The 72089-nt window shown below is 36.3% G+C and overlaps 1 protein-coding gene across 1 annotated transcript; it reads right to left on the bottom strand.

Moving 5' to 3' along the window:
- Window positions 1-70504: 70504 nt before the first annotated feature.
- On the bottom strand, window positions 70505-71332 carry LOC149148265 (uncharacterized). Its single transcript, XM_089445883.1, has 2 exons — window positions 71009-71332; window positions 70505-70901 (listed from the first exon to the last, which is right to left on the bottom strand). The coding sequence occupies exons 1-2, from the start codon at window positions 71231-71233 to the stop codon at window positions 70824-70826; spliced, it is 303 nt and encodes a 100-aa protein (XP_089302009.1). The 5' UTR covers window positions 71234-71332; the 3' UTR covers window positions 70505-70823.
- Window positions 71333-72089: the final 757 nt, after the last annotated feature.

Genomic DNA, 72089 nt, shown 5'->3' with positions numbered 1-72089 from the left:
TGGCGGAAGACTCATTCCACGACGTAACTGTAGAATTGAACCGACGAAGCAGGCTGGCGCAGTTTGCAGGAGGACAAATGGCCACTCCCTGTGAGTTTGATGATGATGCCGAGACGGGGAACTCCAAGAGCAGTTGTAGTAGGTGAACTGATGGAGTTGGAAGAGGAATCAAGCAGCCATGAGCTCGAATGGCTTAAAGCCATGAACAGAGAACAACCAGGAACACGAGAGAGGAAGAACCGAAGAAAGAAGACAGAGAAGAGAACCAGTGAAGCAAAAAAGCGGAAGAAGACAAAGGGCCGAGCTGACCAAGGGCAGTGTCGAGCACCAAAGATCTTGAGCGATTCAAGCCATCCCTGAGAGGATCTTTCAGACCAGAGAGGTCAAAGAGCGGGAAAGGAAAAGAGTCTGTGTACTCTAGTGGTTTGGGGGAATCCAAGAACCACCCTGCCAAGAAAATCTGTTTCAAGAGACTCATATTGAGCTCTTGCATTGTAATTCTCTGTTTAAGACACAATAAAATAAGGCCACCATTGAGAGCTGTACCGGAGATGTAGCCTTGGAAGATAGGATGAACTCCTTATTAATTCTTGTGTTCTCGCATTTGCTTACTGTGTTTTCTCTACTATTCTCCATTTCAAGTGTCTATTTATTTGCAATCTGATTGATCCGTTGCTTAAATAACATAGACACACACCAGCACATGAGTCTGTAATACCTTCATTTAATAAATCTTTAACTGAGGTCACTCATAGGATGATTATCAGATCACACCTTCATTCTCAACATTGTGTATCTAGAAGTGCCTTTTGCTACGATCCTCATCAGTTGACGGTTGATCTAGTGGAAGTGGAGAAGAGCTCACTGCTTGTGTATTAAGCTCTCTATTACCTAGCGTGTGGTTGATCATGAGGCATGGGACAAAGTGCATGAAGTTCTTGACCGGGCCAATTGTAATTGTTGGCCCAATCCATAGATCTGTTGATTGTGCGTTTTTGAGCTGTTGGGGCTGTCGATTTATCAAAAAAACTTCCTGGAAAAAGACAACCACCATTTTCAAAGCCCGTGCAAACTCGACCTTATCTATTAGATCTGCAACTCTTCATAAAGTGCTTAGGTGTCACATGACTTAATTGGTTTGGTCAAATCGTGATAACATGGAATCAAGTGTCTATTTCATCTGTTTTGGGTTTTAGGAGTGTAATAAATATCCTCTGGTCCCATACCATTAGTAGAGGCTAGGCTCCACTCTACGTTTCTCAAAGATGAAACCCAAGCATGGTATATCTGACAGCGAAAGAGATCCTGAGGAGTTGCAGGATGTCTGAGTGGGGAACACAAAGTGAAAAAGCTGCCATTAGAATTGGGTCAATGCATAGTCTGAAGTGGCGAACACAAAGTGAACGAATTGTTGAGATTGCAACAAGATGATGGAGCTTAGTGGAAAGGAGTCGCCTTCACTAAGTGGGTCCGCAGGCCAAGTATGGTGCAAAGTCTATTTTTGGATCACAGCAGGAATGGTCACAGCAGGAGTGATCACAGCAAGAGTGATCAAAGTCTATTTTTAGACTGGCTGTCAAAAATAGAAAAGTCAAATATTATTGTCTCATAATAATATTTAAACTATAAACTTTATCTTATTCTCTTGGAGCACTTCAGTTTGAATTACAGATGTGGCACATGCAGCTGTCAGAAGGAAATACGCTTTCTTTGTGGGTCAGTTGAGTTGTTGCATGCATGACTTCAGTTAGAGCTCAAGCAGTTGAGTTTGGTGGAGTTGATTGTGGAGTTGATGGAGTTGTGTTCAGTTTGACTTGGTTAAACTAGTTGTAATTAGTCTAACTGCAAATAGACTAATGATGAGTTGTTAAACTAATTATTAACTCATAAAGCAACTAAAGAATACATCAGTTAACTCAGTTGCATGTCAGTGCATGTTCATTTCAACAGGGACAGGTGTTAGAGGATCAGATTGCTATCAGTTGTGACTATAGTTGTGCATGAGGATTTGCACAAGAAATGTATTGAGTATGCCAATGAGTATTGCGTGGATTTTCCCAGTAGAATAGCCTGTGCTCACGTGATTTCCAGTGTGAGTGATTCTCAGCAGGTTTATGCAATAGAGGCAGGCAAAGCAGTGGAGCAGATTTGAACTTGTGACTTGTTTGAGTCTGAGCTGGTTTGTGTGTAACAGGTGGAGATAGCGCTGGATACTTGTGAGAAGTATTGACTATTGTAATGTTACATGTTCTCAATCATTAATATATAGATAGTGTGGGGTTTTCAGCTGTAAGCTTTCCCCGGGTTACATATTGTGTTAATGTGTGCATGCTATTGATGTTTTATTGTTATTGATGCTGCTAAATTGATGATCAACGTAGAGGAGCTTATGTATTGTGTGTGTATTCCACAATAGTACATGATCAGGATAATCTCCATTGAATATGTGTTTATTATTCAAAATTTCTACACGAGCTACCATTAGAATTGGTTCAATGCGTTACAATCACGAAAATTACCTTATATAAATGACCTGACATCGTTGAGTGCAGGATTATGGTGCATTATTTTTCTCCACAATGTAAAGGGCCTTGTGTTCAGTTGATTGCAGGGCTATCGATTTCCCCTTAAAGTGGAAACATGCTCGCAGATCGATCCTTTGGATTGAATTGGCAGGCATCAGAGGAAAGCCTTGCTACACGATGCATCTGTCATTTAACATGCAGTGAAATCATATTCCAGACTATAGAATTGGCTACATGGAGTTGTGTGCAAATCTATTGTGTTGTGTTCATGCAGCGTAAACGACGCATTGACTTGTGGTGTGGCAACCAATCAACATACTAGTGGAGCTTCTTATACACAATGGATGTTTCAGTAGGCTTAATTTGGGTCAATGTTTAGTGTTTAATTTGGTTCTCTATTTTAGGATTTGATAGGTAAAGTTATAGTGATTTTAATGTAATTATATGAAAGACTAGTTAATGAACAGAAAAGCATCTTTCAAGTGAATGGTTCTCGATGTTTTTCGGTGCCGAGAGAACACATCATTGACTTGTTTATGTGACTCTGTTATATGCTAATGGGTTTTTTTGTGCTTCGAGCTTCAAGGGCATCAATTACAAAATATTTTTGTGACTATGTAAGTGTATGTAAAAAGGTCAATTGTATGATGGACTACTGGATAAGCTCAGTACATAGACAACTTACCTATATAACTAGAAGTATGTATTTCAATGCATACTACTAGGATGGAAGCATGTCCATAGAGATATTCAGTATCTAGGATATTCTTTGCGGTAGTCAAGAAGCGTCAATTGTACAAAGTTCATCAACAATGGTCGGAGGAAGTTATGTTTTAAATGGAAATCAAGTGATAACTCGAAGATGTGGTGGTGAAGAAAGAGCGGTGTATGCAAGATTCCAGAGTGGATGTGAGTGTTGATGAAGACCAGTGAGACAAATATCATATTGTTGTTGTAATATGTGTTTTCAGTCTTTTCCATGTAAGCATTAAAAGAGGGCGATGGAAGTAATGCTTCCATGTCATGTGTAGTTGTCATTGTGGGTCCCTAGGCGTCAACGTATAAGCTGTTGATTCCTATGTAATGAGTTAGATTCACGATCTAGATGTAACTTTTGTGATGAATAAGATCATAGTATGTGATTTGTATTGTGCACAATCTCTTTCTCCGCTCTCTTCAAATTTCTATCTGAGTTGTCTTGGTCTTTTTTTGTGATGATTTATTTTCCTCTTGAGACACAAAGGAAAAATATTAAAATAATGTTGTAGCTTATTTTTAACATTATGCCAATTACATAGTTAGCCGAATTCTAATTTCAATGCAAAATTTTGGAAATATGCATCTTACAATTTTTCAAAATAAAATAAAAGAATTCCTCTGCTTTGAACTCATTACCCTCATTGTTCTCAATTAGATTGTTTTTTGTTAAACATGCTCTCATAATTATGTATAAATATGCTTAGAAATTATATAATTTAAAAAATTAAAAAATAATAAGAAAAAACTCACAATTTGATAATTTGATTTAGCAACTCCCATACCATACCATCTAACACAACTTCTTTTTCTTTTTCTTTATCTTTTTTTTCAACAACAAAAAACAAAAATTCTTCATTATAAAAAGAGAAATTACATAAGTCCAAAAAAGAGGACGAGAGAGACCAATCAAGAGAGAAACAACTATGAAGAAGACAAAAAGATCAAGACAAAGCAAAAACTAAGTGACCAAAGAGAAGCAACAAGGATCCAAAGAGGCTTAGATGGTGAAACAAAAGGATCTAGAAGAACAAACAACCAAAAATCACAGCTCAAAGGAGCCCACTTTGCAGATGGATCATTCAATCAGATATTCAAAAAACATTCTGCCAAGAAGAAGGGAAACCCCTCTTTTACATAGAGCATCCACTACCATGTTCTACTCCCTGTAGAAATGGAGAAAATAAATGAGGTTGAAGGAAGAATGGAGCACAATAATACATGCCATCGAATGATATAACAATGGGACCTCCAAAGCATTCCTCCCGAGCAGTCAATCAATGACTATCTTAGAGTCTCCAACCACCTTCAAGGAATGGATAGCCAACTAGTCAGTACTCTATAGTAACCCCCACAAGTGCTTGACAACTTGTACCACAACCACCATTCTAGAAGAATTGAAAATCCCTGCTAGGGAAGATATTATTGACTGCCCCCAACCATGAACCCTAGTAGCAAAGGCCCCATAAAAAAACCCCAATGAAAAAAAAATCCCAAATCCAACAATCGGACAAAATGTTGAGAATGCATAGGAGACGAAGTGTCGATCTCCATAAAATATCTGACTATTTCGACGCTGGAAAAATGAAAGTTAGGGATCCAATCCTCAAATATGGTGGCGTTACTGGAGCCCCAAATTTTCCAAAAAGACAAAAGACATATAAGGGGAGGGCTTGATAGGGTTTATGACAAAAGACATATAAGGGGAGGGCTTGATAGGGTTTATGACAGGAAGGAAAATACATTAAGCAGTCGAAGATGGAAACCCAACCACTATCGATCCTAAGGTTCAACAAATCTGCCGCATGGTCCCAGATAGCCTTTACAAAAGTGCAGTCAATGAAGAGATGGAAAACATCTTCAAAGGCTGAATGGAAAAAATGACATCTTCCCAAGTCAAGATTCGGTTGAAAAGGGTCATCTATGGTAAGCACTTGATTTTCAGAGGAGCGTCCCATTTCCACATGGGCACTGACCAGTTGTCATAGGGGCCGGAGGTAGAAGAACCTGCAATATATGAATAAAATTATTTGACAGCAATATTACCTCCAATAACACAACCTGCCCACACCAAAGCATTTGATCCGTGATATAAATAAATTCCAGCCTCAAGGAGATTGAACTTGTATTTCTCAAGAACGAGGCCAGGAGAGGGCTACATGCTCTTGAGGAAGGGAATTCTCCAGATTAGACAGGAGGTTAAATCCCAACTGGTGCAACGCGTAGAGCGTTTGGGGAGGAAGGATATGCTCCCCTCAAATACCCTTGACAACGTCCAATCCAATTAATATTTTATCTCTGTTACCTGCTTGCCATCTCAGGTTACCATATAACCAACCCTTAGCTTGCATTAGGTTGCTCCAAATCACTGTTTTCCCACTCTTAGAGGGCACAACATCAGCTACCCATTCCTCCAAGCTATGATGATAGAGGTATTTTCCCTTCAGGATTTTTCTCTATAAGTTCAAATATCTCAACTTCTTTGCCTTCAAAATATCAAATGGGAAATCCGGAATTCCAGCTTGGAAAAATGCCAGCTTTTCAAATACTCTCTTACATTTACCAACCACTTTTATTAAATTTCCCAGTGCAATGACTCTCAAAGAGCTATGCATGAAGTGTAGTTGGGATGCATTCAAATGCAATGGATCCTTATTTTGGCTCAACCAAATGCCTTTGATCTCTTGAATGGACTGCGTGCCATTATTAAATATAAATGAGTCGCTCATCAGAAACAAAGATACATACCATAAAGAACAAAATATATATGATTTGAAAGATTTAGTACCTTATCTTCATTTACGTTGATATTCACTAACTCCTCAATTTCAGTTGCACTTGTGAAATTGAATCTCAAATTCTGTCTTCTGGAGACCAATTGTCGAAATGACATCGTGTATACATGCAATCCCATCTTTGCCTTTAGTGACGAGTGCTCCACTTTCTAGTATGTCTAGCTCAGTCTCTCCCACTATATCCGACACTGTGTTCCAATCCCATCCACTGAAAAATGAATAGATGTCAAGAAAAGGATCCTTGCACGTGTCAAGAAGAAAGTCGTATGCAAAGAGATAATGGTCAGTATCCTAAAAAGTTTTACCCTTCATTTTTTGTCTGTCATGCATCACTATTCGATATGCCTTCTGTTTGTCCTCTGCACAACATATCACCCCTGTTGCCAAGGTCAACATGAGTGGAATTTCACCACAAATCTCCATGATGCGGTGGAGTTGGGTAGGGAAAGAGCTAACCAGCCATTCCCTGGGTATTTAATGCCCAGGGATATGCACGCAGCTTAGCCCGATAACACGTGAAAGCCAAAATATTAGTTAATGCCGAAACTTGGCTTTCGCGTGTTATCGCGTTAACCGGCGTGCATATCCCCGGGCATTAAATACCCTGGGGATGGCTGGTTAGCTCTTTCCCTTCTATGATACCTCGAGAACACGTCACTCTTATGACGTCACCCTCATAATGCCTAGGAGGCCCACTGAAAAGTAAAGGTGAATATGTTAAATAATATCAAATGATATTTTCAAAGAATAAGTTGGCGCGGAAAGGCTTCACACGAAACGTCTCGCGTTCGATTCCTACGCGTCTACAACATGACGACAAACGGCTGACTCCTGAAGCAGGTACCCTTGGGCTGAATCATGGCCGTATCCTCACATGAGATCCGCTACAATATAGGGGGATATTGGGGATGCGACGGCTTAATTTTTGTCACATGTGATGGAAGTATTTGTCACATGAGTAGAATTATCAAGAATATATGTATACTTAATAATGATTAAGTATTTGGTAAATGAGTTGTTTTTAGTGAGATTTTTTTGGAAGTTTTTTCAGTGAAGTTTTTTGGTTTAATTTTTCTAAAATCTGGCAAAAATTTATTGAAATAAAAAATTTGATGAGTAACCGTTACACAATCCAAGTGTTTTTAGGGTTTTTCAAGGCACTGAATCCATATATAAAATAAAAAAAAACCAGTTTAAATAACACAAATCAAAATTTCACTTTTTTTTTTTTTTTTTGCAAGATTCAAATACACTAAAAACAAATCCTTTTAAAAACTAAACAGAAGTCAAAATATTATTTTAAAAAATACAACATTTATATGAATCAGGGCCATCAAGACACCTATGTTTGTGCCCATTGATTTCGTTGGCAAATCCTTCTCCGTTAAGAGAGAGAAGAACTCCACTAAGGAACCATCAAAAGCTTACATGGGACCCATTTGAATGGTATTTTCTAGTGTTTCGTTGATTAATGTTGACCCCATCGCTCATGCAAACAGTCATGCAAGGGACCATCAAGGCTTTACTTGCAACTTATTTGAATGGTATTTTTCAATCTGTTGTGGATTATTGTTGACCCCATCGCTCATACAACTCACTTGACTATTCTTACCCTTATCTCATGAACCAGCAAAGCTTTCCTTCGGACCCATTGGAATGGTATTATTTTTCCAATCTCTTCTTCATTATTCTTACACCTCCTTGCTTGTACAACTCATTTGGTTAGTTTTCTACTCATGTGGCTATTTTTCACCTCATGTCCGGGGCCAGCAATGCTTTGCTCGGGACCCATTTGAATGGTCTTTTCCAAAAAAAAAATTGTTAACTATTCTTGCTTTCATACAAGTCAGATTATTCTTCACCTCATCACTTGCATAACTTACATGATGTTTAGTTAAATTTATATTTATATTGGGATGACTGGTAAGGTTGTGAATTTGAGCTATTAAAAAAATATATATTTATGTTTAGTTCGTTTTTAGTTAAAAGTGTTATAAAATAATTAATAATCTTAATTTTATTATGATCAATTAATTTGTTGTTGTTGAATTAAAGTGTATTTTCTAAATTAATATGGTAGAAATGTAATACAATGTTTAAAATTTTGACTAAATCAAATTACATAAAAATAAGAAATAACAAAATAAAAATAATTTTACAAAAATAAAATAATAATAGAAACAAAAATTACCATGGTATTAACCCATGGTATTCATGTGGAATGTAGTTTATTTAAAGGGTAAATTAAACCAGCCTAGATCTATCTTTAACTCCGGATTTACCAAGCGTGAAGAGAGATCAAATCTCTTGAAAAATAAAAAAATAAAGTAAATAAAAGATTAATATAATGCAATATAAACATTTTAACAAGGTAAAAAAAAACAAAAACAAATTAAAAATAACCCTAAACGTAAAATAAAAATAAAAATCGACCCATGATATTGAGAACCTATGATATTGACCTATAATATGTGGAATATAACCTATTTAAAGAGGGATATTAAACTAGATTAGATCCATCTTAACTGCGATGTACCAAGCATCGAGAGAGATCAAATCTCTTGATATGCAAACCAAGCACTGAGAGATAACAAATCTCTTGATATGCGAACCAAGCACTAAGAGAGATCAAATCTCTTGATATGAAACACCTTTTAGAGTGAAAAGATATTTGATCCCAATTAAGATGGATCTAGGCTAGTTGATATTACAACCCAATGACGCTAAAGTATTTCACTCTTAATCATAAATAAAATATATCGATGTCCATTAAGTAATATAATTTCTTATCAATGTAAAACAAGTTGAAAAACTGCTTACAGTGGCCTGCTTTCTATGATCCTTGTTGACTGCAATGAATAATTAGATCTGAAGCATATTGCTACGGTGACTTAATAAATACCATAAGACAATAATAATAAGCCCAACACCATTGCACATTGACCATAAGAGGCTAATAAAGTCATATGTTTTTCTGTTGGTGACTTTCCAAGTGTTTTTCTAAGGTCTGGTATATGTTTTCTGATATCTGAAATATGCTTTTCGAGATCTGGTGTACTTGTTTCAGTAAGAAGAAATCAATTTGCTAAGGTTTAATATCCATAAGAAATCACTTATCAGTCTTGGGAGCATCATTTTGAAGCTAATGGTGAAGTATTAAGTGATTTATTTTGTGAAATATTGTTCATCTTTGCAGTGGAAAAAGATGCCCCAAGACATAATATGAATTGACATAACAATTTCAAAAGGGGAATAAGTATCTAAGTTATCATTGTAGCATCTTTTGTGGACTGATATCATTTGTGCTTAGCTCGCAAATAAAACTGCTTTACAACCAACCAAGCTGCTGTTGGCTTTTCAATGTAGTGAATGCATAGCACCATAATGTTGTTAGCGTTTCAAAGCAATAAAACAACCTAGGTTGTAAGCCAAAATGTTTCTGTGACAAGAAAAAGACACAATCCATCCAAAATCCACATCATAATGTGGTTACAAACAAAAACATATGACACCCCTATTCTTTATGGCCCTGAGAATCTTGAGTGCCAAAACTCCCCGAGTTACCATCTTGAGCTAGGTAGGTTGGCCTACCTGTCAAGGGTTGATTGATTGCTGCCATATGATTGACTCCAATTTGCAGCTCCCAACCATGGAGGTATTAAGTAGCCATACCTCACATTTGCACTACTGACCCCTGCATTAAGTGGAGGTGTGTAATGAGCATACATAGAATTGGCACCAACTCTGGTAGGAATAAGGCAAGTGGGTAAACCCTCAGTTTGATAGTGAGGCACTTGAATGTTTATGAGATCTTGGAATAATGGTGTATTATCTGCAATGGAGTCCAATGAGTTTGAAATAATCCTAGTTTCATTAGCTATTCTTGTATCATTGTCAACCATATTGATCATCCCTTGTTCCTTTTCAAGCATTTGTTGTGCCTTTCATTTTTCCTTTTCCTGTCTTGCCATTTGCTTTTGTTGGTCCTTAACTTGCCTTGCTTTGTCTATTTCAATCCTTTCATCTGCTCGACGTTGTGCTGCAACAATCCTTGCTGCCTTCTTCTCCTTGACTAGATCCTTCTTTTTCTGTTTTAATTCTTGCATTTCAAATTTCTTTTTTTCAGACTCAACTAGCAGGTTTATATAGTCCTCTGAGGTGAGTAACTGTGAGCTTCAGCCAAGACGAAGACTACCCGGTGCACCTTGCTTTTTTTCATTGATACTCTTTGTACTGGTAGCTTTAGGAACCGTCCAAGTGTCTTCTCCACCCCTCCCACCTGCATGTCATTGCTTGGTACTTCCCTTTCAGTATCTGTTGGAACTTATTGAACTATATCATTATCTTCATTTGATGCCTCATTATGTCCTTCATCTTCTTCCATTGATCTATTGTCCACAAAAAAATGAACAATTTCGATGTTCAATTCTGCTGGTTGTGAGGGCATGTTCATGCTTTCTTCATTGGTTGCTGAGACACTATGTGCATTCATATTGATCATTGCTTCTGCTAGCCATGAAGGTGGGGTTACTTGGCTTGGCAATGTCAATTGGTCATTTTCAACTGCATGTTCAACAATATCATTAACAATATCAGCGACAAGAATTTCATGTTCTTGAGTTGGTGGAACGATCTCCATGTTATTGCGAATTTGTTCATTGTTATATTGTGTTTCACATACAGTTTCATCATTTTCAGCATATAAGTGTCCTTGAGACAAGGAAATCATATTACCAGCTGCAACAACATCATCTTGGTCATCTACTTCTTGCACTTCAACACCTGTTTGGGCATTCCCTTCTTCCTGACCATCCACATGAAACGCTTGGCTACAACTAGTATCATGCATAGGAGCATCATAGTTCAGTGGCCAGATTCCTGTCCTCCTAAAGCCAGTCTTGATATTTGATGGTGTCAAAGCCATTTTAAAAGCTTTACTTGCAAGCTCTGCTAGCTCAAACCTTTTCACCTCAACCCCTGGATTCTTTGCCATCCATGCAGCGCGCTCCGACCTAAAATAGTTCTTGAAAGGGCCAAACACACTAACATCAAGGGGTTGCAGTCTATGAGTGGTATGAGCTGGCAATGTCAACAGGTCGATGCCTAAATTGTTTGCTTCCTCAATTGTTTGTATAGCCATGTGGCTCCCATGGTCATCTAATATCAAAAGGTGTTTGTTATTAGGCAAGACGCCACCTGGTACCGATGCAGCAAAGTGAAAAATCCAACTTAGAAACAGTTCTTTAGTCATCCATGCATGGGGATGTGCAGCCATGCATGCACCTGGTTCACAGTTCTGTATATAGTTTTTCAGATGATTTTTACCTTTGAATAGATAAAATCCCAGGATTGAAGTACCAATTGCATTGACACAACATAAAATAGTTATCCACTCCCTGCTCTTGGGCAAAATCTTTGGCACATTTCGGCTCCCTCTCTTGGCAATTACCCGCATGCCACAATTCCTCCTTGCTTGTAAACCTGTTTCATCACAGTTCCATATATGGTCTGCTCCATAAGAATGTTTATCGTAAGCACTAGAAAGTGTGTCATAGAACTTTTGCACAACTGCAGGGCGCAAATTTAATGCTCTGTCTCTGTCAAGGCCCTCAGCAGTACGCAATACAAGTTCTGGATGCCTTTTTTAAACCCAAACCACCATGATTTACCAGGAAACCCATATTTGAATGGGTTTGGCCTCCCTTGATAGATTTGAGCAACTGTTGATTTGAGTTGTATCAACTCTATCCCATGTCCCAGTTGGGCCATCTTTTTACACCACTCAACCACCTCGGCCTCCTCCTCCTCAGTCATAACTATAAGAGGCCCTCTACGTTTTGTATGAGTCAGTCCATTTATCCAATAATGTATTGATGAGGGAGGAATACCATGTTTTTTTGCAGATGCCTGAACTGAGTATCCATGAAACTCTATGTCGTCAATTGCAACTAACATTTGTTCTTTTGTCCATCCTCTTATAGCACTGATCTTTTTAGTTGAGCTTCCCCTTGGACTGTTGTTGATGGTGGTTTTGTGGCTGATGGTGTGTTAACATCAATTGTTGTCACATGGTCATCCTCAACAATGTTCCCTGGTGCATTGTTGGAATTGACATCTGCTGGCCTGTCATCGTCAGACGATGTGCATCGCAGCTGCGCACCCCTTGTCACTCTCCTGCCACTTCTCCTTGTACGAGCAGAGTAACTTCCTTTTTCCATAGATGCAACAACCTGTAAAATTATTGCATGCATTTAGACATTAGAATATTTGTAAATTATGCTTTATTATTTCTGCAAAAATACTTTTCCTTTATTATAGGAAATTATCAACATGTATGTTACAGGAAATCGAATTGCATTACTATGATAGTTGTTTCAAATATCATTTTACATTTACTTTCAACAACTTTATACAGCTACAACTAAACCAATGAGGTATGTAAACATGTATGAATTACGTCATTCTCCTTATACCTGTTAAAGATTAGGGAATACAGGTAATAAACAGGTCTATTCAATATGTACTTACCCTATAGAGTAGAGTGTAATCATTACTAATGGTTGAATCAGTGCCATAAGTAGAACCATGGAAATCAAAGTAATGAGGAAACAGAGCTTGTTACATTAGGATATGCGTATAGAGTGATTACAGTCTATCCATATGTATTGATTATGGAGAGAACAGTACTCTATATACCAATAAGAAAAAAGGTATTTATATAATAGGAATGACTAAGAGCGAGAACCCCGGGATATCATGTTGTATATTGATTAGCTTGTAACCTTTGTACCTTATCTAAGCTTATGACAAGCTATGGAATTAGAACACAGTAGTTACAAATGACTCTTTCTAACCATGCTTGTTTACCTAATCACTTGCTTGTCTCATTCTCATTACACTCGGCATAAGTAATAGCACATATATTTTATAAGTAACATCATCTAAAGGTTGACCTATCAGTACTAACCTAAGAAATACATGTATAGATATGATAAAGTACGTGTATCACAGGTTGGTTATCTCCCTAATAGACTGGACTCAGCTTTAATATAGATATAACATATGTAATTATACAGAGCTTTGTTCTAGCTCACTCATAGATAAGGGTGAACTAAAACCATGCTTAGATACTAATACGAGCTTTTTAGTGTATAGAGCTTACTAGTGATAAGATGAATGAGATCCATTGAATATGATACATGCCTTTGTTCAATGTATTATGTTATATAGCTTATACAACTTAGCTGCATACTAGATCACGTATTGAGTAAGATACACGAGTTTCATCAATTCCAGTACTCTGACCGTAATCATACTAGTATACCTATTCTAACTTATAAGTAATTTGTATAGGTATATCCCTAATTAACACTATCATAACATGTAAGAAACATAGACCCTTAGTAATACATGTTCCTTATCACTAGTCTCAAGCTTCATTAGTATCACTAAACAGTTACTCAGGTTAGGCTATGATCAGAGCTTGTATCGTTTCATCATGGTTCATAAGGTAAGCATATCCATATTCAACATACAAAAAACAACACGTTTTAAGCATAAGATGTAATCAGAGCTATGACCAAGTTGGTTGATTAGATGGATACGATTGTATTCAATAGGTTCAATTCCTATAAGCTAAACAAGCTGTGACTACAGTACTAACACGACATACGTAACCTCTGTGATATGTAAGCTGTAATCACTATGAAGCTGATGATTGAATAAGTGTTGCCATAATAAGCTAGAACACATACATGAACTCTGTATAAAAAAGGTTAACTGTAACCCTATGGACAGAACTGTAAGAACAACAACTTTCAAATGGCTGTTTGTGAAACCATCCAGGTATCCTTCTAGCAGTTATGGCCAGACAGATCATGTAAGAAATCTGATAAATGAAAACAATGAAAACAAAACTGTAAGAAGAATGAGTTGTAATTCATATAACTAACTTGGATATATTGGCCATTGTTTTGTGATGTTGTCTTCAAGTTTGCTGAATAGTTTGAAAGCATAAGATGCAACTTCAATAGTGGGTGGACTTCTTTTATAGTTTTGGAGACTTGAATTTAATTGGTGGACATGGATGAACATGGATTGCAATGGCTTCATTTTGAATGTGTGGTATGGATTTAATTTGATGTGATCTAATGGTTTGGAATTGGTTATTTGTTGATCCATGTGCTTTGATCTGTTTTAATGAGAAATAGAGTGAGTTGGGTGTCATTTATTGCAGTTATTGGGTCTGGGTGTCATTTATTGAACAAAGTGGGTTTAAATGTTATTGGGTTGGGTGTCATTTATTGAACATAGGGTGTTTAGTTGTTGAACAACACAACAGTTATGGTTGACATACATTCCCTTTTGTTATGTGCAGGTAGACATATTTATTTGGGATGCAAAGCTGCAGTTCTGATGAGTGGGGGTTGAAGTGACTGCTGCTTTGTACTTCTGGAATAGACCATTTTGGAAGCCTTTATGGCTTTAGCTGTTTTCTACTTGGGTCAATATGGTTTGTAGTATTAAGTAGTAAAATACTATTTATGGACAGTTGTGGGCCCAGTCAATGTATGGGGAAATTTTGGACATAAATTAATACTTATTTATACATAATGTTATTTATTTTTGTTTAAATTTTGGTTTCAAAAGTCTCAATGAATGGTGGTTTGGTGAGTCCAGTACTATATCAATTACTGGTCCCTGCACAACATTAGGAATCTCTCCCCTAGTTAAACTATAAAGATAGGCTTGTTAGTATTTGACAAAGGTGAACATAGTGCTTTTATTGCCATGAATAGGGAAGCTCAATCTAATGGAAAAAGTGGGTCCAGAAATAATTTTGAATACTCCAATGATCCAAGTAACTTTGTCGGAGGTAATTAATCTACACTTTGATCTATCCACAAATGTTGTTATCTGTAGATTTAATGGATTCTGGCCGAAATCCAACGCCTTGCATCAATGGATTCTCACAACATGGTCACCTGACTGTGAAATTCACCTATGCTCAAAAGGGTTTTTCATAGTTAGATTCAACACAAAAAAAGAACGTAACAATATTATCAATTAGGGACCTTGGTTTTGGGGCAATGCGGGCCCCTTCACCACCCCCTGGTTTTCTGATTTTAATGCAAATACTATGAAATTCTCAACAATGCCTGTTTGGGTGAGGCTACATAACCTCCCTCTACACTTCTAGCATCACAAAGTTTTAATAGCCATTGGAAATTCCTTGGGGAAATTCCTAAAAATAGATAGAGACAGAGTTAACCAGGGAATTTTCACATTTGCCAGAATATGTGTAGAAGTAGACCTAAGTCAGGGACTACCTGATCACATTACATTGAACTATAATAACACACTGAGGACACAATTGCTTGACTATGAAAATACAACATTCAGATGTTGTAGCTGCATGCAAACAGGGCATCTTCAAAACACCTGTCCACTGGCGGACCCCAAAGGGAATAAGAAACAACTAAAAAAGCCCAAAGGATGGCAGCATACCGACTGGCGGGAAGAAGAGGACAAGCAGACAGAACCTACAGGGAACCAATCAGAACCTGACATACAAATGGGACAGAAATACACACAGGAAGAAAATACCCCAGATACACATTTGGGGCCTAACAATATGAAACAACAACAAGATTTTCAGCTAGAAGTAAGCGGCACCAAACGAACTCATGGATCTGAAAGATCGGAATCTGACAAAGAAAAACTAATAAACACAATGGAAAACCAGCTTGCTATAACTGCACCCACTTCGAACTCTGAAGGCCGACGAAGGGTGGAGAAGAAGAACAGGAAAGTATAGGCCGGGAGGCATTTATTTTTTTCTATATTGTAATCTCTGTTCTCCTGTAATTACAGGGACAACCATCTGCATATGCTTAATGCATCTACAAAATGTAATTTTTTCATATGAATAAAATTACAACTTTTTCCACTGGAAAAAAAAAAAATGGTTTTAATGTGGTCTGTTCATTGTTTGAGACATTGATGCAGGAGTTGATATTGGAATTGTTTGGTATGAAGCAACGAGTTATATTGATTAATGATAAATTTACATTCGGTGTGGTTGGAGTGCAAACTTGCTCGTGAATCAATACATTCAAAATCTCCTCGATTTCTTTAACAAATGTATGCTTTCAAACTCACTACGTTATATGTATGTTTTCAAACCCGCTACGTTAGAGTCCTCTATATATTAATATTCTCTCACATAGTGTCTGTTAATGATTTTTAAATCATATTTTTATTTTTTATTTTTATTTTATTTTATTTTTTTGGGGCAATAATGGATAACTTTTAAATTGAATTTTAATTTGAATTGTTATTGTATACTTGTTCTTGAAATAAAGAAAAAGCTTTTGTTTTTAAAGAAGAGAAGTATACATGCTAGGTTGAACCCCAACCATTTATCTAGAATTTTTTTTTATATAAAAAAGACCAAGATGTTATTTGATGATAAAAAGAGATAAATAAATAAATTAGGATTGTACTTTTATACAAATTACAGTGAGAAATTACACCAGAATCTGAAATCTAAGATAGACATATCCTGCCATACAAACAACATAGATATAGCCAAAATCTACATCCTGATATCAAAGACTTCGATTATGGAGCCATCACAAACTTTTCAATAACTGAATGTTCCAATAGAGAGCTCCAAAACATTTTTGAATAGTTTATCTGTTGTGTGGTGGTTGTGTGTTGAGTTCTTTGACAATGGATTTAAAAGAGAGTCAATCAAAAGACATCATAGATTTTGAATGATTTGTAGAAGAAGCCTAAAGTCAAATGCTTAATCATGATTTGAAAACTAGTTGATTTGGTTATTAGTTGATAATCACCAAAAATCTAAACTTCTCTTCTTCTTTTTTTCACTACCTTCATTAATAACCAAAACCCAAAATCTCCACCTTACTGTTAGTTCCTTTGCCATAAAGTTCTCTAACCTGAATTAAACTAATTTTTCTTTAAAAAAGACATCTCTTTAACAAACACCATCAAAATACTCCATCGAACAACAAAATCTATATTCACGACAACTAGCCATCTAGACTTTCTATATCTTAATAAGCAAATTGAGCTTTTTGGTCTTTAAATTTACTTCATATTCCCTAACCTTTTTGCAAAGGGAATTATTATTTTATGGTTATAAATATTATTGGTTAAATTCTTTTCTATTTTTTAAATTTATTTTAAATGAAATTTAAATTTTTGAATAATGTAAATAGAAATGTGAAAATATATTTATATTTATATTCTAGGAAAGAAAGATATTTATAATTAAGAGTGAAAAATAAATATTATAGATTAGATTTTTATTTTTATTTTTCAGATTTAATATTTTACTCAGTGATTTTAGATTAAATTTTCATCTTTTAATAATGTAAATAAGAATATGGAAATATATTTATATATCAGGGAAGGAATATATTTATATTTAAGATTGAAAGAAATAAAAATGAAATATATATAATTCAGATTTGAAATTTGGGGTCGCCAAAGATTTTATTATTGTATTTGACGATTCAATTTAAATGTAAAAGATTGAAAATGACATTGGATAAATTGCCGAATTTTATTAAAAACATATATTAATATAGTCAATCCATAATTAGCATCTAAACACTGTGACACATGTCATGGTATCAATTCATTTTAACTACAGATCTAGCAAGTGTAGAGAGGGATAAAATTATATGAGACACAAACCTCTAAAAGGATAAAATTATATGAGGCACAAACCTCTAAAAGAGAGATAAAATTTCATGAGGCACAAACCTCCTTTTAAAGTACACAATTTAAACATGCAATTCCAATAAATTTTTGATGGAATTCACACTCGATTGTAATATCAACTTGGCATTGATGTTTTATAATACTTTTAATTAAATTAATCAAATATGTATATTCGTTTTTATTTTTTCTATATGGTTTTTTAATTTAGAGAATATTTTATTTTTAATTTAATAGGAACATAAAAATCATAAAATTATTATTATTATTATAAGTTAAATATATATGCATTTAAATAAATATGTAACAAAACATTTTAAGGATTAAATCTCACTTTATTATGGAGATTTTTAATTTGTAAATAGGTTTTGTTAGAATACTATGACCTTTTGACATTTTAATTTAATTTAAAGGAAAAAAAATGGAATAACTACTTTGAATACGATTCCAACTTTTGATTTGTGAATATTGCTAAGAATATTTCATAGAGATTAAATTCTTACAATTTAACTCACAATTATTGATATTTAAAAAGAATTTCTCAAAATCCTATTCCAAAATAAACAAATCTACTCATATAATTTGTACAAAGAAGCCAAAACATAAGACATAAATTTGTAATAGATTTTTAAATAAAATATCATTCCCAACATGGAGGTTAAATGTAGAAAAAGAATTCTTAACAAATTAAAAATTAAATGTTTCAAGTTATATGCGATTTTACGAGCTCTTTTTACTGGATAAAATTGATGGGTTTTGCATTTTTTTTAATATTTACCAGGTAAACATACGATTTTAACTAGGAACAATGCTTTCATTTAATAAACAATTCATTATGCCTTTATTCAATAAAGAGTTTATTATATAAATGAAGAACAATAGGAATGGAGGGATCGCAACAACACCATTAGATGCACCCACTAACTTGATCTAATAGGACTCATTTTTGTGGCTTTCTTTCGTGGGTCCATGCAAGCCCCTGCCTAACATGCATTTATTTTTTGGTTCTCGTTTTGAGGGAAGCCTATGAAGAACTCACCAAATCTGACCACATAGTATGATTAACTCGTGAAATTTGCTAAAAGAAAGTTCAAGCTCCCTTGTAATGGTAAGGTAGTACAAGGGTTAGTGTTGCATGCATTTTATGGTAACTTTTTTTTACTATGGAAGAAACACTAGCCAATTACCCAGAGGACACCCTAGAGGAAAAATCTATTTTCACCTCACGTCAAACTAGTCCTCGAGGTGAGCAACAACCCCCTTAGTGGTTCAGAAACAATGGATCCATCGACATTGCACTTTCCTCTCCAAGGAAGTGTTTTGGACAGTCAATTTCTGATAGGAACATGCTCAAAATCCCTATTGGAGGATGTTGTTGGACCGGTTCTTCCCTCAGACACCTCAAACCATGAAGGTGGTCAATTCACAGTTCCCTTCCATGCCTCCCCTTATGGTAATACTTAATTTACCTCTTTCTTTTATTTGTATGAAGGTGCAACTCCTTTCCAGAATTTTTGGTTTCTTCTTTGAAAATCACATTTGAATTGATCTTGGTATCCTCAATCATGTAAGCCACCACTTGATTTGGTCCTTTTCGGAACATACATTGCCTATGAGTTTCTCTCCTCAGTCATCCCTTTATCCCCTCTTCATTGAATCTAGAAGGCTTGCCATTTTGATGCAGGGGCATCATTTAAAATTTTTATTTTCTCTTCTTGACTTCTAGAAAGTCTAGGTTGTTTGAGTGAGTGGTGAGTTTTGCGTGTAATAATGGCCTCACTGTCAAGTGGAGCTTGAGATCATCCGAAGGGTTGAGTGTTAGAAAATTATATATTACAGAGCAATCGCATATAAAATATATTGCAGAAATATAAACACATAAAACAAGAGAGACACAAATATACGTGGTTCACCCAATTTGGGCTACATCCACGGGAAACAGCTAGTCCTTCCTTTTATATTATCCAACAAACTTAAGAGATACAACCTACAACACATCCACTGTAATTCCCTCCTCTCACAATCTCCTCTCTCTTTCTCACTCAGAATACAGATCTACGTAGATGCAATACAATTCCCTCATATATAGCGATGGGTTGCTTTCTAGGGAAAAAAACCCTAAATTAAACATAACTTCTACCATTAGATCTCAACCTAATGAACGACCTAGATTGAATACGAAATTACAACATTTTGCAAGGAAATTTTACATCTATTTTTAGCTTCGGGGGTGCTGCCCCTGATCCCCCGCCTGGGGGGGGCTCCTGAAGATCACTACCACCCCCCTTGGACCAACCTTGCAGCACAAATATTACGAGCAGCATTGTCACCACATTACGAACTGGGGTCCAATGTGGCGATACCTCTAAATAAAGAAGATAATCAGTCTCCACACCCAACAATCTCCCACTTGGAGACTAAGTATAGCAACTCCACCGCTGCTTCATTTGCTGGACAAAGACTCCACTTTGGACCTAGCTATTTCTCATATTCTTCATCATACTTGAAGAACAATTGAAACTGAGCAGAATCTCAATTTCTCCCTGGTTACAACTTTTGTTAACATATCTGAAGGATTTTGGCTAGTGTGTATCTTTTCCAGCTTCAACTACCCGTCTTCCAACACTGACTGTATGAAATGATACTTGAGATGTATATGTTTTGTCTTGGAATGAAATGCAGGGTTGTTTTCAAGATGTATGACACTCTGGTTGTCACTGTATAACCTGTCCAACTCCTGCTTCTTACCCAATTCATCCAAAAACCTTTGTAACCAAATCATTTCTTTACTAGCCTCTGTAGGAACAACATACTCTACTTCTGTTGTTGAGAATGCAACCGCATTTTGTAGTTTTGAAACCCAGCTGGCAATTGTTCCACCAACAGTAAACACATACCTTATTGTGCTCCTCCTGTTATCTCTATCACCCACCATATCTGCATCAACATATCCCTGTAGAGCAATGTTTGAACCACCAAAGCATAATGCTTGATTTGTGGTACCTCTCAAATACATGAGAATCCACTTCACTGCCATCCAATGTTCTTTTCCTGGATTTTTCATGTACCTTCTTACAACTCCCATTGCATGTGCAATATCAGGCCTTGTGCAGGCCATTGCATACATTAAGCTTCCAACTGCTGATGCATATGGAACTTTAGACATATAAGCCATTTCTTCCTGAGTCTTGGGACACACCTCCTTACTTATTTTGAAATGGCTAGCCAAAGGTATACTAACTGGTTTTGCATTTTGTATATTAAATCTTTTCAACACCTTTTCTATGTACTTACTTCGAGACAATGTTAATTTTCGATTCTTCCTGTCTCTAGTTATTCTCATACCAAGGATTTGTTTTGCAACACCCAAATCCTTCATTGCAAATGGGTTCGCCAATTTTCTTTTGAGCACATTTATTTCCTGCATGTTAGAACCTGCAACAAGCATGTCATCTACATACAATAACAATATAATATAGCTGCCATCATTTTTCCTTTTGAGATAAACACAATGATTAGAGTGACATTTAGTATAACCTTATTCAGACATAAACCTGTCAAATTTTAGATACCACTGCCTTGGAGCCTGTTTTAATCCATACAAGCTCTTCTTCAACCTGCACACCCGTTTCTCCTTCCCTTTTACCTCATATCCTTGTGGCTACTGCATATATGTCTCTTCCTCCAAATTCCCATGGAGAAAGGTTGTCTTTACATCTAACTACTCAAGATGTAAATCTTCAGCTGCTACTAGACTTAAAATAGTTTGATTGAAGTGATTTTAACAATAGGAGAAAATATATCATCACAGTCTATACCCTTTTTCTGTGCAAACCCCTTCACCACAAGTCTAGATTTATACCTTTTTCTACCTTCATCTTCTTCCTTCAACCTGTAAACCCATTTATTCTGCAACGCTGTTTTACCTGCATGCAACCTGACTAAATTCCAATTCTGGTTATGTGCTAAGGAGTCCATCTCTTCTTTCATGGCTTGCTCCCACTTCTTCCTGGTTTATATCTACACTTCTTCTTCGTAACATTCTGGTTCACCAGAATCAGTCAACAATACATAATATAATGAAGGAGAGTATCGTTCAGGAGGTCTATTTATCCTGGTAGATCTTCTAACACCACTTTCAAGCGTTTGAGGTTCTTGTTGTTGTTGTGGTTGTTGTTGTTGTTCTGGCTATTGATCATTATGATTTTCAAGCACCTTCACTTTTTCTGTGATCTCATCAAGCACTATGTATTCTATGTTTTCTTTTTCCTACATATGATCCTTATACAAAACCTTTTCATTAAATATAACATCTCTACTCCTAATGATTTTGTGTTTTTCATAATCATAAAAGCGATAACCAAAATCATTAACACCATATCCAATAAAGATACATTTCTTTGATTTTACCTCAAGCTTTGTTCTATTTTCTTTATTAATGTGGACAAAGGCTTCACAACCAAAAGTCTTTAAAAATGAGTAGTGTACCTTTTTACCTGTCCATGCCTCCTTTGGAATACCACCATCTAAGGAACTTGAAAGCCCTCTATTTATTAGATAAACAATAGTATCTATATCATCTACCAATAATTATAAAGGCAATCCTGCATGCAATCTCATGCACCTTGCACGCTCCATGATTGTCCTGTTCATCCTTTCTGACACACCATTTTATTGTGGTGTTCCCTGAACTGTCTTCTCTCTGTGAATTCCATTCTCTGAATAGTACCTATCAAATTCTTTGTTGCAATATTCACCTCCATTGTCTGATCTGAGACACTTCAAACTTTTTCCTGTCTCATTTTCAACCAAAGCTTTCCATTTCTTGAAAGTACCAAATACATCAGATTTATTTCGAATACAATAAATCCAGGTTTTCCTGGTTGCATCATCAATAAAAGTAACATAATAACAAGATCCACCGAGAGATGATACCTGAGCAGGTCCCCATACATTTGTATGGACAAGCTCTAATTTTTCGCTCTTCTTCTCTTTCCCAACTCTGAGGAATCTCACTCTCTTCTGTTTTCCATACACAAAATTCTCATAGAGTTTTAAATCAACATGCTTCAAACCTGGAAACAAATTTCTTGAGTGAAGAATCTGCATCCCCTTCTCACTCATGTACCCAAACCTATGATGCCACAATGCCATATCTTCTCCTATAGAGGTTAAAGCATTAACAAAATTAGAAATACCATTTCATAAATACAATGTACCAACCTTTTCTCCTTTTCCTATTACCAAGGCTCCTTTAGTGACCTTCCAGGTTTTATCTGTAAATGTAGTTACACAACTATTGGCTTATTGGGGCCTAACCCAGGTTCAGAGTTAAGTTAGTTAAAAAAATCTCGGTACTATTGGCCCTTTCGGCAACAGTCCACGGAGCCCAGACTAAGGTCTCACCCGAAGTAGTATGGGAGGGTGCTAGAACCAGGTTTCTTCACCCTGGAGATGTCTGATGAGTTCAAGTGGTCCGTAGTTTGACCCTGCGTGCAAGTTGCTTCATGCACATTTCCGTACCTCGCAACCTGATATACTGCCTTCACGCAACCCTGCTCGGGGGCCAAACGCTGCGCTTCTGTGTTATTACCCAAGTCCTTGTGTTCCAATGTTAGTTGATTGTTTTAGCCTACTTGCATGCTTTAAGTTATACTTAACAACATAAACCATTCATATAGTTGCGCGCAGTAAATAAATAGTATATTTGCAAATTATATCAGACATGCATTAACCAAGAACAAATACACAGAATTATGATAAAAATTCTCTTTATTAATTCCTTCTTTGGTTACAGACTCGACTCCGCCTTGCGCACTTAACTGCAGGGATCTGCGCATTCAGCTGCAGACTACTAGGCCTCTATGCACTCAGCTGCAGAGCATTCTCCTACTCTACAACCCAAAGACACACTTCACATTACTTCCTTAACTTCTCTTCCTTTCTCTCTTCTTTTTCCGTTTTACACTTAGAGCCTCGCTCTACCTATACAATCCCATGGTCCACGGACCATGGGTATCCAGCCAACATTACATTACAAAACTAGGGCAGACAACCTTGTGACTCTATCATACATTTCACGCTTCACACCCACAATTTGCAGAGCTTTACAACAAGATTGGGTCAAAACTTGGGCTTTGGGCCCCAAAACATGCCTTGGGGGTGATTCCATGCCCAACATGCCCCCAACACAAACATCGTGACTCGCCCTCGAGTCACTCTGTTGGCACGGTGAACTTTGCACGGATTCCCTCCAACTGTTCTCGAACTACGCGGAGGTCAGCAGCACACTAAGCTTCTGCTTGGTGTATCTGTTGCATGTGGTGTTCCGAGACCTCTGTGTCTGAATTACTTCTCTACATTTGTACCGGTATTTGTTGCATATGTTTATAGTCCCACGCCTTTGTCCGGTTCCTTGGAGCGCGAAGACTGTGCTTATGTCGGTTATTCAGATAGCTGGGCCACCCATGTAGGGCTTCAAGCAGCTGTCATTCACCTTGCCTAGAAAAGGCTCTCCATTTAGTTTGACTAGCTGTACTACGCCTCCATCTGTGACCTCCTTAACCACGTATGGTCCCAACCAATGCATTTTGAATTTTCCCTGGAATTTTTCAAACTTACTGTCAGACAACAACACTAAGTCATTTACCTTGAAGGTGCGCAACATAATATGGTGATCGTGCCAGGTCTTTTCACGTTGTTTTTGTACATATTGATGAAAACTAGCCAGGAATCGTTCCTCGTCAAGTTCTTCCAATTACACGAGCCTTTCTTCCAGTAGTCCATCATACTTGTGAGCGCTGCTATTCACAAACTAGGTAAAATATACTCCATCGGCATGACAACTTCCACACCATAAACTAACTGGAAAGGTGTTTGTCCCGTCAATTTCTTGCACGTTGTCCTATAATCCCATAGTACTGTAGGTACGTGCAGGTTCCAATCGCTTCGCTGCACGTTGCACACTTTGTTTAGCGCAGTCTCCAATATTTTATTAAATGCTTCTACTGTCCCATTGGCTTGTGGGTGATACGGTGTGCTTTTTTGATGATACACTTGGAACTCTTCTGTGAGCATGGTGATGGTTTCATTTAGGAAATGTGTACTATGATCACTCATTAAGATTTTCGGATAACCAAATCGGGTCAACACGTGTTCAAACAAAATCTTCACAGCCGTAGCAGCCATGCAGTCTTTGACTGGCTGCACTTCTGGCCAACGCGTCAGGTACTCCGTCGTGGTGATGATGTACTGCGCACCCGTTTTCCTTGGGCTTTGAATGGTCCCACATAGTCGATTTCCCACTTTTTGAAGGGCAACAACGTCATTTGTGGATTCAAAGGCATCTCATTCCTTCACGATGGTTTACTGGTCCTTTGACATATATCGCAGGCCTTACAGTGTGCTTTTGAATCCTGATGAAGGGTTTGCCACCACAACCCTACATGGAGAATATTTTGTGCTATTACTCGTCCTGTATAGTGTCCTCCTGTAGCGCCCCCATGTGTTTCCATGAGGATTCGACTTCGCTCAAATTCAGGTACGTACCTTTGCAGTATCACATCATTTCCCATTTTGTATAGGTGCCCCGTGATGACAGAAAAATCCACCGCGCGCACCACCAATTCCTTCTTCTGTTGAATGAAGTATTCCTTCGGCACAGTCCCTGTTGTCAAAAAGTGGATCATATCTTCAAAGTGTCTGTCTGCAATGCGCACAACAAAAAGTTGTGTGTCAGGCAATCCTTCCTCCAAACTAGTAGGTTCCTCACCTGTCTCAATACGCGACAAGTGATCTGATCTTGCGTTCAGTCGTCCACGCTTTACCATGACCTCAAAGTCATATTCTTGGAAGAATAAGAGCCACCTACAGATGCGCCCCCCCAACACAGGCTTATTGACCAAGTATTTTAGCTCAGAATGGTCTGTATACATCTTGAAATGTCCTCCCAGTAAATAGTGCCGGTATTTTTGGAGCACGTACACCATAGCCAACCCCTCACGTTCGATTTTGGAATAGTTCTTTTCAGCTTTGGACAACTTGCGACTTGCGAATGCAATAGGGTGATCCATGCCCTCTCCACCCTATTATGTTAGCACCGCTCCCAGCGCTATGCATGACGCGTCAACATGGACATGAAACTCCACATCCCATTTTGGGAAGACCAAGATTGGGCCAGAGGCCAATTTCCCCTTTAGGGCATCCAGGCTCTTCATGCAATCATCGTTCCAGAAGAATGTGACATCCTTTTTCAATAGTTTCTCCATTGGTGCAATGACTTGGGCATAGCTTTTGATGAACTTCCTATAGTACCCTATGTCTCCCAATGTAGCACGCAACTGTTTAACACTTCACAGTGCTTCCAAATTCAGAATTACTGCAATCTTCGCGGGGTCTACCATTAGTCCCTGTTTGCAGACCACATATCCCAGTAGGTTCCCAAAGGGAACGAAGAATGTACATTTCTTAAAGTTCAACGCAATCTAATGTCGTTGGCACATATCCAGCATCATGCGTAAGCTTGCTACGTGGTGCTTAACCAATCCAAAGATAGTCCAGTCATACAGATAGACCTCCAGTAATTTGTGGATATATTCTTTGAAGGAGGCAACAACTATGCGCGAAAAGATGGTTGGCACATTTTTTAACCCAAACGGCATGACGGTGTATTGAAAACAACCCCATTCAGTGGCGAAGGTGGTCTTGCTCCTATCGTTCGGAGCGATTTTGATCTGGTGGTACCCTGAGAACCCATCGGTGAAAGAATATGCTTCTTGCCCACCAACATTTTCCGATACTTCATCTATGAATGGGGTCAGGAATGGGTCATGTACATAGGCGAAATTCAACTTCCTGAGGTCCACACATATTCTTATCTCACCCTTCTATTTTTTCTCCTATATTACCATAGGGATTACCCAGTCGGATTTTTCCACCGGCTCAATAATTCCGACTGCGAGCATTTTGTCTAGTTCTATGCGGAACTTTTCCTTGTACTTCGGATTCAAGCGGTAAGGCCTCTGCTTAACTAGCTTCGCGTTGGGTTTTAGGGTGATCTTCATCATCCCTAAATCACCAACGATCCCCTTTAAGTCCATAATCTTGGTCGGGAATAAGTCTTGGTACTCACGAAGTAACTCAGCGACCTTATCCACCGTGGAATCATCCCAATAGTCATCGAGCGTTGCATACTTCGGTTCAGCCTCCATCCCAATGTTTACCTGCTTTGTTTTTACTAGTGCGGTGATGTCAGGATCTTCAATCAACGGTCCTTGAACCTCACGATAGCCTTTGAAATATCTTGCACATGTGAAGTGGTGAGCTTCTATTTTTTAGAGAAATATCATCTTGCACATGTGAGGTGGCCAACTTCTATTTTTTAGGGCAATAGCTTAGTGACTGCATTTTCAAAAATTCACGTGTTCTAGAGGAAAAACATGCACATTAACACTCATTATCACTTCATTTGTGATTTTTTCAATAATAATAACATAATTCTTCTATTTTATGAATACGAAAACACAACTCATAAATATATTCATTACATTATATATTTTACCTAATAAATAAAATTATACAATAAAAAATAATAAACTTAATTAATTAATATTATGTTAGAATAACTATATCTCAAAATATTACTTATTTCAATCTACAATCTACATGGTGTGGTACATAACACTCTCAAGCACTTAAATTTGTAATGAATTCGTTGGAGTTAATGCTTACATCCTATATTTGAGATGGTTGAGAAATTCTCTCATCCTCTCATTCTAAGTTAGGAATAAGTTAGATCTGGGAAACTCTATGTATTAGAGTAATCTTTGAATGTAATGTGTGTGTGTTGAACGCATACACCTTTGTGTGCAATATATGAGTTATTTCAGCCATCTTTAACATGGTCTCGAAGCTTGAGTCGAGACGCGTTAAACCTATATAGTGTGGCGAGTGATTGTAGAAGACTATGCTTCAGATTTCGTAGCAAGAGATATCACAATAGAGAATTCATATGGTCCTAGTGGTATGACTCCGAATGATCAAGCTGTGGCATTGAGAATTTCAGCAGATCGTTGTGCATTTTATAGTTGCAGATTTCTAGCATATCAGGAAATCGTGTTAGATGAAAGTGGGAATCTTAGCTCTATGTTTTTTTTGTTCAGCGCCAGAGTGTGAGTTGACCAGAGCTGCGGAGTTGTATGACTTGTCGAGATGTCTGAACATTGATGATTGCGATGGGAGCGCGACAATAATGTGAAGTGTAGGTGCGAGCTGGACACACAGACCTGCTCTCTATGGTGTGTGCGACGAAGAGGAGACTATGTTGAGCATGAAATGAGCATCGTCATCATCATGAGTTTTAGTTTCCACCATTCTTCATACCTTTAGTGCTCCAGTCAAGAATGCATCTGCTTATCGTACAAAATTTGTCAAAGCAAACTTACCTGTAAGTCGTGGAGTGTAAATGAGTTTTTCAGAGGTCATTGTTCATAAACTATAAAATAAAAATGCTCCTTCGCTGCACATTTCAACTCATTCCTATGTGATATTGTTTTGTTCGAACTTCAAGGTCTATTCGAGGCATGCCACTTTCACAAAGCAACCGAAGAATTTCTTTTCATTGCAGAAGGGTACATCGGTGTTGAACTTTAAAATGTATTTCATTTTCTTTTTTCATCATGGAGTTTATGGTTTTAGAAAAATTTAGCGGTGCAAATTTCCCTTCATGGAAAGTAAAAATTCAAATGTAATTAATGAAGAAAAAATTATGGGGTATAGTGAATGGTTCAAAAGTAGCACCTACAGATGCTGAACAATTAATTGAATGGAAAAATAGAGATGACAAAGCTAAATCCATTATTGGACTTGCTCTTTCAGATTCACAATTACATCTTGTAGATCTCACTAAACCATCTAACTAAATATGAGAACATTTGACTCAGCGATTTGGTTTAAAAGCTACAAATGCAAAATTTTCCATAAAATTGCAATGATTTAGACTGAAAATGAATGAAGAGACATCTATGTCCACTCATGTAAACAATTTAATGTCTCTTATAAGACAATTAGCTAAAGCAGGTGCCAAGGTGGAGGATGAAGATGTGAAAGCAATATTACTAAATAGTCTTCCTTCAAGTTATAGTAATGTTGTCTTCACTTTGAGTCAAATGTCTTCACAGAATTGCATGAGACAATTGCAACACTTCTCGCAAAATAAAAGAGACTAAAACCGGAGGATATAGAAGAGAACTCTCCAATAGAAAACACATTGCTTACAAAGACAAGGATGAAAAAGAAAAATGCAAACAAAAGTGAAATTAAACGCTACTATTGCAGGAAAATTGGACATACAGTGTGGAATTGCAAAAGTCGTGCCAGTGATTTGTTAAAAGGGAAAGAATCAACGAATATAGCCACAAATGAATATACATTGAATTCAAATGATGAATTCTATGAAGAATTTGAACCTCTTAAACTTTTTTAGAACACCACAGTGAAAAGGCTCAACATGGATGGTTTTCTAGATAGTACCGTAGTTGCGGATCTTGGGAAGAACCCCTCATTCGTTGAAGATGTGGGAGCGGTCTTCTAATGAGGTTATGTGACGGCTTGGGATTTTGTTCAGTAATTGACTTCGGGAGATCCTTGATTTGGGAGTTCAGGATTCAAACTCGAGAATCCAACTTGCCAACTACACTTTTACGAGGGTTATGAGGCAACTTGATGGAGTCTATACTGATAAGTTGTAAGCCAATTAAAGAATGATTGTTTATTTTGTTGTTTGTGGATGATTTGAATAAATTTATGTAATGTAAGCATTAAGAAGGGATGTTGGAGTTAATGCTTACATCCTATATTTGAGATGGTTGAGAAATTCTCTCAATCTCTCCTTTTAAGTTAGGAATAAGTTAGCTCTGAGAAAGTCTATATATTAGAGTAATCTTTAAATGTAGTGTGTGTTGAGAACATACACCTTTCCGTGCAATATATGAGTGCTTTCAGCCATCTTTAACATAATTAACATGATCGCCAATTATTAAGCTTAATATTATGTAACATATTCAATCATTAAATTTAATATCTATATAAGTAAAAGATGAATAATCTAATATGGAATTATAAATGAGTGAATTGAATTATCGAAGTATGACCTTTAAGCTACATCCAAATTGAGTTTTGAATGCCATGTTGTCGTTTTCAAATTTCGTTATTCTTTTAAAATGTGAGAGTGAAATTTGTGAAAGCATAATTTTATTTAAAATCGCGTGGAGTTTAGTTCACAATGTTAAATAGAAAATTATCCATTTATGTGACTAAAATAAAATATTGAAAGATTGATATCTTATTATTGTGTAAATAAAATATTGTCATTAAAATTATGGAAAATTTTAATAATTTTTTATTATTTATTTTTTTAACTAAATAATTCAGGCTCTCTACACCATTTAAATTTCAAATTTGGTACCAACTAGACTTCATAATTTAAATTTCAAATTTGGTACCAACTAGACTCCATAAAAACCAACCAATAACACTTACATATTTACAAGCGGCAAACAAAAATATCTCACATCTCGATGTTAAAGGGAAGTAAATAGTCCCTGAACTTCATATATAATTGTGGAACCAGAAGTGCAGCGGCCATGGAAGTTTTTTGTTGATGGGAAAGTGCTGTCGTGATCCGAGGAATGAGGGCTCATGTTGCTGTGGATTCTGTCAGCAGAAAAAACAAGCTTTATATTGAAAATATAAGAGGTTGTTGCATATTCAAGATGTCACATATAATGTATCATATATCATAGACATCACTCTCAGTAAACCCCTTATCAAGTTATGAGCAGAAACATTCAAAGAAATGAATTAAATGAATAATCAATATGTGCACCAAATATATTCAAGATGTGCACATAGTATATAGAACAAAACAATGCATATATCTATGTGAAAGTTTTGTCCATGCTTGATCTTATTCAAAGACCAGAAGAAAAATTTAGAAAGTAGGATTAAATGATTCTCCAGCTACAACACTCTCACAGTTGACTAGTACCATATAATGAAATATCTTTAAAAACATTAATGTATTTCAATTTCAGCATTACAATATACATTTCTCAAATAAATGAATACCTGCAAACTATATCGTATTTTAACCACACAATAAGAAAATGCTTAGTATAGCGTGCAATCTCTTCACCCAAGATGTTAATAAATCTCCAAGCGGGTTGTCGGTTTCAGCGATGGTATCCAGACTTGGCTTCCATGGAGATTGCCAAGAGGAACCCTAGATTGAGGGAGGCAGAGATAAAATGTGAACAGAATTGAAAAGAAAGAGTTGTAGCTCTCAGGTGTGGCCTGCACCTGGAGACTACACTCATCAAACTTGAGAGATCACTCTCGTCCACTCTATTCATTAATAAAATCAAAGATTACATCATTAAATACAATACTAGGAAATAGGAAGTTGCACCCAAACCCCATAACTATAGGAACTAATCCTAAACTAGGGAGAAAGTTACAACAACGTAACTATTTTCTCCATTAATATCAAAATAATATTAATTATTCTCAACTCCCCCCCCTAATGGAGAAAGGGTTCTCCTGGACTCCTAGCATCTTTCTAAACAATTCAAATTTCACTCCTACAAGAGGCTTTGTAAAAATATCAGCCACATTGTCACAAGTTTTACAATATTCGACAGCAATTTCTTTTGACTGTATTTTTTTCTCTAACAAAGTGAAACTGGGTGTCTATGTGTTTGGTGTTTTTATGAAACACTGGATTGTATGCTAATTTGATAGCGCTCTGGTTGTCACTTTTGATAGAAGTGGGTTGCTTCTGTTCTTTTCCTGCATCATTAAGAAGTCTCCTCAACCAGATTGCTTCACATGTTGCTGCACACAATGCTTGATATTCAGCTTCACATGACGACAAAGCTACAATACTTTGTTTCTTGCTGCTCCATGCAATTACCCCGGAACCTATGTTAAATGCATAACCTGTGATGGACCTCCGATCATGCAGGTTACCTGCCCAGTCTGAGTCTGAAAAACCTGCTAGAGTAACATCAGATACATCAGTGTATAAAATACCAAAATGAACAGTACCACAAAGATACCTCAACACGCTTTTTGCTGTTGTCCAGTGACTTTCACGCGGTTTTGACATGAATTGGCTTAATACACTAACTGAGTATGCCAAGTCGGGTCTGGTTGTTGTAAGATATATCAGGCTGCCAACCAGCTATCTGTACATTGTGGCATCAACCTCCTTAGTGCCATCGTCACTGCTCAATTTCAGATTTTGCTGCAAAGGTGTCGCTGCTGATCTACACCGATCCATCCCAAACTTTTCCAACAGATTTTTAGCATACTTCCCTTGGGTAAGAAAAGTTTGCCCAGTATCTCTGAATACTTCTAATCCCAGACAATAGTTAAGGCTTCCGAGATTTTTCATTTCAAAGACTTGTGCCATGAGCCTTTTGATTCCTCTGATTAAGTCATCTGCATTTCCTGTTAGAATCATATCATCCACATATAGAGAAATCAAAATAATATGCCCCTGATTATTGTACTTGGTATACAAATTTGGGTCATTTAAGCTTCTATGGAAACCATACTCTATAAAGAAAGAATCAACCTTTTCGTACCAAGACCTGGGTGCTTGCTTTAAACCATATAAAGCCTTTTTCAATCTGCAAACAAGATGTTCCTGCCCCTGCTTTACATATCCTTCTGGCTGTACTAAGTAAATTTCTTCTTTTAAATCACCATTTAAAAATGCAGATTTAACATCAAGCTGGTGTAATTCCCAATTACATTTAGTAGCTAAAGCAATAAGCATTCTAATTGTATTTAGCTTTGCTACAGGTGCAAAAGTATCATCAAAATCTATACCTTCCTTCTGTGAATATCCTTTTGCAACCAACCTAGCTTTTAACTTATCTATACTTCCATCTGCATTCATTTTTGGTTTAAACAGCCACTTGCTTCCTATAGGTGTTTTATTTTTAGGTAGCTCTACTAATTCCCAAGTATTATTTCTAAGAATTGATTCCATCTCCTCATTCATTGCAGCTCTCCATTCCTCAAATTGACTAGCTTCTTTATAATTAGAGGGTTCTACAATGTTCAAAACTTTTGACATCAAAGCATAGTTTCTCAACTTCAATGGTAATTGAGTCTTCCTACCTGACCTTCTTGGTAGGGGACTTACCTCAAATTTGTTTTCTTCTGCAATAACTGGGCCTGCTCTTTGCTGTTCTTCTTCAATCTCTTCTTTCTGCTCCTGTTCCTGCTCCCTTTCATCCTCGTTGCTTTCCTCCAACAACAATGGAATGTGCCAATCATCTCCAACATCAGCTTTCCTTTCCTGTACCTGTTCATGAAAGACTACATCTCTACTTGCAAATGTCTTACGAGACTCAGGATTGAACAGTTTGTATGCTTTAAATTCTGTGCCATAACCAACAAAGATGCATTTGACTGCCTTAGGGTCTAGTTTCTTTCTATAAGCTTTGGGTACATGTGCAAATGCCTTTGACCCAAAGACTCTTAAGTGATTTACTGCTGGTTTAAATCCATATAAGGCTTCAAAAGGGGTTTTGAAGCCAAGAAACCTAGTAGGACTTCTATTTTTTAAATATACAGCAGTATTTATCGCTTCTGCCCAAAAAGTATTAGATAGACCCTTACCTCGCAGCATGCTCCTTGTGCACTCTACCAAGGTTCTATTTTTACACTCTGCAACTCCGTTTTGCTGTGGTGTGTGCGACACTGTATACTGTTGAACAATCCCGTGAGATTTGCAGTATTTCATGAATTCTTTTAATTTGTATTCTCCTCCTTGATCAGATCGGAGAATTTTAATACTTTTTCCGATATGTTTTTCCACCAAGGTTTTGAAATCTATAAAACATTGGAAAGCCTGACTTTTCTTGTTTAAGAAATAAATCCATGAATACCTAGTGCAGTCATCAGTAAACAACAAAAAATAGTATGCTCCCCCTAGCGACCTTGTCTGCATGGGACCACATACATCAGTGTGCACTAGCTCTAAGATTTCTGTTTGCCTCCTCCTATCATGCACAGGGAACTGTTCTCTGTGCATCTTTCCTAAGGCACAACCATCACAGTTTAACTGAATGTTATGAAAGATGGGGAGACCTTCGACCATACCTTTCTTTTGTAACAACATGAGATCCTGCAGATTCAGATGACCAAACCTCTGATGCCAGAGTTGTTCAGCTGTCGACTCTCCTGCAACCATGGCTTGCTTTGATATACTTTTTGCATCCAATCTGTATAGGCTTCCAACTCGCATGCCTGTTGCAACAATTTCATTCCTGCAATCCTTTATCACACAGTGAGTCTTGAAGAATTCGACATGCATATCTTGATCAGCCATCATGGATATAGATATCAGGTTTTTCTTTATTCCAGGTACATATAAAACATTTGAAAGGTGACTAATTTTTCCATTTGGTAACTTAACTGAAATCATCCCATGACCTTTAATCTGATATCCATTATTATCCCCTAGATATATTTTTGATCCATCTATAATTTCTTCAAGACTGTCGAAAAATTCTTTATTACCTGTCATGTGAGAGGATGCTCCGGAATCGACATACCAGATGTCATCTTCATTTGATGCAGAAAGGGCACAGTCGACTGTGAACAGTCGAAATTCATGACTGAAGTCTTCTTCTTCAACAAAATATCCTCTGTGTTTTGGATTTGCCTATCTCCTCCTTGCCTCATCAGCCTGCCTCTTATGATAACAATCTCTCTGTATATGACCCTTCTTTCCACAATAAAAACATTTCTTTTCAGAATAATTTGCAAGCATACCTTATGACAATGATTTTTATGTGTTGTTCCTCCTTTCTGGACTGATTGCTGCTGTGACTGCTTCCCTTTAAATAGTCATCGTTTTGCCACCAGCGCAAGATCGTCACTTTGGGGGTTCAGATTTAGATTCTGCCGGCGCTCTTCCTCTTGCTGCAAGATCGTAGTGAGATCATCAAACGTGGGTGTTTTCTCCCTTGCCGAGACTCCAGTGATGAAGGTTTGGAAATCATCACGCATCCCATTCATTGTAATTGCAACAAGATCTTCATCAGCCACCACCACTCCAATGGCCACCAATCCGTCTTTAACATCCTTAATTCGCGTGACAAATGCAGTAGCAGACTCCCTTTCGTCCATCCTCATTGAAAATAGCTTGCTTTTCAGAGCCAAAACTCTGTTTGTATTCTGGGTTTCATACAGATTCTTGATTTTTGTCCAAATCTCTGCGGATGTTTTACAGTCTCTAATGTGTGCAATGACATTGTCTTTCACAGACATCTTCAACAGGACTTTGGCCTTGTTTTCTCGTTTTTCCCAGTCTTCCTTCTGTGTGCTCGCAGTCGGCTTCTGCTCATCGCCTGTCACTATAGTCCAAGCGTTCGCACCTTCGAGCAGGGTCTGGATCTTAAACTTCCAATTCGTGAAGTTAGACCCGTTGAGTTTACTAGACTCGTTAAGGTAAGATTCCATCGTATTACTCATTGTGAATCTACTTAACAACAAAAACAATACCTGTCAGATCGATCTGTCACCTCTGCCACCGATCTGCAGTGTCTGGCACTCCCGCTCCAATGAGCAAATTCGGCGTTTCCAACACAGCCGAAACAATGATCTGATCACTATTGATCCGATCCACCTCTCCCGGATTGATCTGCCACTTCGCCGATCCTGCTCTCCCTGCAGATCGCCAAACGAAGTCGAGGTTTCCCGCAGATCTCCTCTGGCGCTTTCCCGATCTGTCTCTCCCGGACGGATCTACAACTCCACCGATCTGCACCGTTTGCAGACCGCCAAACGAAGTTCACGCTATTCACAGATCCCCTTGGCGCTACCCCGAGCGAAAAATCCGCGCTAACTGAAAATCGCTTAGAGTATTTCAATTGGCGCGACTTTCCCGGTAAAATCCCGCGCTAATCGGGCTTTTTGGCGCTCTGGCGCAGTTTATTCCTCAATAACCGCGCTAATTCCTCTTCTGGCACGACTGTCAGCGCAAAATCCGCGCCAAAACTTTCGAGTCTGAGCCAGGTGTTCTGCAGTCCACCTGCTCAATCGAGCACACACCTCTTGTGTACACACAGCCACAAAGGCGCTTCAAGCCACACAGGCTATTCCAGCCACACAGACAAGCTAGCTACTACAGGCACTTCAGCCTCACAGGTGACAAAAGATCAGGCTCACTCAATCTAAGCTCTGATACCAAGATAAAATGTGAACAGAATTGAAAAGAAAGAGTTGTAGCTCTCAGGTGTGGCCTGCACCTGGAGACTACACTCATCAAACTTGAGAGATCACTCTCGTCCACTCTATTCATTAATCAAATCAAAGATTACATCATTAAATACAATACTAGGAAATAGGAAGTTGCACCCAAACCCCATAACTATAGGAACTAATCCTAAACTAGGGAGAAAGTTACAACAACGTAACTATTTTCTCCATTAATATCAAAATAATATTAATTATTCTCAACTGCCACTAGATTTTCCATCACTATGTTGACGTTATTGGCCGAAAGAAGTAAAATTCTTTTTTAATTAGAAGCTTCACACGCAAGGTGGATCCGTCAGTGGAGTGAGAAGAAGAAACAATCATGGCTTTGGGGTGCACTGCTTTGAAGGGCTACGAGCTACGAGTAAGTGCCAGCTGTTGGGATTCCCATATGCTCTGCTGCAATAATAAGTAGAATCTCTGAATCAGGCAGACAAACCATTCAAATCTTGGTATAACGAAGGGGGCATCGTCGATATCTCCTTCCATGAAGATGAGTGAAGCCAATGATTTTTTCAATCTCCCAAATTGCAGGCGTTCTCATATCATGCCCTTGCACAAATCTTGGATGGCTATGCTCGCTACCACCAGAATCTGTGACCCATAGATGATTAAGTCAGGCACAGATTTTTGAAATTTCTGCATAGTTTTTTCCATACTGCATTCCCTTCGCATTTCAATTTTTTAAATTTGCCACCAGATCTAACCTTGCTCTCTCGCCTGTTTCATTTCAATTTTTAAAAATTCTCAGCGACTGACCAAGTTTGAAATATAATGGGAATCGACATTGTCATTCAATGCATGTTCCACCAACTTTCTATTCACATTAACAAAAGATGCACAGTGTCAGATCAGTTTAAGTCGGAGTGGTGTTGTGTGCAGACGTTGGAGAGATGGATCTGATCGGAAAGTGAATGCCAATGAAATATGGTGGGAAGGTGACACTAAACTTAGTTAAAAACCATTTACGGAGAAAAACCATTCTCGACTTTGGCGTGTGAGAATCTCCATGGGTATCAGATATTGTTGCTAGGTTATGGAATCAACAGTCCAGCACAAAGCTCCATTGTCATACAAAAAAAATGCAGTCAGGTACTCTGCCACCAAAATTGTATATACAAGTCCAAACTTTAAGTGGCATTGAAAACCAATGATCTCATGGACGAATAATATTACCAGGAAGTGACAGGAACGAGGAAGTGACATTGCAAACCACACATTAAGAAACAAAATTAACTCTGCAAATTTATCTATAGAATTGGGATGAGAACGATTGTTCAATTGTCAAATGGCTGTAGCGATTTGTGTGTGGAAGGAATAGTGAGAATGGATCCAAACGATCCACCAGTGCCCAACCAGGGACTCCTCGTCCTGCTGTTCCCAACCAGGAACTCCTCGTCCTGCTCTTCGTCGTCTCCATCTCCATCCTCCATGGGCTGGTAGGCATATCCTTCAAAATGCCTTCCTATACAAATCCGAACCGAATCAGAGATTTCTGTTGAAGTTATCAGCAACTTTCTACTGAAGTTAATCTTGGCAGAAGCCTTGGCAGCGTCTTCAATTTTGAGCACATCTGAGCAATTCTGTTGCATGAACAACTCCTCCTGCTTACTCTCGCAGTGCTCAATGGTAGTAATCCATCCCATTCTCGCAGTGCTCAGCGGTAGTAATCTATCCCACCCACTATAAGTTCATTGAAAAAAAATCAAAATTTTTTAGCGGGAGTGCTCAGTTTGAAATATTAAACGCGTGAGTGAAAGTGTACCTACGTTAATCACATCTGCACTAAAAGAGTCAGGGCGGTCTTGTCTCGACTGCATCAAGTACAACGAGCTGTTAATAGGAAGGCTAGCAGGCGAATCGGGACTATACACATGGTGCATGTTATGGGCATGGTATGGTGGAGCTGCTATCGGGTGCATTAAATGCCCGATAGCAGGCTGGTTAGCTCTCGCCCTTTTTTTTCGGCTAAAGAATTTAAATCTCGCGCTTGCTACGGGATCTTGTGTTAAGATATTTTAATAAAGAATTTATTAGTGAAAGATAAAATTTTAAACATAACGTTTTTTGACTGGTTGTATAAAAACCCAAAACGTTGAAAAGAAATTGTAAGAAGGATAAAAAAATATCCAAATTCCTACTCTCGATACACCCATACATATAATACAGCTAGTTGTTTGTATATATATCTCTGGTGAGTATTTTATTGTTGAATTTCTATTTAATTACCTTACTCATAATTAATTTATGGAGATAAGTAAGAAAAGAACTATGACAAGAGGGTTGGCAATGATCCAAATCATAGGATTGAAAATTACATACAACTAAAAATATTACATACATATAATATTTGTTATAGAAAAATTACATAAAAATAGAATATAAAGATTTGGAAATGCGTTTGTGCAGTAAGTTAGTTAGATTTCTGTGTTTAAAATAATTTGGAAGATTTGAAAATTATCGTGCAAACCCCACGTTTTGGAATGTCAGGTAGTCAGCGTGGATTTCTGAAAACCGCTCAACGTGAATGGCGCCGCCTTACCGGTGTGGTAAGCTTTATCCAATGGACGTTTTGGAATGTCAGGTATTCAGCGTGGATTTCCGGAAATGGGGATAAACGGATGCTCAACGTGAATGGCGCCGCCTTACCCATGCTGTAAGCGTTATCCAATGGAGTCTTTACATTTATGTTTAGAGAGTTGTTTAAAAATTAAATCAAAAGGTATAAATTAAAAAAAAAAATCTCTGATTTGGAAATTATAATTTTATTCGATAATATTTTAGTGTAAAAGATTTTATTTAGTTTTCATAAATAGAATTTAAAAATTTCTATATTTTAATTTGTTGATAAAATTTTGTTTTGAAGTATCTTATTTAGTTTTCATAAATAGAACATTAAAAATAAATTAGAGTAAAACTTTTAAAAATTGAAAAATATTAATTCATTTTTATTTTAAATATATAAAAGGTAAAATGAAATAATATTTAAAGATAGAAAAATATTAAAATTAAAAATTTATTTACAAATTATGTTATGATGTTAATACAATATATTTATAGAACTCATTTAACTATTTTGATAATGATGATTAAAGTGCATTAAGAGTTATATGGTCTATAGGACTTTATGCAAGTAGGATATTAAATATTATGTCTAAAAAGAAGTGAGAGAACCTCTCCTAAATCATCATAATTTTGTTGAGTTAAAAAGTCAAGAAGTTTGGTAGTGTGACAAATATTTAGAAAATTAAATGAGTGTAAATTTAAGATGGACAATTTAAAATAAAGTGTTTTTTAACGCTCCTAGGATTGCACAAGCCACAAAGTCAAGACAAAGAGATAATTTTGGTTTCGATACTGGGTTGGTCACCTCCTTATATTATTATAGTTTCATTTTTCTTTCAACTCTTTAGTTGCCCACAATATCTCCTTAAATATGGAAATAAGAATATTTTGAATACTATTTGAATTTTGCAAGATCATCTCCTCCTTTATTCCCCAATGTTCTATCCAAGGTCGGCAATCCTTATGCCCTTCATTTAAAGTGCGGAATTTTGTACTAGAGTTAAAAGCAATTTTAATTAAAATCTTGGCATCCATGTTGTACAACTTCTTCTTATACCAATCATACTCACGTTTTCATGGATTTGTTCAATCTTCATCTATGACTCTCTCAATATACTACAACTTCAAATCTCACATCCATATAAAATAAAAGGAGTTACAAGGCTCTCAAAGAAGAGGTATTTTATTCCTAATCCAAAGACCCAATTGTTTTCAGGCCCATCATTACCTTTCCAACCTCCATTTATCTTTTTCTCAATGCTATAATTTCAATTGAGCTTATATGGATATCAATTCCAGATATTTGTATGAAGGAACTTCCTGTAAGGAACTGTTGTTCTAACTAAAATGATCATAGGTGATATTTTTTTATTTAATTATAATGAATTTAGTTTTCTCCGTATTTACAATCATATCATTATTGGAGTAGAAATTTTGGAGAATTCTAAGTTGTTTTCCATAATCGTAATAGTTCTTTGTCAAAAGAACAACATCATCAACTTAAAAAAAAAGAGTTATGACCATACGAGTGAGTGTGAGGTCAAAGCAACCTTTATCCTCCAAATATTCTTCTAGCTTATTAATATACATACCCAAAAATGAAAGATAAGATATACCATGACTTGACTCCAATAATAATATGAAAAAATCATGAACATGACTTGACTCCAATAATAATATGAAAAAGTCATGAACAAAATTTGCGTAGATTAACCTTCTTTTATTAATATTACAGATATCAATTTCTTTTAATTAAATTAGCATTAGTTCATGACTCCAATAATAATATGAAAAAGTCATGAACAAAATTTGCGTAGATTAACATTCTTTTATTAATATTACACATATCAATTTCTTTTAATTAAATTAGCATTATTTATAAGAAAGTTCGAATGGTAATTTGAATATGTTATGAATTTTGTGAAAAAGAAAAGAAACCTTTTTTTAATCAAATCTTTAAAAAAATAATTAAAATAATATAAAAAAAAATTGTTATAACATAAAAAAATGAATGGTAAATAATAATAATAAACATCAAAAAGCTAAACTTATTTTTAAATAAAAAATAATGTATTCATCGTACTCAAACCATCGTTCATTCAATAATGAACAAAAAGTGAAGCCATTGTTCCATGAATATATATATATATATATATATATATAATCATTTGGGTATATTTATTGTCTGATTTTTATTTAATTAACTGAGTCATAAAGTTAAAATTATCCCTTTATTGTTGAATTTTTATTTAATTATTTTAGTTAATTAGTTAGAAAACAAATCATTGATGAAAGTAGAGAGGTTTAAGACATATAAAACAAACCAATGTAATTGTCACAATAAAGTTGGTAAAAATATTTAAAATTAAAAATAATCTACTTAATTAAAAAATTTAATAATGTAAATAATCATAAATATTCATTTAAAATTTTAAATAATATCGTAAATTCAAACGTAACATTTTCCATTAAATTATTAAAATAAAAAATGTTATATACATTTAATATTTATAATAATAATAATAAAAATTCTAAGGTAATTATTATGTTTTGGAATATAAGGTATTTAGTGTGCTTATAAGTCGGTGAGAGAAAGAGGGATTTTTGGAAGTGGGGTGAACGGATGTTCAATGTGAATGGAACCTTAATTGTCATGCTTTTATTCTGGCGGTAGTCTTTCAACCGCACATAGGCAGGTGCATCACCGCTACCCAATTTCTTTTCACCAATATTAATGAGTACAAACTATGCTTAACATTCAACACTTAGTTATTTTTCTTCAATTACATTAAGCATTCATCATTTTACACAGCGAAAATAACATTCATCATAATCATATAAATATGCACAACGAATAAATCTTCTTTTAATGGGAGGGGCAAATCCCTTGTCAGAGTCTGCCCAAATAATATTATAACAGTCTTTTACAAGTATTTTACATATGCAGCCTTTGCCTGGAAACACCAAGAATCACCTTAACAATTCTGTCAAAATACAACAATTTGGCTTGCTCGTTCAGCAGTGCCCCTTGCTGGCATTCAGGGTCGCCCTCATTTAGTAGCGCCCTTTGTTCGTTCAGGGTTGCCCTCATTCAGCAGCACCTTTCATTCGCTGAGGGTCACCCTCGTTCAACAATGCCCTTTGTTTGTTCAAGGTCGCCCTTGTTTAGCAAGACCCTTCGTTCGTTCAGGGTCGCCCTCATTCAAAAACGCCCTTCGTTCAGTTCATCGGGCAGACGCGCCCCTCCTGCAACTCATTGGGTAGAGGCGCTCCACTACAGCTCATCCAGGCAAGCGCGCCCCTCTACAGCTCGTCCGCGCGTAGATGCGCCCCACTGTAGCTCGTACAGTCATGCGTAGCCCTTTACATCTCATCCGCAGGAAGATGCGCCCCACCACAGCTCGTCTGAGCATATGCGCCCCACTGCAGCTCGTCCGAGCAGGGTCGCCCCACCTGCGGTTCGTCCACCCAGAACACCCGAAACTTGTGTTTTCTGTTTCCTTGGCTTGGTACTACGGCCCACAGTCCACCTACACCTCGCCCTCTTTGTTTACTCTTCCTCCTCACTCGTCCAAGTTTCTAACCCAAATGCTTATGCTTGAACTTGCTTGGTTGGATGATGCCTTTCCTCCATCAAGTCACCCTCTATATATATGCGACCTCCAAGAGTCAAGGTGGGTTGGCCTACCCAGGCCGGCCATATAATTCGCCTAGTAAAATATCAAGAGTCACATCGGTTCACCGAACTCATCGCTCTGCACGTCCGCCTACCGACTTGTCGGTTTTTCAACACTTCTTATAAACTCATCTTACGCTTCCATACTTAGCCAATTTTCTGATATTGGGTTTTTCGACTGTCCCAATGGCTTGTCGCAACTCGTTGTGGCACGTTTTCTTGAGGGCGTTTAACCAAACATACCCGCTCGTTGCACATGCTCAACTCGTCGCCTTTAACTGAAGTTATGACTCCCCTACCACTCGTTGCACATGTACCCATCTCATGGTCGTGACATACTCCCCCACTTTAAACAATTGTCGTCCTCGAAAACACCATCATACAACATCGCAAAGTGTCGCTAACTCCAACATCTGCAAAAATGTCCACACTGCCCACCTCTACTCTGCCATTGCATAAACCATCAAGGTTCATGCCCACATAAATAGGAAAGTCTTCTCAATCCATGATCATCAACCACATCGGTCGCAAATCCACATGATGACCCACCGTGGGAGGCTGGTCCCTCCAACTCAAGCTACATGCTATCACTACAACATATATCATGTTTGACCCCATCATGTATTGTCCTCATGTGAACTGCTGCCATGATACTCCAATTCAACTCTCACATATCTCAGTACATTGTCGACTCCATGACTCGAACTAGTTGGGTGATCAGTCCAACTGTCATGCTCAAATCACAAAAATGAACCTCCTCATGCCATCATCAGTCGTTTCTCTTAGCATCCTATCACAACATCAACTCGATCAAGAATCTATCCCATCTCCATGAAAATATAAGTAAGCCATGCCCAGGTCCATGAAGTAATCTCCATCTCATATGTAACATGTTGTCCATGATGTTGGTGTCAATGTGTTGTATTTCAATCAGTCGCATCTATCCAACATCATCATTGATATATGTGTGAGGTCTGTCTCCTCAAAATGAAGAGATCCTCTCATCAAACCGACTCTCGATGTGCCACATCTAGGTCCATGAAGCAAACTCCATCATATCTGTAATGTGCCATCCCTCAAGTCTATCAAAGGAAAAGTATACACCCGTCTCATCATCCATGTGCTTCCCATGGTCATAAACCAATCAGCCTCCATGTATCAAAGTGGTTAAGTCTTGGCTGAACCCATGCCCAAGTGTTGCCACCAAGGCATCACCATCGTTGCAACTCCATCAACTCCAAAGTGTCTCGCCTCGATCATACCCATCAAATAACTCTCCCGAACACACCCATAAATGTGGTCAAAAGTATGCATCCCATACCGCATCAAAGTTAGGTACACCATTGACCTCAACTCCTTAATGAATCAGATACTCCAAGACCACCTTAATATGAAGTCTTTAATGGATGTAACAATCTCAAGTCATCATGAACTCTTATGAATCATCTCCATCCAACATCTCGGCAAGCATACATTTCTCAGCCTCAAATGCCATTGCAAGATGCCTCTGCTCTCCATGTAGTATGGATACTCCATAGTCTACTCACAAATCCAACCAGTCCATGGTCTTGTTGTACAAAGGTGCAAAACATATCTATTGGCTCATAAGTAAAATTTCTCCATGTCGCATCAGCAAATCTATATTCACAACATCACTTCCTTGGCACTCCTCATTGGATGCCCATAAGTGACATCTCTATATAAGTGCACCTGCATACTCCATCTATCCAACTCGATGTCCATGACTCTAGCTGCCCATGTTGTCTAAATAAGTAGACCCATCACAACATTGGTCATCTCATCCTAGTCCTCAATCAGGTTTAGTGCACTCAGTCACTCAAACCATATATATCATCAAGTCACATTGGTTCCTTCCATCATCGCTCCCCCACTAAAGGTCCACCAAGATTGCTTCTTGGTCTCAACCATGAAGAAGTCCACCCAAGTATCATATAATCAAAACTCAAGTGTGTGCCCTTTCTCTAATATGTCCATGAGTCATGCTGGGCACTTAGCCAATTCTCCATATGGCTAAAGCATGATCCATCCTCCACAATGATCATCATGTTCCTCCCTTGTCACGAGAATTTTCACCCCCTGCCATGAGGTCACAAATTGCTCCAACAAGCCCTGCAACAATCAATGTTCCTTGCTTCTCCACACAAGGTCTCATCATAGTCATCCATGGTAAGGTTGTCCATTGCATCAACAAACTTTCTTTTCCCTTCCATGCATATGGCCCATCCTCCAAAATCTCTAATGAAACACAAGTAAAAGTAGTACTTACTTCATCATGAGGCTCCTCCATGTGAGTGCCTTCATCCATCAATGTCTGCAATATGTACAATCCTGGTTCAACTTGAGCAATTGGAAGTGCCTCAAGTTCTTCCTCCATCGTTTTCATATCTACAACATATGCATACATCATGCCTTCCTCTTCTTCATCATCACAATCTACAACTACATCCTACTCCATTGCCCAACCAAGTTGAAAAGTTTGTCTTCAACGTTCTTTTCCAAGACCTCAAGTTCATCTCGAATCCATGGGTTCTCTTCTTTCATCAGCTTCAACCTGTATAAGGTAAACGAGATCCTCCCTCGGCATTCTTCCCAACTTGCCATGTCTCGCTGTTCAGTTTGGCTCAAGCACGATGCTTCACCTCTGCTAAACCTGTCACGAAGTGTAGTATTAACACTTCAATCTACAAAACTCGATTCTCTAAATCATGCTCTAATACCATCTATCATGAAGTGCAGTGGGACCAGCTTCAACTCATTCAAAAGCCCCATGGAATCTGAAGCTCTGATACCATCTGTCACACCCCTATCCTGGCGATAGTCTTTCAACTACACATAGACAGGTGTGGCACCACTACCCAATTTCATTTCACCAATACTAATGAGTACAGACTACGCCTGACATTCAACACTTAGTTATTTTTCTTCAATTACACTAAACATTCATCATTTTACATAGCAGAAATAACGTTCATCATCATCATATAAATATGCACAAATTATAAATCTTCTTTTAATGAGAGGGGAAACTCCCTGGTTAGAGTTTTCCCAAATAATATTGTAACAGTCTTTTACAATTATTTTACATATGCAGCCTTTGCCACGCAACCCCAAGAATCACCTTAACAATTCTTCCAAAATACAACAATTCAGCCTGCTCATTCAGGATTGCCCCTTTTTGTCGTTTAGGGTTGCCCTCATTTAGCAACGCCCTTCGTTCGTTCAAGGTCACCCTCGTTCAGTGGTGCCCTTCATTCGTTCAGGGTCGCCCTCGTTCAACAATGCCCTTTGTTCATCTAGGGTTTCCCTTGTTCAGCAGCTCCCTTCGTTCGTTCAGGGTCACCCTCGTTTAGCAGCTCCCTTCATTCTGCTCGCCGGGCAGAGGTGCCCCTCTTGTAGCTCGTCGGGCAGAGGCGCCCCACTGCAGCTCGTTTGGGCAGGCACGCTCCTCTGCAGCTCATCCGCGGACAAATGTGCCCCACTCCAACTCATCCGAGCAGATGCGCCCCACTGCAGCTCATCCGGGCAGGGTCGCCATACTTGCAGTTCGTCCACCCCGAACGCCCGAAACTTGCATTTTCTATTTCCTCGTCTCAGTACTACGACCCACAGTCTGCCTGCACCTCTCCCTCTTCGTTTACTCTTCCTCCTCACTCGTCAAAGTTTCTAACCCAAATGCTTATGCTTGAACTTGCTTGGTTGGATGATGCCTTTCCTCCATCAAGTCGCCCTCTATATATATCCGACCTCCAAGAGTCAAGGTGGGTTGGCCTACCCAGGCTGATCATATAATTCGCCTAGTAAAATATCAAGAGTCGCGTCGGTTCATCCAACTCGTTGCTCCGCACATCAGCGCACTGACTTGTCGGTTTTTCGCACTTCTTATAAACTCGTTGCACGTTCCCATACTTAATCGATTTAATTTTCGATTTTTTGGCTCTCCCAATAGCTCGTTTCATCTCGTCGTCACACGTTTTCCTGGGCGCATTTAACCAAATGCACTCGCTTATCACACATGTTCAACTCGTCGCCTTTAACCGAAGTTATGTCTCCCACGTCGCTCGTCGCACATGTGCCGAGCTCGTGGTTGTGGCATTAACTGTGTTGTACGCGTTATCCAATGGAATCTTTATATTCAGAGGGTATTAGTGAGTAAATCAAAATTGTAGAAATTTAAATATTTTTTTCCTGATTTGGAAATTATAATTTTATTCGATAATAAAGTTCTAGTGTAAAAGATTTTATCTAACTTTAAAATTTGAAATTAAAAAGTGGTATAATTTTAAATATTTTTTTATTTGTTGATAAAATTTTGTTATGAATTATTTTATTTAATTTTAAGAAATAGAACCTTCAAAATAAACTCAAGTTTTAAAAAAGTTAAAAAGTTTAATTCACTTTTATTTTAAATATATAAAAGGTGAAATGAAATAATATTTAAAGATAGAAGAATATTGAAATAAAATTTTTATTAATAAACAAGGTTATGATGTTAATATAATACATTTATAGATCTCATTTAATTATTTGATAATGATGATTAAAGTGCACTAAAATTTATATGGCCTATAGGATTTTATGGAAGTAGGAGATTAAATATTATGTCCAAAAAGAAGTGAAAGAAGTTCTCCGAAATCACCATAGTTCCGTTGAATTAAAAAAATCAAAAAGTTTGCAAGTACGACAAAAATTTGGAAAATTAAATGAGTGTGAATGTAAGATGGACAATCTAAGAGAAAGTGGTTTTCATCTTCAACCCTCCTAGGATTGCACAAACCACAAAGTGCTTCCTCCCATGGTGTTTTGGGAATTCACCAATGCCCATTTTCACTATGAATCTCGTGAGAAATAATTCTAATCATGGAAGTGTTTATTTTCTTCTTAAAACTATAATTTTGGTTTTTAATATTGGGGTTGGTCACCCCTTATAATATTATAATTTCATTTTTCCTTCAACTCTTTAATTCCCCAAATTTCTCCTTAAATATGGAAATAATAATATTCTTAATATTATTTGAATTTTATAAAATGATCTCCTCCTTTATTCTGCAATGTTCTATTCAAGGTCATGTATCCTTATGCCTTTCATTTGAGTTGAAAATTGGGGTTTTTTTACTAGAGTTAGAAGCAATTTTAAGAAAAATCTTGGCATCCATGTTGTACAAATTCTTCTTGTACCAGTGATACTCATGCTTTCATGGATTTGTTCAATCTTACTTCATAACTCTCTTGTTATACTACAACCCCAAATCTCGCATCCATATAAAATAACAAGAGTAACAAGACTCTCAAAGAAGAGGTATTTTATTCCAAATCCAAAGACCGAATAGTTTTCAAGCCCATCATCACCTTTCCAACCTCCATTTATCCCTTTCTCAATGCTATAATTTCAATTGATCTTATGATGGGTGCCAATTCCAGATATTTGTATTATCATAGGTGATATTTTTGGATTTAATTATGGTGAATTTACTTTTGTCAGTATTTACCATCATATCATTCTTCGAGTATACATTTTGGAGGATTCTAAGTTGTTTGCCATGATTGTAATGGTTCTTTGCCAAACGAACAACATCATCAACATAAAAGTAAAGAGTTATGACCATACCAGTGAATGTGGGGTCAATGCAACTTTTATCTTCTAAACACTCTTTTAGCTTATTAATATATATACAAACACTCTTCTAACTTATTAACGTACATACAAATATAAATATATATATATACCATGACTTGACCTCAATAATAATATAAAAAAGTCGTAAACAAAATTTATATATATATATAAATGATTTAATTGGCATTTTTTATAAGGAAGCTGGTAAAGTAATTTAAATATGTTGTGAATCTTGTGAATTAGCCATTTAAAAGAAATGAAAAGGAAACTAAGCCTTTATTTTAATTGAATCTTAAAAAAAATTAAAACAATAAAATTATAACTAAAAGAAAATTAATATTTTTTTTTTGAAAATTTAAAAGAATTAATTGTAAAGAATAATAATAAACATTGCAAAATTAAAAATAATGTAATCGCTCGTCAGGTTAAATTTATTTTTAAATTTAAATTAATGTAATGGCTCATTCAGTAATGAACCTAAAGCGAAGCCATTGTTCATTTAGTGATGAACATAAATTTTATATATATATCAAAGTTGGATATAAAATTATGGTTGAATTTCTATTTATAATTATTTTAGTTAATTAGTTATAAAGCAAGTTATTGATGAATGTAGAGAGGTTTAAGATAAAACAAAAAATTATAATTGTAGAAATGAGGTGAGTAAAAAAAATTTAATAATATAAATAATAATAATAAAAAAATTTATTTAAAATTTTATATAATTTCATAAAGGTAAGAGTAAGATTTTCTATTCAATTATTATAATAAAAAATATTATATACATTTAATATTTATAATATTTTTTTCTAAAATATTACACATTCTTTATTGGTATGAAAATAGAATATAAAGATTTAGAATCATGTTTATGTAAAAAAAAAAATCTGAATGAAAATACAATATAAAGTTTTAGAATGGCATTTATGTAATATGTTCGTTAAGATCCAAAAAATAAAACTAGCAATTGCTCCCAAAGGTGCAAAGAGAGCTCGATAAGATTTTTAAATTGAATTTTTATTTTTATTTTGAATTCCATAATCAATAATAATAATTTATTTTTTATTAATGCAATCTCTAGATAAATCCAAGGCAGGGCATCTCTCTTTTGAGAATGAAACCCATATGACATCTTATGCACAAAATTGCCTTCAAAACACAGAGCAAGAACCCAGTGCACAAAGCTTTGGAACTTGCTCAGAATTTACTCATTTGTCTCTGAACAAGTACAAATAATATTGAATTTTCCAAAAATACGTAACATCCATGAAAATAGTGAAAAGTACCTAAATTGTCCCAATTATATTTGTAATTCCCAAACTAATACCGTCTAGCCAAAAAATTTGAACAATCCCAATGAAATTTATTTTGATCAAATATAAGACAAGCCTAAAAAAATGTCTCGAATATAAAGTCAATTATCCAAATTTAAAATCCCCTCCACAGAATTTTCTGACATGGAAATAAGAAAAATTCAGTTGCTCTTCATAAATGTTAACATGTTTGAGGAACACGATGGAAGTTTTATCATGAAAATTGTGGATAGTGTTATACCTTGATGATACACGAGGGTTTGAAATCTTTTCAAGATTTAATAATCGACCAATCATTTCACATACGCACACCAAACACTAACCTATGTCAAAAACCTTATTTGTGTTTGGTTTATTTACAAAACCATGGAGAGAAAAAAATTAAAATTGCCATCAACCTGATTTGGGTATGGCTTACACATACATACATATAAAAATCCAATCTCTCTCACCAAACTAATTTGGGCTTTGTTTACAGAGAAAGTGATATGTCGCCAACTTTATTTGTGTTTTCTTTATTTACAAAAACATAGAGACCAAAAATTTAATCTCGGCAATCAACCTCATTTGGGTATGGTTCACACATACATATAAAAATATAATATCTCTCACCAAATTGATTTGGGTTTTGTTCACAAAGTGTAAAGGCGATACATCACCAACCTGGCTTGGGTCCGATTCATTTGTCTTGGATATTTATCTAGATCTTGTTGGCCAAAAAAATCTTGAACAAAGCAAAAGGATCAAGTGTTTCGCGAAATGATTTTGGAGGTGCTCTTGTGAGTGCCGATATGAAAGGGATCGATTGCCACGTCGTTTATTTGTGCGCCATCAATGCCTCTCAGCCAAGTGCCATTGTGAAGATTGTTTCTCTGGAGGTAATTACAGATGTCAGGCGAACAACCATGGTTTTGTATGTAAAACTGTGAGGGGCGGTACATAGATGTCAAGCTGATATGAAAATTGTAGACAAATTTTTGAGGTGAACAGATTCAAAAGAAGGCCTGTCAACCTAAAAATAATAAAAATACCCAAGCCTTTGGGAAAAAAAACATAAAAATATTTTGAGTAATTGAACATATCCTAGTGTTGAATTTATGATGAATAAGCCAATGCAATGCTTCATGCAAAGCAGACTTAGCCGTGTTGTACACTATATCTAATAAAATCGAATCTTAGCCGTGTTGTACACTATATCCAATAAAATCAAATCTTTATATGTATATTTAGAAAGTTGTTTATCAAATATTTATATGTATATTTATAAGGTTGTTTAAGGAGTAAATCAAAATTTATAAATGTAAATATATTTTTATATGATTATAAACTGTAAAAAATAAAATTTATCTTTTATTTCTATTTTGAATTTAAAAATTAAAATAATATTCTCTTTTTAAACGAATAAGAGAAAAAACATTAAAATTTAAATACTATTTATAAAATAAGGTTATCATATCAATACATCCACAACCAACTATACTATAATAATATGTCAAGAAGGCTATAAAGTAAGGTAATTTAAATTCTATTTATAAAAGAAGGTTATCATATCAATATAATATAATACATCAACAACCAAATATACTATAATAATATGACAAGAAGGCTATAAAGTAAGGTAAGATGGGTTTATATTTTTTAATAATATTAGAGATAAAGTTTTATTTATTTTTAATTTAATTAATATTATTTATAAGAAAGACTGTGTTATAATTTAAATATTTATTAAGTTATGTTTTAGTTAGAGATAATGTTTTATTTTTCTTTAATTTAAAAAATTTGTTTAGATCTATTCTAATTATCGATAGATTAAATATCTTGTAGTGTATATCTCTTTTTTTTAGTGCAAAACATGAGGAGATGTTTGCACCTCGAAAGATTTGATCTCTCTCGATGCTTAATAGATTTGGAGTATGAATCTAGATTGGTTATATATATATATATATATATATCAAGCCAATCTACTTGAAGCTCTTTTCTTAGACTATGAAACCTAATAAGCTTCTCTACTATACCATAAAACCCTATAAGAATATACCTTTGTCTTTGCATTAGTCAAGAATATTAACTATCCTTTGTTTAATTTTATTTTTGATGCTATCATTTGATCTCCTAAATAAAACTCAATAACAATTGTATCCAAACTAAGTTGTTATGAATATCTGAGAGACATATTTGAGTGAATTTTCATGTGGAGGTTAAAATTGTTGGATATTTAATGGTGTATGGATGGCTACGTAAGTGTTGGAATTGATGTCAAACAAGGGTCAGCATGATGAATGAGTGTTTGAGAGGAATCCCATGGCAGCTGCAGGATTTTTGTATAAAATCATCACAGTAGCAGGCTTACTAAAGAATCCATAAAATGATCATCATGGATGATTGGGTGTTTGGGAGGAATCCCATGGTAGCTGCAGGCTTCTTGTAGAGAATCATCATTGTAGTAGGCTTACTGAAGAAGCCATAAAAATAGCATCATGGTGGTTGTGAGTTCAGTTGTCCAAAGAGTCAATGAGAAGAAAATTTTGCAGTCATCTTCCACACAGATGAAGGACTCAAAACCTACATCGGGCCCTCCCCATTGGAAAGCTCTCTGAACAAGCTTTCCATCGATATGCAGAAGTCCAAAAATGGACTTCTGGATCAAAAGTTATGACCTGTTGAAGTTCAGGGATTTGAAGCCTTAGGAAGGTCCAGCATATTGACATATCAATGTTTGGAAGATCGGAATGTCAGTGTATTGGCATAGTCAGCGATATTGGAAATCGGAGTTGTGGTGCATCGGAGCAGGCTATATCAGAGGTTAGAGGAAATCAGAACCCCAGAGATCAGAGTATCGAAACTTCTTTAAGTGAGTGAAGCACATAAATTTGCGATATTGATAAGTTTCGATAAAGCCTTTAAAAGCGCCGAGAAATACATAAAGAATAATAATAAAGGATTATGGTGCAAAACCAAGGTTCATGGGTCCTCTTCTCTCTCCTCTAGCCAGACACATAGCAGCATCTAATTGTCTCTGATAAGAACACATGCCAGCATATGATTGGCACCAATAAGCTAAAGTGGTAGCTGACATTAGCATGGCATGGCAATACGACAGGACACGTGGTAGCCATATTTAACTATATTGGGTAGGATAATGGTTCAGAACTAAGTGACACGTGTCACTATAAGGAGTCACCACTTGGAGGTGATGACGTCATATCAGATATCATAAATTAGAGGATTAAGATATCGAAATTCTAGTTCAGTTGAAGTTTTGAAAAATTCCGATATAGAGGGCTTTCGATATTGGGCTAGAATATGGTCATAAGAGCTCAACAAACCAAGGATGCAGAGCAATTAACAATAGGAGAATGTCCCCCGACAAGAGTCTGAAGGCTTATCACCAAAATTCTAAGTGATAGGGCACAACTAGCAGTCCTATAATGAGAAGCATTGTGAGTGTTGTTAGAAAAATATTATATATGACAGAGAAATGCAAGACATATAATATGTGGAAAAACACAAACACATAAAACCAGAGAGACACAGATATACGTGGCTCACCCAGTTTGGGCTACGTCCACCTCGAACAGCCAACCCTTCCTTTCTATTATCCAGCAAAAATGAAGAGACACAACCTACAGCAGATCTGTTGTAATATCCTCTATTTTCTCACAGTCTCACCTATCTAATTCTCACTCTAAGAATACACATATATTCCATAGCCTCAATACAATACCCTCATACAAAGAGAGGGGTTGCCTTCTAGGGAAAAAAAACCCTAGACTAAACATAAATTCTACCGTCAGATCATTTGCCTAATGAATGACCTAGATTGACTAGAAATTACTATACTTTTACAAGGCAATTTTACATCTGTTTTTAGCTTCAGGGGCGCTGCCCCCGAAACCCCCACCGGGCTCCCGGACCCCCCAGCCGGGGGGGGGTGGGCCCCCCCGAACCCTCGCAGGGGGGACAAGTCCCCCCTGCACCCTCCCGTGTGGAGGGGTGTACAATCTTCCTAGGTATACATCCGACTGAACACAAAGACCTCTAAATTAGGATGATAATCATGCTCCACACCCAACAAGTGCTAAGCAGAAGGAGCTCAATGATCAAAGGATTAGAATATCGGAACACTGCACCACTATGAAGATTGTGATATGGAATTGTTGAGATATGGAATCACTCCGATAAGGAAGTACAAAGGTTTAAATAATATATGGGTTGACAGTTGCGATATTGAATGAAGGCACATAGGAGTTGGTAGTTGAAAAAGGGATAATCCTGTGGAAGACTCTGTAACAAAAAATCAAGGACAACATTGGCAGCAGAAATGAATTTGAGTGCTTGAAGGAAGCAATTGACTGCTTTGTGTGCACCAATGGTACTTCTAACCTAAGGGGGTTAGTGCCTGCTATGAGTAGGTTCTCACAAACAAAAAACTATAATTAATTGGGTGCTTAATTTACATCATAAACAAGCAAACAAATTGGTGTTTTTTTCCCTCTGGGTTTCCACGTGAAAAACATTGTGTCAAATGTGTGATGCTCATGTGATTGTTGTTTGAACATTTGTGTCTGAAATATTGTTGTCTCACTGTATTTGTGAATGAATGGTCTTACAAGTTAAAGAATATAATAAGGGACTAAAATCATAAAAATAAAAAGAAAAGAGTTTCATAATTATTGATTCAGCCCCCCTCCTCCCTCTCATCAATTCCTTATTTCGACAGTTGGTATCAGAGCCCAGGTTCCTTCAGCAAAAATTTAAATACTGGAAGGTAGATCTATAAGGAATTATGTCTATGCAAGAGACTCAAGAGGCTTACTCAAGTAGAATACTCGTCTTTAATGGGTCCAACTATGCTTTTTGGAAAGTGAGGATGGAAGAATATCTAATGTCCCTAGCAGTAGAGGACTTTAGTACTATTAGGCTACAATGTCCCTGATATTTCCACCACTAATGCAAACGGTAAAATTTTATATGGGAACAATGCCAAAGCCAAGAATTGCATTCTCTTTGGTCTTATTCAATCAGAACTTGTAAAAGTTATGCATTGTAATTCTTCTAAGGAAGTGTGGGTAAATCTTAACCAGAGTCATGAAAGAGATGACAAAGTCAAGCAAGCGAAACTTCAAACTTTCAGAATGAGGTTTGAAAGCTTGAGAATGAATGAGAATGAAAGCATAGAAGAATACTTCCTCGGAGTTAATGAAGTGACTAATATGATTAAAGGACTTGGTGAAGAAGTCAAGAAAGAGATGATTGTTCAGAAAATATCAAGATCTCTACCCATGAGATTTAATGCCAAAATCTCAGCTATTGAGGAAATGGCGAACTTAACGGGTCTCAAGATGGATCAGCTACATGGTACTCTCACAATGTACTCTCAAGATGTGATTGCTACCTGCTTGACTTCCTTGACCAATTTTTCCATGGTTGGTCCTTCTGTGGCCAGCCTCATCATTTGTTGTGTCAGTTGCAGTCCTTTAAACTTATCCTAAATGGTAGTAATTACTTCATAAGCCTCCTCCAACCAAGGTTGCAACCCGGCCTTTAGCAAGAACTCCTTCTTCTTCGCTTCCTCTACCTGTGCTAGGAGCTGCTTTCCTTTCTGTAATTTGGCAAGGCATTGCACTGGTGCTTAGGAGAGCGAATTTGCCCTAACTTCATCACATTTTTGTTGCAAGTCCAGTACCTTTGTGTTCAATGTCTACAAGTTCGGATCCTCTTGCAGATTGGTTACTAGCTCCATAGCCTATTCGTATAGTTCCGCACAGTCAGTGACTGTGGCATCCAATGTAGCCATGCCTTCCTTTATTGCAACTCCGCGTTGCTCCCGGACCTTAGGTGGAGTCGTGGGATGCAACTTCAACTGCAGCTCTGCAACGTTCATGTTGAAATCAAAGGTTACCCATCCAACTTTTGCTTTAGCCTCACGCACACTAGCGGCTATTTTTCTAATTTTGGCTTCCAGTTGTGCATCCTCCAGGATGTGAAGCTCAGGCACTGTCTTGCACGCCTCTCCTACTGCAGACTCCAAACTTGAACTACACATTTGAAGTGCCTCCTTTTCCTTCAAAGCATGTGTCTTTTCAACGAACATTTTCTCATTGTTGACTCTGTACTCACTTATGAGGTTGAAGGTGCATTGCTCCTTGGTTCTCAATTCATTTGCCACCCCCGTATGCAGTGCGTGGAGGGTCTCATTGGAGAGCACCACTATATTCAATCCTATGTTCTTTATGTACTAAGTATGATACGATCGTTGGTGGACTCTGTACGAATGGACCCATCTGGAAATGGTATAGTTCTGAGGTCTAGGGTCCTTACTAGCTCTGCTGCTTAGCTTTTCTCGGGTGTTAGGATTTCTTGCTTCGCGCTCACTTGTCCAACGCCCACATGTAGTCTGCTTGTTTGGATCTGCAGCTCACGTGGATCCTTCTGGACGCTCCCCAATGTCTGCATGTATTGCTGCTCAAAATGCTGCAGCACTTCAGTCGTTGTATCCATGATTTTGTCGTTGATCTCATCAAGATTGCCTTTTGTTAACACCATGGGATCAACCTGTGATTTATCAGATTTTTTCTTTTACTGTGTTCCACCCTGCTGCTCCTTTCCACGTTCTTTCAAAATAAATGGGGTACTCTGCCCCTCATCGCCTTCGTCGCCTTGTCCTGAAAGCTCCTCTTCCTCCGTCTCCAGCAAAGGTGACTTCTCACCTTTCTGTGAATCACGATGTTCTTCTTCCGCCTGCTCCTTAGTAGCGCATTCTTGCTCCACATGAACCTTTTATGCAGCTTCCTTCTTTTTATGTTCTTCCAGGATATGCACAACCTTCTTAGCGACCTCCTTTCGTTTCTACGCAATAGAACTTTCTGCACCCGTCCTTGGTCCAACAGCTAAGTCTGACAGGTCGCGTCACTCTACAAGCCATTTCTTATGTTGACTTGTATATCCTTCTAGTGCCATCCCCATAGTCATGAAGTGAATAGTGTCTGCAAAATGGTCATCTGATATGCGCACCACAAAGAGCTGCGCATTTGGCAACCCTTCCTCTAGATTATTAGGCTCCTCTCTTGTTTCGATGCGCGATAGATGGTCAGGTCCTACATTTAACCTCCTTGGCTTCACAATGACTTCAAAGTCATACTCCTAAAATAATAGCAACCATCTGCAGATCTTCCCCCCAACATAAGCTTATTGACCAAGTATTTCAAGGCAGAATGATTTGTCAACATCTTGAAATTCCCTCCTAACAGATAATGCCTAAATATTTACAGTGAGTATACCATGGCCAATCCTTCGTGGTCAGTCGTTGAATAATTTTTCTCAGCTTTGATAACTTCCTACTCGCAAAGGCTATAGGATGGTCCATTTCACCTTCATCGACCTGTGTTAACATTGCACCAAACGCAATGCAAGAGGCATCCACATGTACATGAAACTCCTTCCAATCACGGAATACCAAGATCGGCGCAATGACCATCTTTTCTCTCAACACATCTAGGTTGCACTCGCATTCTTCATCCCAATAGAATGTTGCATCCTTCTTTAGCGGTTTCTCCATGGGCGTAGTAATCTTAGCATAAGCTCTGATAATTTTTCTATAATATCTTGTATGTCCGAGCATTACGTTCATCAACTTGATGTTCCTAGGGGCTTCCAAATTCACAATTACCGCAATATTTCAGGGTCCACCATCAATCCTCGCTTGCACACCACATGATACAGCAAGATCCCAAAGGGAACACAAAATATGCATTTCTTCATATTCAACACGATCTGGTATCTGCGACACGTATCCAACATCAGGCGCAAACTTGCTGCATGGTGCTTTACTAATCCAAACACCGTCAAATCATCAAAGTAGACTTCTAGGAACTTATGAATGAACTCCTTGAACGTTGATATAACTACGCAGGAAAATATCGCAGGTGCATTCTTAAGCCCAAACAGCATCACAGTGTATTGAAAATAACCCCATTCTGTCGCAAAGGTCATTTTTCTCCTATCCTCATGCATGATCTTGATCTAATGATACCCAGAAAACCCGTTAGTAAATGAATAGACCTCCTACCCTCCAACATTGTCTAACACTTCATCTGTAAACAGCTTTGGAAATGGGTCGTGAACACATGCATCATTAAGCTTTCGTAGATCTATGCAAATCCTTATTTCACCTTTTTGTTTCTTCTTCTGAACCACCATTGGTCTCACCCAATCCGATTCTTCAACTGGTTCTATGATGCCTTCCTCCAACATCTTATCCAAATCTTGGCAAACCTTCTCTTTGTATTTAGGATTAAGTCGATACAACCTCTATTTAATAGGCTTCACACCTGGCTTCAGAGTGATCTTTATAACACCCAAATCGCTAAATATGCCTTTCAAATCAGAAAACTTAGTAGGGAAGAGATCTTGGTATTCGCGGATTAACTCAACAACTTTATCTAGGGTAGCATCATCCCAATAATCTCCAATCTTTGTGAAATTTGGTTTTGCTTCAGTGCCAATGTTTACTTTCTTTGTCTTGAACAATGTGGTGATGTCAAGGTTATCTATTTGTGGGCCTTTGACTTCACGATGCCCTTCTGCCTTTGGAATATTAATGTTTCTCGGATCTTCATCTTCTTCTTCAGTGGACACATTATAGCATACAAAATCATAGTGTAGCTGGGTGCTCCAATCTGGTTGGTTCCATTCCATAGGTTCCGTTGGTGTTCCGAAGATAACCGCCTTAATCTATTGTAGTGCTTCATCGATGCTTGCGAAGCCATATTCAAAGCTGAAGGTTAATAAGAATCTTTCCCTCAATATATCACATTCTGATGTGCCATGGTGGAGCTCCGTTTCCAGATACCAGTTCATGGGAATTATATCCAAAGTATGGAAAAATTCGTGTACCCACTTTGGCGGTGGTTTTGTCCCCCATGCTTTAGTTCATTTTGTTAGGTGATCACACAGATCATCCCTTCCATTATATTTCTCAGTATTCTAGTGTTAGCACGCCCAAACCGCAACTTCATCATTCTTCTGTAATCTCACATCCATCAAAACTATCCTTATGCGTACCCCACCATCGTGCAGGTGTAGCACGCAATGCCAACTCTAATGCTTGGAAGTGGTGATCCTCAGGAACTTCACGCTCAAATTCATCCAAAAACTTATCTACGTCAGTTAAACCATCATAATAGGGTAATTTCCTTACCTCCGACGAAACAAAGCACAATGACTTCATCATCATATTGCATCGCAATGTAGACACTTCATGCAAGCGGTTATGCTAGTGCTCCAACTCTTTGTCTAAATCAGAGATGTAGGAACTCTCCCAGTCCCATGCAATCCATCCTTCTACCATCGAATTGATCTAGTCTTGATCTCGCAATGTTATTTTGTATATTTGATCCAATTCATCATCACTTTCTTCATATTCGTAGACTGGTTCAGTATATCACGCCCCTTTTCTTCAAATTGATGACCCCATTCATATCAATGGCCCAGTCAACTGTTACTCCATATAATCATCCCATGGGGATGATTTTCTGTTGGTTCACCATTCTGAGTTGAATCGGAGACCACTGCAGCATAGGTATCCCTATTCTTTCCCATATTTTTTTTGGTAATATGTTCGCATCGGACCCTAGATCCAAGATGACCTAGTCCATCTCATATTCACCTATCTACGCAGTGAGCCTCATCTCGTGCCATGTTCGTTCCTTATGTTTGCCAATTTCTCTGACCACCTGGTGTCCATCAGGGACCTTCTCTTTGTTGGTGCATTCATTTATTAATTCCTGCAAGCCTTCCACATCTTTGCTATCGCGCGACATTTTTATGTAGGTCTCCAAAAATGTAGTGAGTACAGAGGGATCAACCTCTGCAGGCGCGCTGGTTTCTTGCACCTTGTCCTGGCTTCCTGAGGTGGAGGCCTCAATGAAGCTCTTCTTGGCTTCCATAAACATTTCCTTCGCAAGATTTAGATCAAATCCAACTTCCTTCTCTTGGGCCTTGAGGACCCATCCATTCTCTCCAGGTTGTTTACCTTTATCATTGCCAGTCGTTTTTCCACTTCTCAGCACTATATTCACGCTTTGATCCTCCTCGCGGAGCTCGACTCTCATAATCTGTAAGTTTTGTGTAGGCTGCTGAGGCTGCACTTTCTTCTTCTGCATCTTAGTTATCAACAATGAGAATTCTTCTATAGCATGGTCGAACTGGCTTCAGTATTGACATGTGGGCGTGTCTGATTCTGACATTCTCACGCGTATTGCCCCGACTGTCCGCAATTGTAGTAGATAAACTGACCACGACCTCTACTAGGTCCTCCTCCTCTTTGACTTCGTCCTCGTCCATGATAACCTTCACGTGCTCTAGAGGTCGAGTTTCTTCTTGGATCTAGTATGTAGGTGTTCTTTCCATCATCGGTTCATAGCTTCGACAGTGGCACTCATCGTGGCCCACCGATTTGTAGAAGTTACAGAACAACTGTTGGGGTGTCTGGACAAACTTTTGAAGTAAATGACAATCATTTGTCACATGTTGTCCAACAACTTGAAAAATAGCACACCATAGCGCAACCCCCACACTCGGCCCTGCTAGGGCTTCTGGCTTTAGGGGACTCGGCCCCCCTCCTGTAATATAATTCGTGTACACAAGAAAGTGGTATTTATGGTGCCCCTAGCTCTTGCACTTCAAACACCGAGCCTTCGCATGCACTTCTAGTTTAGTCTCCTTTTATTTCTTCAAACTCTGCAATTCTAAGTGTAGGCTCTGTAATTGAGAGTGGATCTATTGTACCCCCAACGTCAGATCCTGAATAGGTGATGCATGCAACCTCATCGTGATTTTCAAGGCTTATGCCTGCGTGCCTATTTTCTATTGTGATAGAGCAATTCTCAGGTGGGGATGAAGCGAAGCTATAAACCATTCACAATGTTGATTATCTGTGAGTTGCATGTTAGCTTCTCGAATCTCACACTTCAATCTTTGATCTAATTCCCAAGGCATCTCATCGATCCTCATCATGATTTCTTTAAATCCAATTATTGACTGTGAGTCAAACTTAGGCTTACTAAACTCTTTGTTTAAGGCTTCCCTAGTCTTTGCTAGTGATGCAAGAGGATTAGCAAAAGAATACTTAATATACCAAGTTAGTACATGATCCTGTAAAGCGGTAACAAACTGTACCTTCTTTATATTTTCATCAATAATCTGTTGCATTGTCCACACAGCGTTCGCAACAAACCAAAACTGCTATGAATCTTCATTCCCTATGCCCTTGAAAACTGACATCTTCATCGCGTTCACCATATTGAGTGGTGGAGGTGGAGGTGGAGTGGAAGGATGATTTTCTCGAGGAATCCCCTAAGTGATTAGTTGAATAGAGTTTCGCAACGGAGTCTGTTCCGCCCCTTCCTCGTCACTTAAGGGAGGTCCAATCAATGGACTATACTTTGGTCTTGATCCTTCACAATTTCTAAAGATTCATACACTTCGCGTAGCTCTGAACATCAAGGTAATGACATCACTCATTTTTCACATAACAACATTTTAATCCAAGTATTCAATGATCTTAAATACTTACCTCGCGGTCCTTTGAAAAATCGCAGCTCCACTTCGCTATAGCTGACCGAGGTATCAACTACAAATTCTGTAACAAATCCTCTGAGAATCTGATTGAGCCAATGATCAACAACCCGCGCGATCTTGTTTTCAAAAGCTTCTAATCGGTGCACTAATACTAGAGTCCACACTATAGGACTATCGAGCTTCCAAATCCCTTGACTATCTGTTAATTTAACTAACCACTCATACAGTTCAATGGGAAAAGTGCACAAGAATATATCGTGTATATTTGTATAGAGATACCTGTTCAACCACTCTTCCTTCAACAGGCACGAATTCCTGTTTTCTTGCGCTACGAACTCGTGAATCTTCTGATCCAACTACTTTTCAATTTATTTCTTGGTCGAATTCCAATGATGCGACATCACACATCTCCATCAAGCACATCTCGGTCCCAACAACGAAACCATTTGTTGGCTCTGGGGGTCCTAACCCAGGTTCAGAGTTAGTTGTGCCAACCAACAAAACCCTACACTATTGGCCCTTTCAGAAACAACCCACATAACGTAGGCTGCAGTCTCACGTGAAGTAGTATGGGAGGATGCAAGAACCTAGTTTCTACATCCAGAGACTAGTGTGATGTATTCTAGCACCTCATACCTACCTTCGTGTGGATCGATACACTCTTAGGGCACGTTGCTGCAACTCGGTAAACTATAGGAGTCCTTAGGGTCATGACACAAACCCTTATGGCTAGACAAGGTAAACCTTTTCTTTCAAATCTCCATTCAAAAAACTTTATTTCACATCTAAATGATGTAAATTCCAATCATATCTTGTGAACAATGCTATTTTATTCTTATTATGTTCATTTTTGCCACTAATGCACTAGTATCCTCATAAGTTATACCTCTTTTTGTGAATAACATTTTGCATCCAATCTTGTTTTATATCTTTATATGCTACCATCAACATTCAATTATAACTTGTACAACAATTTCAATCACATGGGGACTTTGTTTTTAGGCAACTTCATTAATTCACATGTTTCATTTTTAATAATAAAATTATACTCTTCGTCCATAGCTTTCATCCATTCTTTATTATATTTAACTTGTTCAAAGTTTAATAGTTCACCTATTTGAGTCAATAGTTTAATTTGAGTACTTCATTTAAATTTTTCATCTATGTGATTAAGGTCTTATCATTGCTTCTCCATTTGATGTAAATTTATTCTATTATTAACTCTAGTAGATCAAGCCTTTGTTTCAGTGGATTGATGTAAATTTATTCTATTATTAAAAGGGTAGTTCCTTTATGAAATATGTGCATGTGAATGATATTTTTAATGATGAATTGATATATTACATATAAGGTTAATGATTTTATCAATGGAAACATAATTGAAGTAGAAGAGAAAATAATATTGCTTGCACTATATGGAAGAGTTATGATATTTTGTTAAGTAACTAATGGTATAAAGATCATCATGTAAGAAAAAATTACTATGATTCATAGTTTGGGAGGATTAGATTTGTGCTCCATGAGGAAGTGGTGAAACACATTAGCACACAACACTTAAGGGATGACGGTGCACACAAAAGTTTCTCATAACTATAGCAGTCCTTAGGGTCATGACACAAACCCTTATGGCTAGATAAGGTAAAACTTTTCTTTCAAATCTCCATTCAAAAAACTTTATTTCACATATAAATGATGTAAATTCCAATCATATCTTGTGACCAATGCTATTTTATTCTGATTATGTTCATTTTTGCCACTAATGCAATAGTATCCTCATAAGTTATACCTTCTTTTTGTGAATAACATTTTGCATCCAATCTTGTTTTATATCTTTCTATGCTACCATCAACATTCAATTATAACTTGTACAACAATTTCGATCACATGGGGACTTTGTTTTTAGGTAACTTCATTAATTCACATGTTTCATTTTTCATAATAAAATTATACTCTTCGTCCATAGCTTTCATCCATTCTTTATTATATTTAACTTGCTCAAAGTTTAATAGTTCACCTATTTGCTAAAGTTTCTCATAACTATAGGAGTCCTTAGGGTCATGACACAAACCCTTATGGCTAGACAACGTAAACCTTTTCTTTCAAATCTCTATTCAAAAAACTTTATTTCACATCTAAATGATGTAAATTCCAATCATATCTTGTGACCAATGCTATTTTATTCTGATTATGTTCATTTTTTCCACTAATGCAATAGTATCCTCATAAGTTATATCTTCTTTTTGTGAATAACATTTTGCATCCAATCTTGTTTTATATCTTTCTATGCTAACATCGACATTCAATTATAACTTGTACAACAATTTCGATCACATGGGGACTTTGTTTTTAGGTAACTTCATTAATTCACATGTTTCAATTTTCATAATAAAATTATACTCTTCGTCTATAGCTTTCATCCATTCTTTATTATATTTAACTTGTTCAAAGTTTAATAGTTCACCTATTTGAGTTAATAGTTTAATTTGAGTAATTCATTTATATATTTCATCTACGTGATTAAGGTGCTTATCATTGCTTCTCCATAGAGATCATTATGTAAGAAAAAATTACTATGATTCATAGTTTGGGAGGATTAGCTTTGTGCTCCATGAGGAAGTGGTGAAACACATCAGTGCACAACACTTATGGGATGATGGTGCACACAAAAGTTTCTCATAACTTTAGGAGTCCTTAGGGTCATGACACAAACCCTTATGGATAGCAAGACAAGGTAAACCTTTTCTTTCAAATCTCCATTCAAAAAAGTTTATTTCAGATCTAAATGATGTAAATTCAAATCATATCTTGTGACTAATGCTATTTTATTCTGATTATGTTCATTTTTGCCACTAATGCAAAAGTATCCTCATAAGTTATACCTTCCTTTTGTGAATAACATTTTGCATCCAATCTTGTTTTATATCTTTCTATGCTACCATCAACATTCAATTATAACTTGTACAACAATTTCGATCACATGGGGACTTTGTTTTTAGGTAGCTTCATTAGTTCACATGTTTCATTTTTCATAATAAAATCATACTCTTCGTCCATAGCTTTCATCCATTCTTTATTATATTTAACTTGTTCAAATTTTAATAGTTCTACTATTTGAGTTAATAGTTTAATTTGAGTAATTCATTTATATATTTCATCTATGTGATTAAGGTCTTATCATTGCTTCTCCATAGTGCAAGACCTAAAAAATAGTGCAGATCTCGAAGATCTTTCATCTAAAATACCTATGAAAACTCCCTTTTGAAGTCTTTAATCAAGTCAGTAACACCCCTTGTGACACTTAGATTATCAACATCTAAAGAGTTTAAAACAATATTTTCATTCATATCTAACTTGATATACAAATTAGGAGTGGTTTTAATCTTTGTAAAACATAAACAAAAGGAAAAATCTGTCTATTTTTTCATACCATAACTTGGGTTCTTGTTTTAGTCCATGTAATCCTTTCGTCAACTTACAAACAAGACGTTCTTGGCTTGCTTCCCAAATCCTTTTTGGCTAGACAATATAAACCTCTTCTTTTAAATATCCATTCAGAAAACTTGATTTCACATCGAACTAATGTAACGTCCAATCATATTTTGTTGCCAATATTATTATTATTCTGATTGTGTTTATTTTTTCCACTAGTGCAAAAGTATTTTCATAATTTATACATCCTTTTTGTGAATAACCCTTTGCAACCAATCTTTCCTTATATTTGTCTACGATAATGTCAACTTTTAATTTTAACTTGTATAATCATTTTAATCATATGGAGACTTTGCTTTTTAGGAAATTCTATCAATTCCCATGTTTCATTTTTCATAATAAAATTGCACTCTTCTTTCGTAGCTTTCATCTATTCTTTATTATGCTTAGCTTGTCATAAATTCAATGATTCTCATATTTGAGTCATTAAAGCATAGTCCTTATACCTAATAGCTCTCTAAGTTTATCATTTTGACCTTCTTGGCATTACACTAATATGGAGAGTTCCTTCATCTCTCCTTTTGTTTTGTGGAGTATCCCCATCTCCACTTCTTGGTGTACTCTGAGTACTTGAAGTATCCATGCTACTTGAATCTTTGCTTTGCACCTATTCAATAAATTATTTGAAATTTTAACAATTTCTTCAAGAAGATGCCCTATTCCAGAAACCAAATTCAAGATACAAATAGTAGGAATGAACATTTATCCCGGCTAAACATATTGAGCCTACCCACATTTATTTTTATTTCTCAAAGTATATATTTTTCCTTGCATGATTAAATGGACTCCTAATTTTTCAATTTCAGTGTATGTGTTGTCTAATGAAAATAACTTTTTATATTTAAAAAAAATTATAATTTAATAGCATTAATCACATCTATGAATAAGATTTAATAAAAAAAGATATATGCTTGGTTATGTTTCTACACAAAACGATTAGATTAAACTCTAATTATAATTTAATAACTGATATTCTTTTCTTTATTATTTTATATTAATTATTTTGAAAATAAGATATATAAGAAATAACTATCACTATTAAATAAAAAATTAAAAAAATATCCAACAAAAACTTCAATAACTTTAACCAAGTTAATTTAGTTAATTAACTATTTAAAGTATATAATTGTGACTTTGATCACTGACAATAAAATTGTATAAGATAATACTCAACTCAAATGCTCCTCGCTAAACCTAGTAAACTCAACTGCTCCTAGCTAAACATAGTAAACAAATCAGGCTTCCGGTACATACATATTTTTGGGACACTTTCATTGTCAATATTACTTCAATTTCCGAGTATATGCAATGAGCATAAGATAGTCAAGAAATTGTTTATATTATAAGAGAATGATATTTAAAAAAAAAAATCTGCACTTCAATAAATTTGGAAGTTCGAACTATCTTGGATTTTTTTTAATGTTGGACCATGGGCACTTTTAATGACAACTGAAGAATGGGTATTATGATTGAGGAATCACTATGCCTACAGGGCTGCTGCATCTAACAGATAGGTGTTGTAATATGGGACTTCAATTATTTTGAAGCAATATCGTTTTTATTCATCGGTCTGTTCATCAAGGAAACTGAATAGAAAAATGTCAAGTTAATGTGAACTTTAAATTCTTTGGGACTATTTATAAGTTTAGGGGAAGTCAATAAATTGTACTTGTTTTTGAGTAAATTCTTTGAAACGGAAAACACACTTCAAATTACAAAAAAGTTTTCACTTATAAAAAAACATACACACAGAAGGTCAACTACTTATAAGTTAGAAAGTTTTGGTTTTGTGCTGGTATTTTATGTGTAAAAAAACACACACACACAGAAATTGGTCAACTACTTATAAGTCAAAAAGTTTTGGCTTTGTGCTGGTATTTTATTTGAATAATTTAGAATTTTTAGTAACCACTTGTTATAAATTTTAAAGCTTTTTGGCATATTTTTCTATGAAATTTTATCATAATCTAGTTTGATTAATTGAAATCACAAATTTGAATAATTGACTTTTCTTAATTTAATGCCTCAATTTTTTTTCAAAATACCTAATCCATTTATACTGTCAAAATAACATTTTAGATAATAAAACATCACAAATATATATTTTCCATATATAAATATACATTTATTTATTAATACATGAATATTTATTTATATGAAATAATTAATTCGGTCCATCATCTCATTATTTTTAATTATATATATATATATATATATATATATTATGAACACATAGATCTATTTTTTTGGTGCTTCTCTTTTACTATTCATTAATTTTTATATTACTATTCATTAATTTTTATAGGAAATTATATATTTTTCTTTTTTATTATTATTATAATATTTTTTTATTACCATTCTTTTTTAAAACTTTTAATAATTTATTAATTTTTAGATGTTTCTTGATAAAATTTTATTGACTATCTATCTTACTTTATCCATCTTACTTTTTGTGATCGGAGTCTAACCACATTGAAAATTTCATCCTTGACTATCCATCTTGCTTGTGCCATTAGACTTTAACCACATTGAAAATTTCATCATTGAGTATCCATCTTGCTTGTTGTGATCAGACTCTAATCACATTGAAAATTTCATTGATTATCCATCTTGCTTGTTGTGATCAAACTCAAAAGCTTTAACCAAATATTTATGAATATAATTTTACAGGAAATCTTTTTAAAATATTATGAATTACAGAACTGAAATTAGAGAAAACATTACAATTTACCCAAAAATTATTTTGCCAAATTCCAACCAAAAACTCAAATAATAATTAAACAAACACTAAATTTTTCCATTTCCATATTATTTGTTTAATTATATTTAGCTATACATTCTATGATGGTTATATTTAGCTATACATTATAGGACTATCAGTGGTAATTTTATTTACTAAGAAACAAGAACAATAACATATCCACACAAAAGCAACTGTAAGTAGCACTATTCTGTTTCACGAAAATTCGCGCACAAAGATTCCATAAACTGCTAATATTCCATCCATATGTAAGCAAACAGAGTTACAACTTCTTGATTTAAACAATCAAGACAACGTTTCTCTGCTATCAACCTTGCAGACAAACCACGCTGGAGTATTATGGATCATGTTTTATATATCCAACCCTGCCATTATTAAGCACAACAGCCAATTGTTTGGAATTGAAAGGATCTAGTAGACTAGTTTCTTGGTATGAACAATTACACGAATGTTTATCAATGGATGTTATTTTGGGTGGTTGGGAGGGTTTAATAATAACTTCTCCACCTGGTTTTCAATCGATGCTGCGACATGAAACGTTGATGTCAAATAATGCAATCATATGTAACATGATGTAAATAATGGGATTAATATGAACCAGCCTTCTTCCAGGGGTCGCACCGCTTTTTAAAAACTACAGGGATGCTTCCCTGCAGTCAATCTTGCAATAGAAACCCTCTTGAACTTTATGTATAATCCCTCTTGAACTTTATGTATAATGTCTATGTATGCAACCCAGCCATTATTTAGCTCATTGTGTCCTAGCGAAATGGCTAGATTCAGATCTACTAGTTATATTTCAGAGGTTAAGTGCTTTCATAAAAAAAAAATGGAAAGATTTTTTAGCAACTAAAACAGAAATTAAGCAAACTTTTCAACCTCTAAAAGTTGGAAGCTGTAACCTTCTTCCCTCAAAAGACCATTAAAATTAAAAAAAAAAAGTTTAATTGATTAAAAAAGGATCCAATCTAACTTGCATAATATTACTGAGTATAGATTCATGGTGTAGATTCAAAGTTAGTCAGTCATTTTAGTTATATCTATATCACTTCTTTAGTAAACCACAATAACATAAACTTTGTTCACTAGCAGTCAAATTGTACAGGATAGCATTCATTCGATTTCAAAGGCTCCTTGCAAAACACAATGAACAAAGAAGTGTTACAATACATTCCTATATTTTGACACTTTCATTCTCAATATTATTTCAGTTTTTCAGTATATGCAGCGTGCATGAGATAGTAAAGAAAGAAGATTGTTTACATTCTGAGAGAATGATATTTGATAAATTTGAAAGTTAGAAATATATTATGCTGGACCATGGGAACTTCTAATGAAAACTGAAGAATGTCCATGATGACGACTTGGTGCTATTATCTGGGACTAGAAACGTTACTTTGAAGCAATATTGATTTTTATTCACCATCTGTCCATCATGGAAACTCAATAGAAAAATGTGAAGTAAATCTATTATCATTTTTGGGAATATTTGTAATTATAATTGACACTTGTTTCTGCCTAAAAAGGTTAAAGATTGAAAAATATATTTGCTTTCCTATGGTAAGTTTACGAGGAATAATAGTTAAACACAGTTCAAAAATAACAAATAAGTCGCTATGTTCGAAAAAAACACATAGAAATTTGTCAACTACAAAACACAGAAATTTGTCAACTACCTGCCAGTCACAAAGATTTGGCTTTGTGTTGGTATCTTATTTAATAAAATAAAGTAGGAATAATTTAAATTTTTAAAGCAGTAGTTTTTTGGAGTTTGGGGTGTTTATTTTTCAATAGAATATAGTTATAATCTGACTGGATTGATTTAAGGAAATTATAAATTTGAATTCTTAATCTTCACGTTATAATACTTCAGGGTTTTTTGGAATGCTGAATTTATATTAACAATTAATGCAGCATTTGCAACAATGAAACATCTAAATCTAACATAAAAATGGTTTTATCCATTTCCAACTAAAAATTTCAAAATATAAAATAATCAAACTGACGCTTAATTCTTTCACCAAAAATTCAAAAAAAAATAAATCAAACTTACGGTTAATACTTCCACTAAAAATTCTTGAAACTATGACTCCTAGTGATAGTTTTCTAAAATAATTATGGGTAATAAGTACCCTTATTATGTTTTCCGGAATCTGAGTATAAGGATTCCATAGATTGCAAATATTCTATCCATCTGTGATCAAACATAGTTAGAGCTTCTTCAAAAGAAGAACCACAAAGTTAGAGGTTCTTCGTATGAAGAACCACAACAATGTTTCTCTGCTATCAACCATGCAAAGACCCTGCCATTTTCAAGCGCATAAGCGAGCACATAAGCAAATTATATCGAATTGAAAAGGATCTAGTAGACTAACTTCTTGGTATGAAGGACTACAGGAATGATTCTCTCTAATCAACATTCTAGTAGACTAACTTCTTGGTATGAAGGACTACAGGAATGATTCTCTCTAATCAACATTGCAAGCGAAACCCTCCCTAGTTTTGTGGATTATGTCTTATGCATGCAACCCTGCCATTATTTAGCCCATTGTATCCCATTGAATGGATCTTGTAGATAGGCTTCATATCTAATAGCTATATCTCAGAGATTAAGTGCTTACCCAATTTGGATCAGTGCCTTGGATGATTAATTGAATTTCCATTGATACACTTTTCAAAGGATAGAAATGTTTTTGAACAACAAAAACAGAGATTAGGCTTTCAAAAGATAGAAAGGTTTTTTAACAACAAAAATAGAGATTAAGCGAACTTTTCAACCTCTAGAAGTTGGAAGTTGTAACCTTCTTCCCTGAGGTTTATCAACATGATTTCGGAAGTCTCATTACAAAATAAACCTAGTTAAGAAACATTTGAGGATGCTTTGCTCTGCCATTTTTTAAAGATTTAGTTTACATAATTAATTATAATACAAAAATATTTATAATATAACAGAAGAACAAAACTTACTTTGTTTTCTAAAAAATCTTTGTAATATGTAAATTTCAAATTGCACTACCCTGTCACACTATCCAAATAATTTCTAGATTCTCATTACAACCAAAAAAAAAGAGCATACGATACTCTGTTTTGCTAATTTTTGTTAAGGTTGTTCTGTAATCCTAGAATTTTTCTAAATTTTGATTTACATAATAAATCATAATATAAAAAAAAGTATTTAACCTTCATGAAACACACAAATTTTACAAATTTCAAATCTTAAACATATAATTCCAACTAATTCCCATTAGATTTTAACAAAAATAATTAAGAAAAACATCCAAAATAAACCAAATATATGAAAAGTTTAAACCGTAGAAATTTTTGCCATACTGATTTTTAATGATGTACCTCTACACCAACCATTACAATAACTAATTTATGTTTATTTCTTATTTACATTAACTTACAGCAACCATTACCATGGCTAATTTATGTTTATTTCATATTTACATAGACTTACTGCGATACATAATGAGAGCTTAGGCTAGGTAGCTAAGATTATCGCAGTCTCATTCCATAGAATATACTTTTACTTTTACTTCATCATTACATAAAGAGAAGCTCACATAATAACAGTTCGCTCCCCATATGCCCTGTGTACATGAAGTTTGGAGCAGAAGCCTCTGCAGGGGAATCAGTTGCTACCCATATGTATGTTTGTCGAGGGCGTAGCTGGAGCAACCAGCTTCACCTCCAAAATCCAGCGGGGTCGCGCGTTGCTGCATATAAATTAACATCAGCATCAGCAACGAAAATGTTACTGGTCATATAAACAACATTAGATAATTGAAAACCATAGATTCATATAAAAGCTCAGTTGCAGTACCTCCTGTAGACGAGGATCTGGATCTGGAAATGGATGGGGATATTTTCTTAAATAATTGCGCACACTTCCAAATCGTTCAACAACTTCCCGTTTTATTTCCCTAACCGCCACTGTGCCCTCTAGACAGTCACTGGGTTCAAATTGAACACGTGTAATGTCACTTACAGTCTTTGAAGTATTGAGCTCCTCCGATTTTATCCTTCCATCATCCGAAAGCTGCATCATTCTCCTTAAATTCTCTTTAGCCTTTTCCTTCAGCGTTTTATTCAAACGCGCCCACTCTGCATTTTTTCCAAACCCTTGTAAATGATATTTGGAATTTTAATTTCTGATTTCTTTTAAATTTAAAATATAGTGATAACACTAAGATGTTTTTTTTTTTTTTCCGAAGGTGGTAAAACCTATCAACTCAGGTGTCAAACCAACAGTGAGGACAGCCATCTCTGGCTGCTATCCGCGAATGCTGGGTTTGACTCATCACTGTTAAATAGGAAAACCACGCCACCTGGCATAACCCTGCTGGTGGTCCGTAATCGGGAGCAGGCTCTCACTCCTGCCAGATGCCTCTGGGTCTTGGGCCGTTAACCTGTTTCCTTACGTCCGAGGAAGACGAGCTCTTAACCGCTTGCGAAATATTTCCATATTTAATAGATATTTGATCAGCAAATTTAAATTAAGATAATTCCATATTTAATAGATATTTGTGTAGTACGTTAAGATCCAACAATTAAATTAAAAAGAAAAATATCATTCAAGTTGAAAATATGATGCAACGGCCAATACTTCGCTTCGTGCAAAGCTGCGTATATTTGGGGATGTTTTGGAATGTCTAGATGAACAAACGCTCAACGTGAATGGGGCCTTAGCTGTCACGCCCCTACACCTGCGGTAGTTTTTCAACCGCTTATAGCGAGGTGCGACACTATCAATCGTTTTCTTTTCACCAATACTTACGATTGTAGACTATGCCTAACATTCCACTTATCCTACTTAGTTTGTATTTCGCAACTAAGTATTATTAATGTGTGTTCCTTTATACAAGTGAAAGCCCATAACATTCACATAAACAACATTATACAAG

Source organism: Pinus tabuliformis, chromosome 9 (genome assembly GCF_031772625.1).
Source record: "Pinus tabuliformis cultivar Carrire ecotype Pingquan chromosome 9, CPIR1, whole genome shotgun sequence".
NCBI lineage: Eukaryota > Viridiplantae > Streptophyta > Pinopsida > Pinales > Pinaceae > Pinus > Pinus tabuliformis.
Note: the sequence above shows the minus strand (reverse complement) of the source record. Positions and strands in the feature narration are given on the sequence as shown.

Excerpts from the sequence above, each read along its gene's own strand:
- LOC149148265 (XM_089445883.1), bottom strand. The coding sequence starts at position 71,233 with ATGATGCAGCTTTCGGATGATGGAAGGATAAAATCGGAGGAGCTCAAT. Across the intron at positions 70,902-71,008 it reads CAGATCCTCGTCTACAGGAG|CAACGCGCGACCCCGCTGGA; the intron begins GTACTGCAACTG and ends ATTTATATGCAG.